Source organism: Arachis hypogaea, chromosome 20 (assembly GCF_003086295.3).
Source record: "Arachis hypogaea cultivar Tifrunner chromosome 20, arahy.Tifrunner.gnm2.J5K5, whole genome shotgun sequence".
NCBI classification, from domain to species: domain Eukaryota; kingdom Viridiplantae; phylum Streptophyta; class Magnoliopsida; order Fabales; family Fabaceae; genus Arachis; species Arachis hypogaea.
Window position 1 is genome coordinate 90,055,128 of NC_092055.1, and position 63,221 is coordinate 90,118,348.

Sequence of the window (63,221 nt, forward strand, 5' to 3'; positions counted from 1 at the left end):
CGCAATGTATAATAGTCCATTCTTTGGCCAAGAATAGATGACGTAAACTGGCGTTCAACGCCAGCTTTCTGCCCAAATCTGGCGTCCAGCGCCAGAAAAGGATCCAAAACCAGAGTTGAACGCCCAAACTGGCACAAAAACTGACGTTCAACTCCAAGAAGGACCTCTACATGTGCAACACTCAAGCTCAGCCCAAGCACACACCAAGTGGGCCCCGGAAGTGGATTTATGCATCAATTACTTACTCATGTAAACCCTAGTAGCTAGTTTATTATAAATAGGACCTTTTACTATTGTATTAGACGTCTTTTTGACCATCTTTGGACGCCTGGTTCTTAGATCAGAGGGGCTGGCCATTCGGCCATGCCTGGACCTTTCACTTATGTAATTTTAATGGTAGAGTTTCTACACTCCATAGATTAAGGTGTGGAGCTCTGCTGTTCCTCAAAGATTAATGCAAAATACTACTGTTTTCTATTCAATTCATCTTGTTTCGCTTCCAAGATATTCATTCGTACTCCAATATGAATGTGATGAATGTGACAATCATCATCATTCCCTATGAACGCGTTCCTGACAACCACTTCCGTTCTACCTTCGACTGAATGAGTATCTCTTAGATCTCCTAACCAGAATCTTCGTGGTGTAAGCTAGAATGATGGCGGCTTTCAAGAGAATCCAGAAAGTCTAAACCTTGTCTATGGTATTCCGAGTCGGATTCAATGAATGAATGACTGTGACGAGCTCCTAACTCATGATTGCAGGGCGTTAGTGACAGACGCAAAAGGATAGTAAATCCTATTCCAGCATGATCATGAACCGACAGATGAATAGCCATGCCGTGACAGGGTGCGTTGACCATTTTCACTGAGAGGATAAGATGAAGCCATTGACAAGGGTGATGCCTCCAGACGATTAGCCGTGCCGTGACAGGGCATTGGATCATTTTCCCGAGAGATGACCGAAAGTAGCCATTGACAGTGGTGATGTATCACATAAAGCCAGTCATGGAAAGGAGTAAGACTGATTGGATGAAGATAGCAGGAAAGCAGAGGTTCAGAGGAACGAAAGCATCTCCATTCGCTTATCTGAAATTCTCACTAATGAATTACATAAGTATTTCTATCCTTACTTTATGTTTTATTTACATAATATATTGTAGCCCATATGAGTCAACTTAATTGAGATTTACAAGGTGACCATAGCTTGCTTCATACCGACAATCTCCGTGGGATTCGACCCTTACTCACGTAAGGTATTACTTGGACGACCCAGTGCAGTTGCTGGTTAGTTATGCGAAGTTGTGAAGATATGTTTAGACCATGGTCCTGTGCATCCGTTTTTGGTGCCATTGCCAGGGAATCAATTTCGAACAACAATTCACAACCTGAGTAGCAATTTCGCATACCAAGTTTTTGGCGCCGTTGCCGGGGATTGTTCGAGTTTGGACAACTGACAGTTCATCCTGTTGCTCAGATTAGGTAATCTTCTTTTTGTTTTGCTTTCAAAAAGTTTTCAAAAAAATCTTTCAAAAATTTTTCTTTTGTTTTCGAAAAAATAAAAATGTTTTAAAATATATATATATATATATATATATATTTGTTATTCAAAATTTTTAAAGAATGAATTCTAGTGTTTCATGAAGCATGTGAAGCCTGGCTGGCTGTAAAGCCATGTCTAAATTCTTTTGGACTGAGGCTTCCACTCATAAGTATATGAAGTTGGATGAAATATCAGCTGTTGTATACATGAGAGGTATCTATGTTTGCTGAAGCTTGGCTGGCCATTGGCCATGTCTAGTGTTTTGGACCGGAGCTTTCATTGAAAGCTTGCTTGGCTAGTGAGCCATGTCTGATACCTGGACTGAAGCTTTAGACTAAGAATGCAAGAATGCTTGGCTAGTAAGCCATGTCTAGTGTTTTGGAATCCTTATTTTTTTTTTTCAATTAATTTTTCGAAAAATCCAAAAAAATTAGAAAATCATAAAAATCAAAAATATTTTTCTGTTTCTTGTTTGAGTCAAGAGTCATGTCATAAGTTTGGTGTCATTTGCATGTGCATCTTGAATTTTTCGAAAATTTCATGCATTCATGGTGTTCTTCATGATCTTCAAGTTGTTCTTGGTAAGTCTTCTTGTTTGATCTTGATGATTTTTTGTTTTGTGTCTTTTCTTGTTTTTCATATGCATTCTTGAATTCTTAGTGTCTAAGCATTAAAGAATTCTAAGTTTGGTGTCCTGCATGTTTTCTTTGCATTAAAATTTTTTCAAAAATATGTTCTTGGTGTTCATCATGATCTTCATAGTGTTCTTGGTGTTCATCTTGACATTCATAGCATTCTTGCATGCATCACATGTTTTGATCTAAAAATTTCATGCATTGCATCTTTTTAGTGTTTTTCTCTCTCATCATAAAAATTCAAAAAATCAAAAAAAAATATATCTTCCCCTTTTTCTCTCTCATCAAATTCAAAAATTTGAGTTGACTTTTTCAAAAATTTTTTTTAAATCAAGTTGTTTCTTATGAGTCAAATCAAATTTTCAATTTGAAAATCTCATCTTTTTCAAAATCTTTTTCAAAAATCAAATCTTTTTCAAATTTCTTAGTTATTTTCGAAAATTTCAAAAATATTTTTCAAAAATCTTTTTCTTATTTTTATATAAAATTTTCGAAAATAACAATAACAATTAATTTTTTGATTCAAAAATTTCAAGTTTGTTACTTACTTGTTAAGAAAGATTCAAACTTTGAGTTCTAGAATCATATCTTGTGATTTCTTGTGAATCAAGTCATTAATTGTGATTTTAAAAAATTCAAATCTTTTTCAAAAACTAATTTCTCTCATATCTTTTCAAAAATATCTTCTTATCTTATCTTTTTCAAAAAAAAAAAAATTTGATTTCAAAATATCTTTTCTAACTTCCTAACTTCCTATCTTTTCAAAATTTGTTTCAACTAACTAACTAACTTTTTGTTTGTTTCTTATCTTTTTCAAAACCACCTAACTAACTCTCTCTCTCTCATTTTCAAAAATCCCTTCCTTCTTTTTCAAAATTTCTTTTTAATTAACTAATTATTTTTATTTTTGATTTCAAGATTTTTCGAAAATTACTAACCTTTTTCAAAAACTATTTTCGAAAATCACTAACCCTTTTTCAAAAATTATTTTCGAAAATTCTCCCTCTCCCATCTTACTCTATTTATTTATTCATCTACTAACATCTCATCTCACATCTCTACCCTCCTCACACTTGTGTTTCTTCCATTACACTACATTCTTTGTCTCCTTCTTTTCTCCCACTCACAAAGGGATCCCTATACTGTGGTATAAAGGATCTCTATTATTATTATTTTTTTGTGCCCTCTTCTTTGTCATATGAGCAGGAGCAAGGATAAGAACATTCTTGTTGAAGCAGATCCAGAACCTGAAAGGACTCTGAAGAGAAAATTAAGAGAAGCTAAATTACAATAATCCAGAGATAACCTTTCAGAAATTTTCGAACAGGAAGAGGAGATGGCAGCCGAAAATAATAATAATGCAAGGAGGATGCTTGGTGACTTTACTGCACCTAATTCCAATTTACATGGAAGAAGCATCTCCATTCCTGCCATTGGAGCAAACAACTTTGAGCTGAAACCTCAATTAGTTTCTCTGATGCAGCAGAACTGCAAGTTTCATGGACTTCCATCTGAAGATCCTTTTCAGTTCTTAACTGAATTCTTGCAGATATGTGATACTGTTAAGACTAATGGAGTAGATCCTGAAGTCTACAGGCTCATGCTTTTCCCTTTTGCTATAAGAGACAGAGCTAGAATATGGTTGGACTCTCAACCTAAAGATAGCCTGAACTCTTGGGATAAGCTGGTCACGGCTTTCTTAGCCAAGTTCTTTCCTCCTCAAAAGCTGAGCAAGCTTAGAGTGGATGTTCAAACTTTCAAACAGAAAGAAGGTGAATCCCTCTATGAAGCTTGGGAAAGATACAAACAGTTGACCAAAAAGTGTCCTTCTGACATGCTTTCAGAATGGACCATCTTGGATATATTCTATGATGGTTTATCTGAGCTATCAAAGATGTCACTGGACACTTCTGCAGGTGGATCCATTCACCTAAAGAAAACGCCTGCAGAAGCTCAAGAACTCATTGACATGGTTGCAAATAACCAGTTCATGTACACTTCTGAAAGGAATCTTGTGAATAATGGGACGCCTATGAAGAAGGGAGTTCTTGAAATTGATACTCTGAATGCCATATTGGTTCAGAACAAAATATTGACTCAGCAAGTCAATATAATTTCTCAGAGTCTGAATGGAATGCAAGCTACATCCAACAGTACTCAAGAGGCTTCTTATGAAGAAGAAGCTTATGATCCTGAGAACCCTGCAATAGCAGAGGTGAATTACTTAGGTGAACCTTATGGAAACATCTATAACTCATCATGGAGAAATCATCCAAATTTCTCATGGAAGGATCAAAAGCCTCAACAAGGCTTTAATAATGGTGGAAGAAACAGGTTTAACAATAATAAACCTTTTCCATCATCCACTCAGCAAAAGACAGAGAACTCTGAACAAAATACTTCTAATTTAGCAAACTTAGTCTCTAATCTGTCCAAGGCCACTGAGAGTTTCATGAATGAAACAAGGTCTTCCATTAGAAATCTGGAAGCACAAGTGGGCCAGCTGAGCAAGAGGATCACTGAAATCCCTCCTAGTACTCTCCCAAGCAATACAGAAGAGAATCCAAAAGGAGAGTGCAAGGCCATTGACATAAGCACCATGGCTGAACCCAAAGAAGGAGAGGAGGACGTGAATCCCAAGGAGGAAGACCTCCTGGGACATCCAGTGACCAATAAGGAGCTTCCCTCTGAGGAACCAAAGGACTCTGAGGCTCATCTAGAGACCATAGAGATTCCATTGAACCTCCTTATGCCCTTCATGAGCTCTGATGAGTATTCCTCTTCTGAAGAGAATGAGGATGTTACTAAAGAGCAAACTGCCAAGTTTCTTGGTGCAATCATGAAGCTGAATGCCAAATTATTTGGCATTGATACTTGGGAAGTTGAACCTCCCTTGTTCATCAATGAACTAAGTGATCTGGATCAACTGACATTGCCTCAGAAGAGACAGGATCTTGGAAAATTCATAATACCTTGTACCATAGGCACCATGATCTTTCAGGCTCTGTGTGACCTTGGTTCAGGGATAAACCTCATGCCCCTCTCTGTAATAGAGAAACTGGGAATTTATGGGGTGCAAGCTGCTAGAATCTCATTAGAGATAGCAGATAATTCAAGAAAACAGGCATATGGACAAGTAGAGGACGTGTTAGTAAAGGTTGAAGGCCTTTACATCCCTGCTGATTTTATTGTCCTGGATACTGGAAAGGAAAAGGATGAATCCATCATCCTAGGAAGACCTTTCTTAGCCACAGCAAGAGTTGTGATTGATGTTGACAGAGGTGAACTAGTCCTTCAATGGAATGAGGACTCCCTTGTGTTTAAAACTCAAGGATCTCCCTCTGCAACCATGGAAAGGAAGCATGAAAAGCTTCTCTCAAAGCAGAGTCAACCCAAGCCCCCACAGTCAAACTCTAAGTTTGGTGTTGGGAGGCCACAACCAAACTCTAAGTTTGGTGTTGAACTCCCATATCCAAACTCTAAGTTTGATGTTGGAGAGTCTCAACAATGCTCTGAACATCTGTGAGGCTCCATGAGAGCCCACTGTCAAGCTATTGACATTAAAGAAGCGCTTGTTGGGAGGCAACCCAATGTTTATTTATCTAACTCTATTATTCTTGTTTTTCATGTTTTCTTAGGTTCATGATCATGTGGAGTCACAAAATAAATATAAAAATTGAAAACAGAATCAAAAACAGCAGAAGAAAAATTACACCCTGGAAGAGCATCTGCCTGGCGTTCAACGCTAGAACAGAGCATGGTTCTAGCGCTGAACGCCTAAAATGGGCAGCATTCTGGTGCTGAACGCCCAGAACAAGCATGGTTCTGGCGTTCAACGCCAGAAATGGCAACAAATGGGCGTTGAACGCCCAAAATGGGCACCAACCTGGCGCTGAACGCCCAGAGTTGTGTGCAAAGGCATTTTACATGCCTAATTGGTGCAGGGATGCAAATCCTTGACACCCCAGGATCTGTGGACCCCACAGGATCCCCACCTACCTCCACTCACTTCTTCTCACCACTCTCTTTCACACAACCCCATAAACACTCTTCCCCAAAAAAACCCTTCCCCAATCACCTCAATCTCTCTTCCCCATCACCTCTTCACCACTCACATCCATCCACTCTTCCCCATAAACCTACCTCATAAACTCCACTTACCTTCAAAATTCAAAACCAATTTCCCACCCAAACCCACCAATATGGCCGAAACCTTTCTAACCCTCCCTTCCCTATATAAAGCCCTCCATTCTTCATCTATTCTTTCTTCTATTTCTCGAGGGCGAGCAAAATTCTAAGTTTGGTGTGGTAAAAGCATAAGCTTTTTGTTTTTCCATTACCATTGATGGCACCTAAGACCGGAGAATCCTCTAGAAAGGGGAAAGGGAAGACAAAAGCTTCCACATCCGAGTCATGGGAGATGGAAAGGTTCATCTCCAAAGCCCATCAAAACCACTTCTATGATGTTGTGGCCAAGAAGAAGGTGATCCCTGAGGTCCCTTTCAAACTCAAAAGAAATGAGTATCCGGAGATCCGACATGAAATTCAAAGAAGAGGTTGGGAAGTTCTAACAAATCCCATCCAACAAGTCGTCATCCTAATGGTTCAAGAGTTCTATGCTAATGCATGGATCACCAAGAACCATGATCAAAGTAAGAACCCGGATCCAAAGAACTATGTTACAATGGTTCGGGGGAAATACTTGGATTTTAGTCCGGAGAATGTGAGGTTGGCGTTCAACTTGCCAAACATGGAAGAGAACGCACGCCCCTACACAAGGAGAGTCAACTTTGATCAAAGGTTGGACCAAATCCTTATGGACATATGTGTAGAAGGAGCTCAATGGAAGATTGACTCCAAAGGCAAGCCGGTTCAACTAAGAAGATTGGACCTCAAGCCTGTAGCTAGAGGATGGTTAGAGTTCATTCAATGCTCAATCATTCCCACTAGCAACCGGTTTGAAGTTACTATAGACCGGGCCATCATGATCCATAGCATCATGATTGGAGAAGAGGTGGAAGTTCATGAGATTATACCTCAAGAACTCTACAAGGTGGCTGACAAGTCCTCCACTATGGCAAGGTTAGCCTTCCCTCACCTCATTTGCCATCTATGCAATTCGGATGGGATTGACATAGAGGAAGATATCCTCATTAAAGAGGACAAGCCCATTACTAAGAAAAAGATGGAGCAAGCAAGAGAGCCCACTCATGGAGCTCAAGAGGCGTATGAAGCTCATCACCATGAGATCCCGGAGATGCCTCAAATGCACTTTCCTCCACAAAACTATTGGGAGCAAATCAACACCTCCCTAGGAGAATTGAGTTCCAATATGGGACAACTAAGGGTGGAACATCAAGAGCACTCCATCATGCTTCATGAAATTAGAGAAGATCAAAAAGCAATGAGGGAGGAGCAACAAAGACAAGGAAGAGACATAGAAGAGCTCAAGGACATCATTGGTTCCTCAAGAAGGAAACGCCACCATCACTAAGGTGGATTCATTCCTTGTTCTTATTTCTTCTGTTTTTTTTTCGTTTTCTATGTTATGTGCTTATCTGTGTTTGTGTCTTCATTACATGATCATTAGTAGTTAGTAACTCTGTCTTAAAGTTATGAATGTCCTATGAATCCATCACCTCTCTTAAATGAAAAATGTTTTAATTCAAAAGAACAAGAAGTACATGAGTTTCGAATTTATCCTTGAACTTTGCTTAATTATATTGATGTGGTGACAATGCTTCTTGTTTTCTGAATGTATGCTTGAACAGTGCATATGTCTTTTGAAGTTGTTGTTTAAGAATGTTAAATATGTTGGTTCTTGAAAGAATGATGACTAGGAGACATGTTATTTGATAATCTGAAAAATCATGAAAATGATTCTTGAAGCAAGAAAAAGCAGCAAAGAACAAAGCTTGCAGAAAAAAAAATAGGCGAAAAAAAAAAGAAAAAAAATTAGAAAGAAAAAGAAAAAGCAAGCAGAAAAAAAAGCCAATAACCCTTAAAACCAAAAGGCAAGGGAAATAAAAAGGATCCCAAGGCTTTGAGTATCAGTGGATAGGAGGGCATAAAGGAATAAAATCCTGGCCTAAGCGGCTAAACCAAGCTGTCCCTAACCATGTGCTTGTGGCGTGTAGGTGTCAAGTGAAAACTTGAGACTGAGCGGTTAAAGTCAAGGTCCAAAGCAAAAAAAGAGTGTGCTTAAGAACCCTGGACACCTCTAATTGGGGACTTTAGCAAAGCTGAGTCACAATCTGAAAAGGTTCACCCAATTATGTGTCTGTGGCATTTATGTATCCAGTGGTAATACTGGAAAACAAAGTGCTTAGGGCCACGGCCAAGACTCATAAAGAAGCTGTGTTCAAGAATCATCATACTGAACTAGGAAAATCAATAACACTATCTGAACTCTGAGTTCCTATAGATGCCAATCATTCTGAACCTCAATAGATAAAGTGAGATGCCAAAACTATTCAAGAGGCAAAAAGCTATAAGTCCCGCTCATTTGATTGAAGCTATGTTTCATTGATAGTTTGGAATTTATAGTATATTCTCTTCTTTTTATCCTATTTGATTTTCAGTTGCTTGGGGACAAGCAACAATTTAAGTTTGGTGTTGTGATGAGCGGATAATTTATACGCTTTTTGACATTATTTTTAGTATGTTTTTAGTAGGATCTAGTTACTTTTAGGGATGTTTTCATTAGTTTTTATGTTAAATTCACATTTCTGGACTTTACTATGAGTTTGTGTATTTTTCTGTGATTTCAGGTATTTTCTGACTGAAATTGAGGGACTTGAGCAAAAATCAGATTCAGAGGTTGAAGAAGGACTGCTGATGCTGTTGGATTCTGACCTCCCTGCACTCAAAGTGGATTTTCTGGAGCTACAGAACTCGAAATGACGCGCTTCCAATTGCGTTGGAAAGTAGACATCCAGGGCTTTCCAGAAATATATAATAGTCCATACTTTGGCCAAGAATAGACGACGTAAACTGGCGTTCAATGCCAGCTTTCTGCCCAAATCTGGCATCCAGCGCCAGAAAAGGATCCAAAACCAGAGTTGAACGCCCAAACTGGCACAAAAACTGGCGTTCAACTCCAAGAAGGACCTCTACATGTGCAACACTCAAGCTCAGCCCAAGCACACACCAAGTGGGCCCCGGAAGTGGATTTATGCATCAATTACTTACTCATGTAAACCCTAGTAGCTAGTTTATTATAAATAGGACCTTTTACTATTGTATTAGACGTCTTTTTGACCATCTTTGGATGCCTGATGAGATATTTTGGAGGAAAAATAAATCTCTCCCAAAACACACAAACATAACCGGCAAGTGTACCGGGTCGTATCAAGTAATAAAAACTCACGGGAGTGAGGTCGATCCCACAGGGATTGAAGGATTGAGCAATTTTAGCTTAGTGGTTGATTTAGTCAAGCGAATCAAGATTTGGTTGATGGTTTTGTGACTTGCAGAATTAAATTGCATTGAAGTAAAGAGAACAAGAAATAAATTGCTGAAACTTAAAGAACAAGAAATTAAATGGCAGAAACTTAAAGTGCAAGAAATGTAAATTGCGGAAACTTAAAGTGCAAGGAATATAAATTGCTTGAAATGTAAAGGGGATTGGGACGTGGATTTGCAGAAATTAAACAAGGAAAAGTAAATTTGCATCAAACAGAAGAGGGAAAGGGAATTGGGATTGAACCGGATATGAAGCAGAAAAGTAAATGAACATAAAGAAAGCAGTAAACAGAGAATTGAAATGGGAATTTAGATCTCAGGATCCAGAGACTAGAAAACCAAGTCTAGATCTCAATGCCTTCCTAGATCCAACAAGAACAATTGCAAAGGAATTGTAAATTGCAAAGAAAAGAGATGAAGAGCAATTAACCGGAAATGAAATTCAATTAACAGTAAAGAAACAGAGAGATCCAAGATTGAGATTGAAACAGAATTTCTTCAATTCTCCAATCCAAGATCCAAGACAAATGTAAAAATGAAATTGAAAGCAATGGAAACAAAGAAATTAAAGTTCAAAAGCTCTCCCAAAACTATTATGAAAATTCTAAAAGGAAAGCTCCCTGAATAACTTGAATTCTATCCTATTTATACACTTTCTTCCAATGACCTTCAAGCCTTGAGTTGGGCCTTTGCTCTTGGTGGAATTGGGTTGAAAGAGGCCTTGGTTGATTGCTCTTGAAGTTTGAAGAAGAACCAAAGTGAACCAATTGAACCGGGTTTGAGGTTAGCAAAAGTTGGACCAAAAGTTTGAGCCAAAGTTAGGGGTCTAACTTTGGCTCCAACTTTTCATATCAGCTTAGCACATTCTGCTGGTATGGACGTTGGTACCAACGTTAGGGGTCTAACTTTGACCCTAACGTTGGCAATGCCTTGTGTGCTAGTGGCGCCAACGTTAGCCTCCAAGTTAGGGGGCTAACGTTGGCGCAAACGTTGGCTCCTTCCCCATTGTAATTCATGTGCCAACGTTAGCCTCCAAGTTAGGGGGCTAACGTTGGCGCAAACGTTGGCTCCTTCCCCATTGTAATTCATGTGCCAACGTTAGCCTCCAAGTTAGGGGGCTAACGTTGGCGCAAACGTTGGATGGCCAGGGAGGAATTCATGTGCCAACGTTAGCCTCCAAGTTAGGGGGCTAACGTTGGCGCAAACGTGGGATGGCCAGGGAGGAAATTTCAAGTTCCAACGTTAGCCTCCAAGTTAGGGGGCTAACGTTGGGGCTAACTTCTTGCTTCCTGGTTCAATTTCACTCATTTCATTGTCCTCTCTTCACTCCTAGCCATTCCTCTTTGCTTCAACCTTTCTCCAAGCTTTCTTTAACTATCATTAATCAACCAAACTCATCAAAGCTATGCTCAAAATCATGAGATATTCATTCTTTCATAATATGCAACAAATATAGCATAAAACCTCATGAAATGGCATAAATTCATATATGGTTGGTTCAATCAAGGGAAACATGAAAATCTACTCAATTAGCTTGCTTGTAGCTCAAGAAAGTGCATAATCCTAATGAAAACAAAAGAAAAAGACTAGCTAAAATAGGCTAGGATGACTTGTCATCACAACACCAAACTTAAAGCTTGCTTGTCCCCAAGCAAGAAATTATTGAGAAGAAAGAATGAAATAGAAGAGGAAGTTCATGCTAGCAGAGTATTATTGATAGTTCATGGGGTTTTGTGTGGTTATGCAAATACTCACTTCTTATTGACTTCTAGGCCTAGAAAGTCTCCTTCAAGCTTTAAGTGACATACTGCTATGACCTCTCATTATTCCTTTATCCTTGGCTATTACTTTGTTCATAAGCTTTATTTGAGTGTCATGTGTAGCAAGTTCATTTTCTTTTCTTTATACTTGACACATTATTCACCATAGACACTTGGCTCACATTCCTTCTTAAAACATTGATGCCCAGCATCTCTTTGGGTTACTAAATGCCTTGTAGTTAGTTTGCTCTTGATAGTGGACTTTCAGCTGATGATTCCGGATTAGTTAACCCAAGTCACCAAGTGTTGAGGCACTCCTAAGAGCTTACTAATCCAAGCAGATCCTAGTACAAAGACATCACAGGCATATATTTTAAGGTTCAAGCTATTGGTGTCCAGCTTTGTTTCTTTTTTGTTTTTCTTTTGTTTTGCCACTTTTTGGCTATCTTTGTTCTTTCCTTCTTTTTGTTTTTCTTTCTAACCAAGGAATTTAATTCAATTGAGATTCATAGACAGTAGGCCACTCTTTACTTAGAAGGAGATATCCTAGCTCTTTATTCACTAAAAGTGAGCTATTATACAATCACACACATACCACCACTTACTTTTATTCTACTTCTAACTAACAGAGACTATCTTGCTTCACATTCAAACTGTTCTTTTATTGAATTTAAAGATGTAGGGGACAACACATGCTTTTTGTCAAGTGAAAGTAAACACACAAGCACACACATAAACTAGCCTACTTATTTTAAGGGAAGTTTGAATCTATTTGAACTAAATGAACACTTTATCAAGACATCAATCAAAAATATTTTCCAACAGTAAAGGTTAAGTATAGATACAACCTATTGGTGTGCATTTCTTTTGTTCTCCTTTCTGTTGTGCACCTTTTTGAGTCTTTATGCATGGGACCTTCAATTGGTGGTTAACTCCCACTCAATTCCTTGCTACTTCTTCTGATTCAACAGGTTAACTCTGGGCAAACTTTTGTGTCCTTGCTAAAGGTCATGATATTGGTACTAAACAAAAATAGTTAAGTTGTTGAATAATCTGATTGCTTGGAACTAGCAATGTGCAGGAAGTTAGAATGAAGTTTTGGTGGAACACCAAACTTAATATCTTGCATTCTCCCTTCGATTGTTTTTGGTGTGCAACACCAAACTTAGCTTCTTGCAATACATAGCAGTTATCCAACACTCTTATTGAAAAAGTTATGAAAAGAAAACTACCTCCGGTTGGGTTGCCTCCCAACAAGCGCTCTTTTATTGTCACTAGCTTGACATCTTTCAATTCTTTTTTAAGAGAGCTGTAGGTGTTGAACCTCTTTTTCCTTATCCAATTGTCCTCCCAAATACAGCTTTGCTCTGTGACCATTTGTTGTGAATTGATTCTTTGTTGCCTCATCTAGCAGTTCAATACTCCCATAGGGGAAAACCTTTGTCACCAAGTATGGGCCAGTCCATTTAGACTTCAGTTTGCCAGGGAAAATTTTAAGCCTCGAATTATACAGGAGTACTTGCTGTCCTGGCTTGAATTCCTTCTTTGTAATCTTTTTGTCATGCCACTTCTTAGCTTTCTCCTTGTATATCTTCGCACTTTCATAAGCCTCTAGTCTAAATTCATCCAACTCATTTAGTTGTAACAACCTTTTTTCTCCTGCAGCTTGGGGGTCAAGGTTGAGGAGTTTAGTGGCCCAAAAAGCTCTGTGTTCAAGCTCTACAGGGAGGTGGCAGGATTTGCCATACAATAGCTGAAAGGGTGACTTGCCAATAGGAGTTTTAAAAGCTGTCCTATACGCCCACAATGCATCCTCTAGCTTTCTAGCCCAATCTTTTCTTGTGATTCCCACTGTTTTCTCTAGGATCTTCTTTAATTCTCTATTTGCAAGTTCAGCTTGGCCGTTAGTCTGAGGATGGTAAGGTGTGGCTACTTTGTGAATTACTCCATATTTGTGAAGGAGTTTCTCCATTTGTTTGTTACAAAAGTGACTACCACCATCACTAATAAGACCCTTGGGCACTCCAAACCTAGTGAAGATGTGCTTTTTAAGGAGTTGGAGGACGATCTGTGCATCACAGGTGGTTGTGGCTATGGCTTCCACCCACTTTGAGACATACTCCACTGCTACCAGGATATATCTAAAAGAATAGGAAGGAGGAAAAGGCCCCATGAAATCAATCCCCCATAGGTCGAACAATTCTAGTTCTAAGATAAAGTTTTGAGGCATCTCATTCCTCTTTGTTAATCCTCCTGCTTTCTGGCATTCATTACATTGGTGTACATATTCTCTGGCATCTTTGAAAATAGTTGGCCAATAGAAGCCACTCTGTAGTATTTTTACGGCTGTTTTTTCTGGGCCAAAGTGTCCACCATAAGCTGAACCATGACAATGCCACAAGATGTCCCTCACTTCACTTTCAGGAATACACCTTCTGATCACTCCATCAGAGCATCTCTTGAATAAGAAGGGCTCATCCCATGAAAATTTCCTTGCTTCGTTGATCAACTTCTTCACTTGTTGCTTAGAGAATTCTTGCGGTATCTTCCTTCCCACTTTGTAATTTGCTATGTCAGCAAACCAAGGTGCTTGCTGGATCTGCAGAAGGTGCTCATCTGGGAAGCTTTCATTTATGGGCTGGGATGTTTTTTGACTTGTTTCATGTGGTAGCCTTGACAGATGATCAGCAACCTGATTTTCAGTGCCCTTCCTATCTCTTATCTCAATGTCAAATTCTTGTAGGATCAGTATCCACCTGATGAGTCTTGGTTTAGCATCCTGCTTTGACATCAAATACTTAAGTGCAGCATGATCAGTGTAAACCACAACTTTTGATCCTATCAGATATGATCTAAATTTATCAAATGCATAGACTACAGCTAGCAACTCTTTTTCTGTTGTAGTGTAATTTCTTTGGGCCTCATTCAACACTTTACTTGCATAATATATGACATGATGCAAATTCCCCTTCTTTTGCCCAAGTACAGCACCAATTGCAATGTCACTTGCATCACACATAAGTTCAAAAGGTAGTTCCCAATCTGGAGGTGTGATGATTGGTGCTGTTGTGAGTTTATTTTTTAAAGTTTCAAATGCATGCTGGTAGTTTTCATAAAAAACAAAAGGGTTATTAAGCATTAACAGATTACTTAAAGGTTTGGCTATTTTTGAAAAGTCCTTGATAAACCTTCTGTAAAATCCGGCATGCCCCAAGAAACTTCTAACAGATTTCACATTAATTGGTGGAGGGAGTTTTTCTATAACCTCAACCTTTGCCTTATCAACCTCTATCCCTTTTCTTGAAACTTTATGGCCAAGAACAATCCCTTCGGGTACCATGAAATGGCATTTTTCCCAGTTTAAAACCAAATTAGTTTCTTGGCACCGTTTCAAGACAAGAGTTAAATGGTTTAGGCAAGCATTGAAATTATCACCAAAAACAGAGAAGTCATCCATGAAGACTTCTAAAAATTTTTCGACCATATCAGAAAAAATGGAGAGCATACACCTTTGAAATGTGGCAGGGGCGTTGCAGAGCCCAAAAGGCATCCTCCTATATGCAAAAACGCCAAATGGACATGTAAAGGCAGTTTTCTCTTGGTCCTTGGGGTCCACCACGATTTGATTATACCCAGAATATCCGTCCAAAAAGCAGTAATAGGCATGGCCGGCTAACCTTTCCAGCATTTGATCAATAAATGGGAGAGGAAAATGATCCTTCCTGGTGGCATCATTCAATTTTCTATAGTCTATGCACATCCTCCACCCAGTCACTGTTCTAGTAGGGATCAACTCATTCTTCTCATTATTGATGACCGTCATCCCTCCCTTCTTTGGCACAACTTGAACCGGACTTACCCATGGGCTGTCAGATATTGGGAAGATTATCCCTGCATTCCACAACTTCATTACTTCCTTCTGGACAACCTCCTTCATTGTAGGATTTAGCCTTCTTTGCGGTTGAACCACTGGTTTGGAATTATCTTCCAAGAGGATCTTATGCATACATACTGCAGGGCTGATTCCCTTCAGGTCATCAATGGTCCATCCTAAAGCATCCTTGTGAGCTTTGAGTACGTCAAGAAGTTCTCCTTCTTCCTTCTTTGTCAGGGATGAATTAATGATTACTGGAAAGCTCTCCGATGTGCCAAGGAATGCATATTTGAGATGGGTGGGTAAAGGTTTCAGTTCTTGTTTTCGCACATCTTCATTGCTATCTTGTTTTTCATCTTGTTTAGTGAAGGTCTCAGCCACTTGTTCCTCTGTTGCCCCATGATTTCCTTCTTGCTCTTGAAAATTTTCTTCCACTGTTTCTTCCACCAAACTGTCTATCATATCTACTCTTACGTAATCCTCTTGCTCGGGAGCGTTTTGCATTGATTTGAACACATTTATGATCATTTGTTCATTATGGACCCTGAAGGTCATTTCTCCTTTTTCTACATCAATAATGGCCCTTGCTGTGTGTAGAAATGGCCTTCCCAGAATGATTGAGTCGTTTCCTTCTTCTTCAGTGTCCAAAATTACAAAGTCTGCTGGGAAAATAAACTCCCCAACCTTCACCAACAGATTTTCCACAATTCCATTGGGTGTCTTGATTGATCTGTCAGCCATGACTAGTGACATCCTGGTGGGTTTGAGTTCTTCTATGGCAAGTTTTCTCATCATTGAGAGAGGCATTAAATTGATGCTGGCACCCAGGTCACAGAGAGCCTTGTTGAGAATTATCTTGCCAATAGTGCATGAGACTACAAAGCTTCCCGAATCCTTAAGTTTTGGTGGAATACCCCGTTGAATCACAGCACTGCATTCCTCGGTGAGTAATATGGTTTCCCTTTCAAGCCAACTTCTTTTCTTGTTGATAAGATCCTTCAGAAACTTGGAATATAGAGGCATTTGCTCAAGTGCTTCAGCCAAGGGAATATTGATTTCCAGCTTCTTAAAAATCTCAAGGAATTTGTGAAAATGTTGGTCTTTAACCTCTTTGTTAAACCTCTGAGGGTAAGGCAGTGGAGGTGTGATGCTTTTTCCTATTTGCTGCTGCCTCTGAGCTACTTCCTTTGAGCTATGTGGCTGGTTGTCCTTCTCTTTGAGTTTCTCAGTGCCTTTGTTTGGCATCACAACTTGCTTATTAGCCTCATCTGCCTTTGTTTGCTTCTCATCCTCCGTTGGTTCTTTGATGTTCTCTACTTGCTTCTTTGTAGTGTCATTGTTGCTTATCAATGTTCTCCCACTCCTCAATTGTATTGCCTTGCATTCCTCCTTGGGATTTGGAATTGTGTCGCTGGGCAGTGAGTTTGAAGGTCTCTCAACAGATACTTGCTTGGAGAGTTGCCCCATCTGTCTCTCTAGGCTCTTCATAGAGGCTTCCTGATTCTTGGCTACCATTTCTTGGTGTTTCAACATTTTGTCTATCATGGCCTCCAAGTGAGTGATTCTTTGGGCTTCAGGTGATATTTGAGGTGGGTTATGAGATGTGGGTGGTGGATGGTAGGCATTTTGGTTGGTGGGTTGATTATTAGATTGGTATTGGTTGATGTTGGGGTAGTTGTTTTGAGGTTTTCTGTAGGGGTTTTGGTTAGTCTGCTGCTGGTTGTGATTTTGGTTGCTTCTTGGGTTGTGTTGGTTTGAGTTCCTCTGCCATGGTTGTTGGTTTTGGGTATGGTTGTCTCCCCATCTGAGGTTTGGGTGGTTCTTCCAGGATGGATTGTATGTATCACCATACACTTCATTTGGTCCTTGGTTGTGCATATACTGTACTTGCTCTTGTTGTTGTTCTTCTTGAGTTTCTTCACTCTGTCCCCATGTGGTTGATGATTGGCTAGTGTTGACTGCTGCCACTTGGAGACTATCAATTCTCTTGGCCATTTGCTCAAATTGTTGCGGAATTTGCTGCTGCATCATCTTGTTTTGAGCTAGGATTGAATCCACTCCTTCTAGCTCCATTACTCCTCTCCTTTGTGATGGTTGGCGGCCTCTTTGATGAGCAAAGAAATATTGATTGTTGGACACCATATCAATGAGTTCTTGAGCTTCTTCTGCAGTTTTCATGAGTTGCAAGGAACCTCCAGCTAAATGATCCAAAGCTTCCTGGGATTTCAATGTCAAGCCTTCATAGAAGTTTTGAAGTTTCTCCCACTCATTAAACATGGCAGGGGGACATTTCCTTATCAGAGCCTTGTATCTCTCCCATGCCTCATAGATAGGTTTGGCCTCCATTTGTGTAAATGTTTGAACCTCAGCCTTTAACCTTATAATCCTCTGAGGTGGATAAAATTTTGCAAGGAACTTAGTTACCAAATCATCCCAGTTGTTGATGCTGTCTCTTGGAAAAGATTCTAACCATTGAGTGGCCTTGTCCCTGAGAGAAAATGGGAATAGCATCAGCTTGTAACTGTCAGGGGGCACTCCATTAGTTTTGACAGTGTTGCATATCCTCAAGAAAGTGGATAAATGTTGGTGTGGGTCCTCAAGTGGCCCTCCACCAAAAGAGCAATTGTTCTGAACCAGAGTGATGAGTTGTGACTTGAGTTCAAAATTGTTAGCATTGACATTTGGAGCCAAGATGCTGCTCCCACAATGTCTAGGATTTGCAAAGGTGTAGGAAGCCAAAACTCTCCTCTGGGGTGGGTTGCCATTGTTGTTGTCTTCTCCACCTGGTGGATTGGTTAAATGTTCCTCCATCTCTTGGAATTCTTCGTCTGATTCCTCTTCTCCAACAATATTTTTCCCTCTTTCAGCTCTTCTTAACCTCCTGAGAGTTCTTTCGTCTTGTTCATGAAAATTGGGTATGGTTCTTCTTGTACCTGACATACAAGCAGAACATGAGAAATGCACAAGACTAGTGACACTTCAATTTACTGCCAGATTGAAGTGTTAGTTAGCTTAAGCAAAAAATCAAATAGTTAGTGGGTTAATCAAAATTAAAGAAAAAGTGCTTGATCTAGATCACCACCTCACTTAATCATTGTCAATCTAATCAATCCCCGGCAACGGCGCCAAAAACTTGATGAGATATTTTGGAGGAAAAATAAATCTCTCCCAAAACACACAAACATAACCGGCAAGTGTACCGGGTCGTATCAAGTAATAAAAACTCACGAGAGTGAGGTCGATCCCACAGGGATTGAAGGATTGAGCAATTTTAGCTTAGTGGTTGATTTAGTCAAGCGAATCAAGATTTGGTTGATGGTTTTGTGACTTGCAGAATTAAATTGCATTGAAGTAAAGAGAACAAGAAATAAATTGCTGAAACTTAAAGAACAAGAAATTAAATGGCAGAAACTTAAAGTGCAAGAAATGTAAATTGCGGAAACTTAAAGTGCAAGGAATGTAAATTGCTTGAAATGTAAAGGGGATTGGGACGTGGATTTGCAGAAATTAAACAAGGAAAAGTAAATTTGCATCAAACAGAAGAGGGAAAGGGAATTGGGATTGAACCGGATATGAAGCAAAAAAGTAAATGAACATAAAGAAAGCAGTAAACAGAGAATTGAAATGGGAATTTAGATCTCAGGATCCAGAGACTAGAAAACCAAGTCTAGATCTCAATGCCTTCCTAGATCCAACAAGAACAATTGCAAGGGAATTGTAAATTGCAAAGAAAAGAGATGAAGAGCAATTAACCGGAAATGAAATTCAATTAACAGTAAAGAAACAGAGAGATCCAAGATTGAGATTAAAACAGAATTTCTTCAATTCTCCAATCCAAGATCCAAGACAAATGTAAAAATGAAATTGAAAGCAATGGAAACAAAGAAATTAAAGTTCAAAAGCTCTCCCAAAACTATTATGAAAATTCTAAAAGGAAAGCTCCCTGAATAACTTGAATTCTATCCTATTTATACACTTTCTTCCAATGATCTTCAAGCCTTGAGTTGGGCCTTTGCTCTTGGTGGAATTGGGTTGAAAGAGGCCTTGGTTGATTGCTCTTGAAGTTTGAAGAAGAACCAAAGTGAACCAATTGAACCGGGTTTGAGGTTAGCAAAAGTTGGACCAAAAGTTTGAGCCAAAGTTAGGGGTCTAACTTTGGCTCCAACTTTTCATATCAGCTTAGCACATTCTGCTGGTATGGACGTTGGTGCCAACGTTAGGGGTCTAACTTTGACCCTAACGTTGGCAATGCCTTGTGTGCTAGTGGCGCCAACGTTAGCCTCCAAGTTAGGGGGCTAATGTTGGCGCAAACGTTGGCTCCTTCCCCATTGTAATTCATGTGCCAACATTAGCCTCCAAGTTAGGGGGCTAACGTTGGCGCAAACGTTGGCTCCTTCCCCATTGTAATTTATGTGCCAACGTTAGCCCCCAAGTTAGGGGGCTAACGTTGGCGCAAACGTTGGATGGCCAGGGAGGAATTCATGTGCCAACGTTAGCCTCCAAGTTAGGGGGCTAACGTTGGCGCAAACGTGGGATGGCCAGGGAGGAAATTTCAAGTTCCAACGTTAGCCTCCAAGTTAGGGGGCTAACGTTGGGGCTAACTTCTTGCTTCCTGGTTCAATTTCACTCATTTCATTGTCCTCTCTTCACTCCTAGCCATTCCTCTTTGCTTCAACCTTTCTCCAAGCTTTCTTCACCTATCATTAATCAACCAAACTCATCAAAGATATGCTCAAAATCATGAGATATTCATTCTTTCATAATATGCAACAAATATAGCATAAAACCTCATGAAATGGCATAAATTCATATATGGTTGGTTCAATCAAGGGAAACATGAAAATCTACTCAATTAGCTTGCTTGTAGCTCAAGAAAGTGCATAATCCTAATGAAAACAAAAGAAAAAGACTAGCTAAAATAGGCTAGGATGACTTGTCATCAACGCCTGGTTCTTAGATCAGAGCGGCTGGCCATTCGGCCATGCCTGGACCTTTCACTTATGTAATTTTAACGGTAGAGTTTCTACACTCCATTGATTAAGGTGTGGAGCTCTGCTGTTCCTCAAAGATTAATGCAAAATACTACTGTTTTCTATTCAATTCATCTTGTTTCGCTTCCAAGATATTCATTCGTACTCTAATCTGAATGTGATGAACGTGAAAATCATCATCATTCCCTATGAACGTGTGCCTGACAACCACTTCCGTTCTACCTTCGACTGAATGAGTATGTCTTAGATCTCCTAACCAAAATCTTCGTGGTGTAAGCTAGAATGATGGTGGCATTCAAGAGAATCCGAAAAGTCTAAAACTTGTCTGTGGTATTCCGAGTAGGATTCAATGAATGAATAACTGTGACGAGCTCCTAACTCGCGATTGCAGGGCGTTAGTGACAGACGCAAAAGGATAGTAAATCCTATTCCAGCATGATCGAGAACCGACAGATGAATAGCCGTGCCGTGACAGGGTGCGTTGACCATTTTCACTGAGAGGATAAGATGAAGCCATTGACAAGGGTGATGCCTCCAGACGATTAGCCGTGCCGTGACAGGGCATTGGATCATTTTCCCGATTGATGACCGAAAGTAGCCATTGACAGTGGTGATGTATCACATAAAGCCAGCCATGGAAAGGAGTAAGACTGATTGAATGAAGATAGCAGGAAAGCAGAGGTTCAGAGGAACGAAAGCATCTCCATTCGCTTATCTGAAATTCTCACCAATGAATTACATAAGTATTTCTATCCTTACTTTATGTTTTATTTACATAATATATTGTAGCCCATATGAGTCAACTTAACTGAGATTTACAAGGTGACCATAGCTTGCTTCATACCGACAATCTCCGTGGGATTCGACCCTTACTCACGTAAGGTATTACTTGGACAACCTAGTGCACTTGCTGGTTAGTTATGCGAAGTTGTGAAGATATGTTTAGACCATGGTCCTGTGCATCCATTTTTGGTGCCATTGCCAGGGAATCAATTTCGAACAACAATTCACAACCTGAGTAGTAATTTCGCATACCAGGCATTATGCCAAAATGACTAGTTTCACGTATGTGTGGAGCACATAGTTAAACAATTGAGGGTCAACATGTCCTTAAGGAATAAGCATAACATATGGATGCATATGATCAAGCACCATAATGCACTGGGATAAATGCGCAACATCTAACATCAAGAAATTGCCTAGTCAAAGTAAAGAGTTCCAATCACATGTTGGCTAGCTAAAACATGCAATTCAAAAGATTTAAAATGCTTGAAAGACAATTCTCATGCACTTGGTATGCAATGAATATTAACAACAATGATGCTAGGATAGCTTCTCATAGGTAATCAGCAGCAATTAACATCAAAATCAGCATCTCAATAAAGAATTCCAACAATGAATGGTAAGGCTTTTTGGCTCGAGGCCCCCAAAAACTTAGAAAGGTTCGTGAGCCTTTCCGTTAGCCTTTGGAAGTCTTTCATTGACCTCGAGCTAGCTATTCAGATGATAGCATCACATTATTTCGGGTTGGCTTCTACCCCCTCTACGTTAGCATAAAACTGAGGAACATTCCATGTGCTCAGATGGATTGGAATACTCATTGTAGGTCCTACAACAGGGATTCTACTTCGGTAGTTTTGACGAGCATGTCATCAATGTTTACCCCTACCATATTACCAATCTGGTCCTGGAAAATCTTTGTCATGAGCCACTGATACGTGGCTGATGAGCAAAAATTAAAGCTCACAGATACTAGCAAGTACACCGGATCACTCAAGTAATACTACGGTGAGTGGATATCGTTCTGACGAGGATTAAAGGACTGAGCAAGCAAATATCATATTAAATACCTAATTAGATTAAAAGAACCTGGATTGAAGAGTGCAAGATTGATTCTTATTGAGAACTTTAGAACTTGAATTCTTGAATGTTTATGGATAAAGAACTTGAATGTTGATTTGAGAGAAGACAATGATGGTGAGAGTCAAGGGTTTCGGAGATGCTTATGCTCCTAGGAAAATCAAACTTTGTTTACTTATTTTAAAGTTTGCAAAGATCTTTCACGATAAATCATTAGTAACTGATTTCAATTCCATGGTTCCTCATATTCTCTTTAATTAAATAGTTGTTAGATAATTAATTAGAGAGGTTAAGCACAAAAACTGATTTAGTTCCTTAATAAGATTTAAAAGTAGTCCTTAGGTCGAATTATATGTCACGTATTCAAGTTAGTCCTATCTAGTTAAGCCTTAGAAGAAAACACAATTTTCAAAAGTTGTTCTAATCTGAATTATATGTCACTTGTTCAAAATTAGGGTGATTGAAAATCATACATGTGTCGCACACTGATTGAACCACTATTCCTAGTCAAATTCAAAGAGTCATGTGAAAGAGTTTTCATGCTTTAATTCAAATATCAAGTTTTCTAATTATAATAAAAGGTTAATTTGGAATGATTAATGCTGCTTTTCTTTGTCAAGACGGAGTATCGGTATCTGATTATAGCTGGAATAGGCATCCATGAAACTTAGATGCTTGTATCCAGAAGCCAAGGCAACCAGGTTATCGATGTTGGGTAGTGGAAAGGAGTCTTTGGGATAGGCTTTGATGAGGTCCGAGTAATCTATGCACATTCTCCATTTTTCATTGTATTTTTTTACGAGAACCACATTCGATAGCCATGTTGAGTAGGTGAGCTCCCAAATGAATCTAGCTCTAAGGAGGCTAGTGGTCTACTTTTTAACCTCGGCTACTCTTTCTGCCAACATTTTTTGTTGTTTTTGCGACAGAGGTTTGGCTTCTGGTTTGACGGCGAGCCGGTGAAATATAAAGCTGGGTTCTAGCCCTATCATGTCAACGGGAGTCCATGCGAACAAATCCCCGTTCTATTTTAGGATGGTTGTTAAGGGGCCTTAAGCTCGTAAGGTGAGTTCCGATAAGGTGTATTTTTTCTCTGTATCTCCTACTTGCAACCTTTCGAGGTCCCTTTCTGGTTCTAGTCGAGGGCGTTCTTCCAGCCTTGCATCAAATTCAACGACAAAAATTCCTGCTGCCTCATGAGATTTCTTTCACAAGGACAAACTGGCGTAGTTACAAGCTATTGTTGATTCTACATCACCGTGGATAGTGATGAGCGGATAATTTATACGCTTTTTGGCATTATTTTACATAGTTTTTAGTATGATTTAGTTAGTTTTTAGTATAATTTTATTAGTTTTTAAATAAAAATCACATTTCTGGACTTTACAATGACTTTGTGTGTTTTTCTGTGATTTCAGATATTTTCTGGCTGAAATTGAGGGACTTGAGCAAAAATATGATTCAGAGGCTGAAGAAGGACTGCAGATGCTGTTGGATTTTGACCTTCCTGCACACAAAGTGGATTTTCTAGAGCTACAGAACTCTAAATGGCGCGCTCTGAATTGTGTTGGAAAGTAGACATCCAGGGATTTCCAGAAATATATAATAGTCCATACTTTGCTCGCGTTTAGATGATGCAAACTGGCATTCAACGCCAGCTCCCTGCCCTATTCTGGAGTTAAACGCCAGAAACAGGTTGCAAAGCAGAGTTAAACGCTAGAAATAGGTTACAAATTGGCGTTCAACTCCAAGGGAAGCCTCTACACATGTAAAGCTCAATGCTCAGCCCAAGCACACACCAAGCGGGCCCCGGAAGTGGATTTCTGCATCAATTACTCATTTCTGTAAACCCTAGTAACTAGTCTGATATAAATAGGACCTTTTACTATTGTATTAGACATCTTTGATCAATTTTATGCTATCTTAGACCTTTATGGGGGCTGGCCATTCGGCCATGCCTGGACCATTATCACTTATGTATTTTCAACGGTAGAGTTTCTACACACCATAGATTAAGGTGTAGAGCTCTGCTGTTCCTCATGAATTAATGCAAAGTACTATTATTTTTCTATTCAATTCAAGCTTATTCCTATTCTAAGATATTCATTCGCACCCAAGAACATGATGAATGCGATGATTATGTGACGCTCATCACCATTCTCACCTATGAACGCGTGCCTGACAACCACTTCCGTTCTACATGAAGATGAGATAGAATGAGTATCTCTTAGGTATCTAATATAGGGGACTGAGTCCGAGATATTAGAATCTTCGTGGTATAAGTTAGAATCCATGGACGGCCATTCCTGAGATCCGGAAAGTCTAAACCTTGTCTGTGGCATTCCGAGTAGGATCTGGGAATGGATGGCTGTGACGAGCTTCAAACTCGCGAGTGCTGGGTGTAGTGACAGACGCAAAAGGAGCACTGAATCCTATTCCAGTATGATCGAGAACCAACATATGATTAGCCATGCAGTGACAGCGCATTGGACCATTTTCACTGAGAGGATGGGATGTAGCCATTGACAACGGTGATGCCCAACATACAGCTTGCCATGGAAAGGAGTATGAAGGATTGGATGAAGACAGCAGAAAAGCAGAGGTTCAGGAGGAACAAAAGCATCTCTATACACTTATCTGAAATTCTAACCAATGAATTACATAAGTATCTCTATCTTTATTTTACGTTTTATTTATAGTTTAATTATTAAATCTCTAAAACCATTTGAATCCTCTTGACTGAGAGTTACAAGGTGACCATAGCTTGCTTCAGGCCGACAATCTCCGTGGGATCGACCCTTACTCACGTAAGGTTTATTACTTGGACGACCCAGTGCACTTGCTGGTTAGTTGTGCGAAGTTGTGACAAAGTGTGATTCTCGTTTGAGAGCACCAAGTCTTTGGCGCCATTGTTGATGATCGCAATTTCATGCACCACGTTTTTGGCACCGTTGCCGGGGATTGTTCGAGTTTGGACAACTGACGGTTCATCTTGTTGCTCATATTAGGTAATTTTATTTTAATTTTAAGCCTTTTGTTTTTATTATTTATATTTTCAAAAAAAAATATTTTTTCAAAAAAAAAAAGTTAATTTATGTTCTTCAGAATTTTTAAGAAGGAATTCTAGAGTTTCATGAAACATGTTGAAGCCTGGGTGGCTGTAAAGCCATGTCTAATTCTTTTGGACCAAGGCTTCCACTCATCAGCACAGAAGCAAGTTGAATGAAGTATCAGCTGTTGTATGTCTGATTTGTATCTGCTGAAGCTTGGCTGGCCATTGGCCATGTCTAGTGTTTTGGACCGGAGCTTTCACTGAAAGCTTGGCTGGCTAGTGATGCCAGGGCATTTTGGCCAGTTTCACTGACCTTTTCTTTACTGTTTTTAAGGTAGTTTCATGCATTTTCTTAGGAAATAAGCTAGTTTTGGGTGGATATTCACTTACATCTTGATTCAAGCATACATTGTGCATTTTACATGATTTTATCAGGATTTTTGCATGAATTATATGATAAATTGGATGATGCATGATCCATGATTAAGAGCAAGACTTTGATGCACTTTGTTTGATTAATTTCAGGCCAAAAGAAGAAGAGAAGAGCCACGTTAGTGGCTACATTAGTTACACTAACCTGGGCACTAACGTGGAAGGAAGGAAAGCTACAACGTTAGTGAGAAAAGTTAGTGGCATTAACTTTGAAGAAAGGAAATGGAGCCAACGTTAGTGACACTTAACATTATCACTAACGTTGGCCAATGCTCATAAGTGGCCACGTTAACTCCCACGTTAACTTAGTTAACGTGGTAGTTAACGTGGGCAAAAGTCCCACCTGGCAGCTTGACCATGCCTTCTTCAAACAAGAATAACTTGAGCCAAAGAACTCCAAATGAGGTGATTCTAGTGGTATTGGAAAGTAGGATTCCAGAGCTTTCCAAGCATATATGGCACTACATGGTTGACACTAAATTTGAGGGAGAAAACCTGCCCCGAAAGTGCAATGATGAACATGGTATCAGCCTGTATTTTGGCCAACTGACCTCTTCACCTTCCAAGAAGTATAACTCGAGTTGTAAAGCTCCAAATGATGCGCTTCCAAAGGCATTGGAAAGTAGACATCCAGGGCTTTTCAAAAATATATAATAGTATGGGGTGGACACTAAGTTTGAGCTTCAGAAACATGAAAATTGCTGGCGTTATTGGCAATCAACATTTCCAGTAACGTTGGCATATATGCCAGTGACCATGTCCACTTCAAAGGAGTATAACTTGAGTTACAGATGTCCAATTGAGGTGATTCTAGTTGCGTTAGAAATCTGACATTCAGAGCTTTCCAACGATATTTAATACTCTATAGTGGGCATGAAATTGGAGCACAAACAAGAGGCATCTTTTAAGCCCCAAAAACACCAACTGGGCAGCAAGTGCAACGTTAGCCACAATAACTTTAGCACTAACGCCACACTTGTAGCGTTAGTTTGGCTAACTTTGGCACTAACTTTAGCACCTAGACCTTAACTTGACTCACTTCTCTCTCAAGCCCACTTCAAAGCTCAAGCAAGCAAGCCTACAATTGTCAACCAATCAAGGCCACAAGAAGCATCTAGAATAGGATTTTTCATTTAATTGTAATTTGCTTTCATTTTGTAATTTAGTAGAGCCTATATAAAGGCCTTATTTTTTACATTGAAATCATCTTAGGCTAGACGAGGCTGGAAATTGGGGAATTGAGGGATGGAAGAGGGGTCTTTGGACTCCCTTCCCTCACACACTTTTCCTTTTCTTTCTTTGTACTTTTCATTTATGAATTTTGAAGTTTTATTTTCAGTTTTTATCTTCATCTTTACTTTTCTGCACTTTCTTTCTTTTTTATTTTTGTAGAGCAATGATCAACTAACTCTTTACATTGGGTTAGAGAGCTCTATTGTGATTCAATGGATTAATTGTAGTTCTTAGTCTTCTTCTTCTTTATTTTCTCTTGATTTTACTTGAAAGCTTTCGGTCTTCATCCAATTGGGTAGTTATCTTGGAAAAGAAATCATACTTGGATCTCTTCTGAACCTTGGAAGAGGAATGAAGAGATCAAGCTAGAAATGCTTTCTCATGCTGGACCAAATTGGGTTTGGATGGATATGTGACTATAATCCTTTCAATACTTGATTTGGGAAATGCATGTGGTATAATCAGTGACCATACTTCATCTCTTTTCATGAGCAATTGACCAAGGAATCGGCTATTGATCAAAATTTGAGAGATTGAATTACAAGAAATTGTAATTCAATCACTTAAGATTGCCAAGGAGATCAATGAGTGCATTGATTAAGGAAGAGATGGGAATGAACTTGATCCGGAGGATTGCAATATCTCTTGATCCCAATGTTCATTTTATTTTTAGTTCTTACATTTACTTTTCTTGCCATTTTACTTTTTTGCACTTTATTGCTTTCTTTACTTTTCTGTCAATTTACAATTCCTTGTTGCTTATCCCTCCAATCTGATTCGTCTAACTAGGATAATCAATTAACCATTGATTGCTTAATCCGTTAATCTCTGTGGATTCGACCTCACTCTTTTGTGAGTTATTACTTGACGACAATTCGGTATACTTGCCGAAGGAAAATTTGTTGAGAGACAAGTTTTCCGTGCATCAGCTAGTAAGCCATGTCTAATTCCTGGACTGGAGCCTTAGATTAACATTGCTAGATTCTTGGAATTCCTATTAAAAATTTTGAAATCCTTATTTTTCTTTTTCCAATTAATTTTCAAAAAATACCAAAAAAAATTTACAAAATCATAAAATCAAAAATAATTTGATGTTTCTTGTTTAAGTCTTGTGTCGGTTTTTAAGTTAGTGTCAATTGCATGTTTATCTCTTTCTTGCATTTTTTTTGAAAATCCATGCATTGCATTCTTCATGATCTTCAAGTTGTTCTTGGTAAGTCTTCTTGTTTGATCTTTAAAATTTCTTGTTTTGTGTCTTTTCTTGTTTCTCATATGCATTTTTGAATTATTAGTGTCTAAAAATTAAAAATTTCTAAGTTTGGTGTCTTGCATGTTTTTCTTTTCTTAAAAATTTTCAAAAATAAGTTCTTGGTGTTCATCTTGACATTCAAAGTGTTCTTGGTGTTCATCTTGACGCTCATATTGTTCTTGCATGCATCTTTTATTTTAATCTAAAATTTTTATGTTTTGCATCAATTTCATGTTTTTCTCTTTCTTCATTAAAAATTCAAAAATCAAAAAAATATCTTTCCCTTATTTCACTCATAAATTTTTGAAAATTTGAGTTGACTTTTTCAAAAATTTTTAAAATCTAGTTGTTTCTTATGAGTCAAATCAAATTTTTAATTTAAAAATTCTATCTTTTTCAAATCTTTTTCAAAAATCAAATCTTTTTCATTTTTTCTTTCATATTTTCGAAAATTTCAAAATTTATTTTCAAAATCTTTTTCTTATTTCTATTTCATATTTTCGAAATTAATGCTAACAATTAATGTGATTGATTCAAAAATTTTAAGTTTGTTACTTGCCTAGTAAGAAAGGTTCAATCTTTAAATTTTAAAATACTATCTTTTTGTTTCTTGTTAGTCAAGTAATCAACTTTAATTTTCAAAATCAAATCTTTTTAAATTTCTTTTTAAAATCTTTTTCAAAGTAAGTTTCAATCATATCTTTTTCAAAATTAATTTCAAAATCTTTTCTAACCTCTTATCTTTTCAAAATTTGATTTTCAAATCTTTTTCAATTAAACACTAAACTTTTTGTTTGATTCTTATCTTTTTCAAAACTACCTAACTAATTCTCTCTCTCTAATTTTCGAAAATCACCTTCCTCTTTTTCAAAATTCTTTTTAATTAACTAATTGTTTTAAATTTTAATTTAATTTTATTTATCTTTCTAATTTTTGAATTCTAATTAATTAATTAATTAAAAACAAAAATATTTTCCCTTTACTCTCATTTGAAATTTCGAATTTTTTTCTCTTCTCCTTCTTCTATTCTCTTCTTTTCTTCTACTCACATAGAGGAATCTCTATACTGTGACATAGAGAATTCCATATTTTCTTTTCTGTTTTCTTCTTTTTCATATGAGCAGGAACAAGGATAAGAACATTATTGTTGAAGTTGATCCTGAACCTGAAAGGACTCTGAAGAGGAAGCTAAGGGAAGCTAAAGCACAACTCTCTGGAGAAAATATAGAAATTTTTGAAAAAGAAGGAGACATGGCCGAAAATAATAACAATGCAAGGAAGATGCTTGGTGACTTTACTGCACCCAATTCCAATTTACATGGAAGAAGCATCTCAATCCCTGCCATTGGAGCAAACAATTTTGAGCTAAAGCCTCAATTAGTTTCTCTGATGCAATATAATTGCAAGTTTCATGGACTTCCATCAGAAGATCCTTTTCAATTTTAAACTGAATTCTTGCAGATCTGTGATACTATTAAGACCAATGGGGTTGATCCCGAGGTCTACAGGCTTATGCTTTTCCTGTTTGCTGTAAGAGACAGAGCTAGAATATGGTTGGACACTCAACCTAAGGATAGCCTAAACTCTTGGGATAAGCTGGTCACGGCTTTCTTAGCCAAGTTCTTTCCTCCTCAAAAGCTTAGTAAGCTAAGAGTGGATGTTCAAACATTCAGATAGAAACAAGGTGAATCCCGCTATTAAGCCTGGGAGAGATATAAGCAACTGACCAAAAAGTGTCCTTCTAACATGCTTTCAGAATGGACCATCCTGGATATATTCTATGATGGTCTGTCTGAGCTATCAAAGATGTCACTGGACCATTCTGCAGGTGGATCCATTCACCTAAAGAAAACGCCTGCAGAAGCTCAGGAACTCATTGACATGGCTGCAAATAACCAGTTTATGTACACTTCTGAGAGGAATCCTGTAAGTAATGGGACGCCTCAAAGGAAGGGAGTTCTTGAAATTGATGCTCTGAATGCCATATTGTTTCAAAACAAAATATTGACTCAGCAAGTCAATATGATTTCTCAGAGTCTGAATAGAATGCAAGCTACATCCAACAGTACTCAAGAGGCATCTTCTGAAGAAGAAGCTTATGATCCTGAGAACCCTGCAATAGCAGAGGTGAATTACATGGGTGAACCCTATGGAAATACCTATAATCCCTCATGGAGAAATCATCTGAATTTCTCATGGAAGGATCAACAAAAGCCTCAACAAGGCTTTAATAATGGTGAAAGAAACAGGTTTAGCAATAGCAAGCCTTTTCCATCATCCACTCAGCAACAGACAGAGAATTCTGAGCAGAATCCATCTAGCTTAGCAAATATAGTCTCTGATCTATCTAAGGCCACTTTAAGTTTCATGAATGAAACAAGGTCCTCCATTAGAAATTTGGAGGCACAAGTGGGCCAGCTGAGTAAAAGGGTCACTGAAACCCCTCCTAGTACTCTCCCAAGCAATACAGAAGAAAATCCAAAAAGAGAGTGCAAGGCCATAGCCTTACATGGTGTGGCCGAACCCAAAGAGGAGGAGGAGGACGTGAATGCTAGTGAGGAAGACCTCATGGGATGTTCAGTGACCAATAAGGAGTTTCCCTTTGAGGAACCAAAGGAATCTGAGGCTCATCTGGAGACCATAGAGATTCCATTGAGCCTCCTTTTACCATTCATGAGATCTGATGACTATTCATCTTCTGAAGAAGATGAAGACATTGCTGAAGAGCAAGTTACTCAATATTTAGGAGCAATTATGAAGCTGAATGCCAAATTATTTGGTAATGAGACTTGGGAGAATGAACCTCCATTGCTCATCAAGGAACTAAATGCCTTGGTTCAGCAAACTCTACCTCAAAAGAAACAGGATCCTGGTAAATTCCTAATTCCCTGTAACATAGGCACCATGACCTTTGAGAAGGCTCTGTGTGACCTAGGGTCAGGAATAAACTTAATTCCACTCTCTGTAATGGAGAAAATTGGGATCTTTGAGGTTCAAGTTGCCAGAATCTCATTAGAGATGGCAGACAACTCAAGAAAACAGGCTTATGGACTAGTAGAGGACATGCTAGTAAAGGTTGAAGGCCTTTACATCCCTGCTGATTTCATAATCCTAGACACTGGGAAGGAAGAGGATGAATCCATCATCCTTGGAAGACCCTTCCTAGCCACAGCAAGAGCTGTGATTGATGTGGACAGAAGAGAATTGATCCTTCAACTGAATGAGGACAACCTTGTGTTTATGTGATGCCAGGGCATTTTGGCCAGTTTCACTGACCTTTTCTTTACTGTTTTAGGGTAATTTCATGCATTTTCTTAGGAAATAAGCAAGTTTTGGGTGGAATTTCACTTACATCTTGATTTAAGCATACATTGTGCACTTTACATGATTTCATGGGAATTTTGCATAAATTAGATGACAAATTGGATGATGCATGTCTCATGATGTGGATTAGAACTTTAATGCACTTTATTGCTTGATTTCAGGACAAAGGAAGCAAGAAAGAACCACGTTAGTCTAACTAACGTGACCACTAACGTGGAATGGGAGCTAGCTTGCAACGTTAATGAGAAAAGTAATCGCCAATAACGTCCTCGAAGCCATCATAGCCCACGTTAAGAGTCACATTAACTAAGTTAACATGAACTCTAACGTGGAAGAAAGAAAGTGGAGCCAACGTTAGTGACACTCACCTTTGTCACTAACGTTGGACCAAGCTCATATTGGCCACGTTAGCTTCCACGTTAACTTAGTTAACGTGCACTCTAACGTTGGGAAGCAAAAGAATGGCCAACGTTAGTGACACTCACCATTGTAACTAACGTTGGACTAAGCCACCTTGAGCTACGTTAACTTAGTTAACGTGGAAGTTAACGTAGAGAAAGCAAACAATCGCCAACGTTAGTGACACTCACCTTTGTCACTAACATTGGAATGAGCCACAAAAAGCCACTATGAGCCACGTTAACTCCCACGTTAACTTAGTTAACATGGAAGCTAACGTTGAGGATAGGATGATGAGCCAAGGATAGTGACACTCACCTTTGTCACTAACGTTGGAGATGGCTATCATTACCACGTTAGAAGACACGTTAACTTAGTTAACATGGACTCTAACGTGGGAAGTAGGGGCACCTTGGAACATTAGTGACAAAGGTAAGTGTCACTAACGTTCTCGAAGAATTGGCAAGTCTACGTTAAGAGCCACGTTAACTAAGTTAACGTGAACTCTAACGTAGGGGGAGGGAGGACTCTAAACGTTATTGGAAAAGGTGAGTCCCAATAACGTGTGCGAAGGATCAAGAGGCAACGTTATTGGTCACGTTGATGCCACTAACGTTGAAGTTAACGTGGATCATCCCTGGGTGAGGAACGTTAGTGAAAAAGGTGATTGTCACTAACGTTCTTGAACCCACACTCTCACTTAACGTTAACACCACTAACGTCCTGAGCTAAAAACCCTGCCTACTTCACACTTTCTCTCTGCAAGTAAAGCTAAGCCCACTGCAGAAAATAACTGCTTCAAACTCAAGATCCAAAGGCCCATATCCAAGACTTGAAGAATCAACTAGAAGATCAGAAGAGTAGTATGTATAGGGGTAGTTTTGAATTAGAAAGCAGCTTTGGAGAGTGAGGAATTTTGAGAACTATTCTCTGTAATATTTTACTTTCTCTGCACTTCTAGTTTTACTTTTCATAATGTATTTTCCATCTTTGTTTTCGATTTCCAGAGCTATGAACTACTAAACCCCTTTCATTGGGTTAGGGAGCTCTGTTGTAATTTGATGGATCAATATTAGTTTTCATTATTCTTCTTCTATCTTTTCTCTTGATTTTACTAGAAAGCTTTCAATCTTCAACCAATTGGGTAGTTATCTTGAAAAAGAAGCTATTCATACTTGGATCTCTTCTGAACCTTGGAAGAGGAGTGAAGAGATCATGCTAGAAATACTTTCTCATATTGGACCAAATTGGGGTTGGATGGATATGGTGACTATAATTCTACCAACACTTGATTTGGGAATGCATGTGGTATAATCAGTGACCATACTTCATCTTTTCTCATGAGCAATTGACCAAGGAATTGGCTATTGATCAAGATTTGAGAGATTGAATTACAAGGAATTGTAATTCGATCACTTAAGATTGCCAAGGAGATCAATGAACGCATTGATTGAGGAAGAGATGAAAATGAACTTGATTCGGAGAATGCAACATCTCCTAAGCCCAATGAATTCCCCATTTCTGATCTTACCCATTCTCTTTAATTTCTGTAATTTACTTTTATGAGCATCTTCCCCATTCCCATTTAAGATTCTGCAATTTACTTTCTGCCATTTACATTCAGCTCTTTATTTCCAACAATTTACATTTTCTGCTATTTACTTTCCCGCCATTTAATTTTCTGCAAATCTCAAATCAAATTCTGCTTCGCTCAACTAGAACATTCCTCTAATTAAAGTTGCTTGACCAATCAATCCCTGTGGGATTCGATCTCACTCTATTGTGAGTTTTTACTTGACGACAATTCGGTATACTTGCCGAAGGAAAATTGTTGAGAGACAAGTTTCTGTGCTATCAAGTTTATGGCACCGTTGCCGGGGATTGATTTTGTATCAACAATGATTAAATATGAGGATAACTAGATTGAGCATTTTTCTATTCTTTGATTTAAGTTCATTTGAGTAATTTACTTTCTGTTCAGTTATTCTCTTCCCCTCCCCCTACCCATTTTCCTAGTTGTTTACAATTCAGTCCACTAACCCACTAACTGTTTGATATATTGCATCACTCACACTAACAACATTTCTGTAGAAATTACTTTCTGCATCTATTTCCTTGGTTGTGCGTTGTTGGTTGTATGACAGGGAGAAGAAGCGGGGCTTCAACTTCCTTTGATTCTGAACCTGAGAGGACCTTCCTTAGATTAAGGAGGGAAGCAAGGAGAAAGAGAGTAGTGGGTGCTGAGGAAGAAGAAGAGTACTTTGAACCAGACATGGAGGAGAATATGGAGAACCATCATGAAGAAGAGGCTCACAACCTGATGACAAGCCATCTTAGCCTATTTTAACTAGTCTTTTTCTTTTGTTTTCATTAGAATTATGCACTTTCTTGAGCTACAAGCAAGCTAATTGAGTAGATTTTCATGTTTCCCTTGATTGAATCAACCATATATGAATTCATGCCATTTCATGAGGTTTTATGCTATATTTGTTGCATATTGTGAAAGAATGAATATCTCATGATTTTGAGCATAGCTTTGATGTGTTTGGTTGATTAATTATAGGTGAAGAAAGCTTGGAGAAGGGTTGAAGCAAGAAGGAATGGCTAGGAGTAAAGAGGAGACAATGGAATAAGTGAAATTGAACCAGGAAGCAAGAAGCTGGACCTAAAGTTAGCATCAAACTTTTGCACAAACTTTTGGTTGAAAAGTTAGCCCCAACGTTAGCCCCCTAACTTGGAGGCTAACGTTGGAACTTGAAAATTCTCCCCTGGGCTCCAAAAGTTTGCGCCAACGTTAGCCCCCTAACTTTGAGGCTAACGTTGGCACATGAATTTCTCCCCTGGGCACCAAAAGTTTGCGCCAACGTTAGCCCCCTAACTTTGAGGCTAACGTTGGCACATGAATTTCTCCCCTGGGCACCAACGTTTGCGCCAACGTTAGACCCCTAACGTGGAGGCTAACGTTGGCACATGAAAATTCAATGGGGAAGGAGCAAAAGTTTGCGCCAACGTTAGCCCCCTAACTTGGTGGCTAACGTTGGCGCCACTAGCACATAAGGCAAGGCCAACGTTAGGGTCAAAGTTAGACCCCTAACGTTGGCACCAACGTTGATATCAGAAAACTATGCTAGCTGATATGAAAAGTTGGAGCCCTAACTTTGGCTCAAACTTTTGGTCCAACTTTTACTAACCTCAAAACCGGTTCAATTGGTTCACTTTGGTTCTTCTCCAAACTTCAAGAGCAATCAACCAAGGCCTCTTTCAACCCAATTCCACCAAGAGCAAAGGCCCAACTCAAGGCTTGAAGATCATTTGAAGAAAGTGTATAAATAGGATAGAATTCAAGTTCTTCGTGAGCTTTCTTTTTGGAATTTTCATAAGAGTTTTCAGAGAGTTTTTGTGATTGAGTGAACTTTAATTTCTTTGTCTTGGGGAAGGAGAATTCACTTCTCTTTCTCTTAGTTTTATTGCTTTCAATTTCAATTACAATTGTCTTGGATTTTGGGTTGGAGAATTGAAGAAAGTCTGTTTCAATCTCAACCTTGGATCTCTCTGTTTATTTACTGAATTTGAATCTCTGTTTCCATCACTTGATTCTCATCTATTCTCTTGCAATTTACAATTCCTTTGCAATTGTTCTTATTGGATCTAGGAAGGCATTGAGATCTAGACTCAGTTTTCTAGTCTCTGGGTCCTGAGATCCAAATCCCCAATTTACATTCTGTTTCTTTCTTTCCATGTTCATTTACTTTTCTGCTATAAGATCCGATCCAATCCCAATTCCCTTTTACTCTTCTGTTTGATGCAGTTTAACTTTTCCTTGCTTAATTTCTGCAAATCCAAGTCGCAATCCCCTTTACATTTCAAGCAATTTACATTCCTTGCACTTTAAGATTCCGTAATTTACATTTCTTGCACTTTAAGTTTCTGTCATTTAATTTCTTGTTCTTTAAGTTTCAGCAATTTATTTCTTGTTCTCTTTACTTCAATGCAATTTAATTCTCCAAGTCACAAAACCATCAACCAAATCTTGATTCGCTTGACTAAATCAACCACTAAACTAAAATTGCTCAATCCTTCAATCCCTGTGGGATCGACCTCACTCCCGTGAGTTTTTATTACTTGATGCGACCCGGTGCACTTGCCGGTTAGATTTGTGTGTTTTGGGAGAAATTTATTTTTCACCAAAATACTCATCAAGTTTTTGGCGCCGTTGCCGGGGATTGATTAGATTGACAATGATTAAGTGAGGTGGTGATCTAGATCAAGCACTTTTTCTTTAATTTTGATTAACCCACTAACTGTTTGATTTTTTGCTTAAACTAACTAACACTTCAATCTGGCAGTAAATTGAAGTGTCACTGGTTTTGTGCATTTCTCATGCTCTACTTGTATGTCAGGTACAAGAAGAACCATACCCAATTTTCATGAACAAGACGAAAGAACTCTCAGGAGGTTAAGAAGAGCTGAAAGAGGGAAAAATATTGTTGGAGAAGAGGAATCAGACGAAGAATTCCAAGAGATGGAGGAACATTAAACCAATCCACCAGGTGGAGAAGACAACAACAATGGCAACCCACCCCAAAGGAGAGTTTTGGCTTCCTATACTTTTGCAAATCCTAGACATTGTGGGAGCAGCATCTTGGCTCCAAATGTCAATGCTAACAATTTTTAACTCAAGCCACAACTCATCACTTTGGTTCAGAACAACTGCTCTTTTGGTGGAGGGCCACTTGAGGACCCACACCAACATTTGTCCACTTTCTTGAGGATATGCAACACTGTCAAAACTAATGGAGTGCCCCCTGACAGTTACAAACTGATGCTATTCCCATTTTCTCTCAGGGACAAGGCCACTCAATGGTTGGAATCCTTTCCAAGGGACAGCATCAACAACTGGGATGATTTGGTAACCAAATTCCTTGCCAAATTTTATCCACCTCAGAGGATTATAAGGTTAAAGGCTGAGGTACAAACGTTTACACAAATGGAGGCCGAACCCATCTATGAGGCATGGGAAAGGTACAAGGCTCTGATAAGGAAATGTCCCCCTGCCATGTTTAATGAGTGGGAGAAGCTTCAAAACTTCTATGAAGTCTTAACACTGAAATCCCAGGAAGCTTTGGATCATTCAGCTGGAGGTTCCTTGCAACTCATGAAAACTGCAGAAGAGGCTCAAGAACTCATTGATATGGTGTCCAACAACCAATATTTCTTTGCTCATCAAAGAGGCCACCAACCATCACAAAGGAGAGGAGTAATGGAGCTAGAAGGAGTGGATTCAATCCTAGCTCAAAACAAGATGATGCAGCAGCAAATTCAACAACAATTTGAGCGAATGGCCAAGAGGATTGATAGTCTCCAAGTTGCAGCAGTTAACACCAGCCAACCATCAACCACATGGGGACAGAGTGAAGAAACTCAAGAAGAACAACAACAAGAGCAAGTACAGTATATGCACAACCAAGGACCAAATGAAGTGTATGGTGATACATACAATCCATCCTGGAAAAACCACCCAAACCTCAGATGGGGAGACAACCATACCCAAAACCAACAACCATGGCAGAGGAACTCAAACCAACACAACCCAAGGAGCAACCAAAATCACAACCAGTAGCAGACTAACCAAAACCCCTACAGAAAACCTCAAAACAACTACCTCAACCTCAACCAATACCAATCTAATAACCAACCCACCAACCAAAATGCCTACCATCCACCACCTACATCTCATAACCCACCTCAAGTATCACCTGAAGCCCAAAGAATCACTCACTTGGAGGCCATGATAGACAAAATGTTGAAACACCAGGAAATGGTAGCCAAGAATCAGGAAGCCTCCCTGAAGAGCCTAGAAAGACAGATGGGGCAACTCTCCAAGCAAGTATCTGTTGAGAGACCTTCAAACTCACTGCCCAGTGACACAATTCCAAATCCCAAGGAAGAATGCAAGGCAATACAATTAAGGAGTGGGAGAACATTGATAAGCAACAATGACACTACAAGGAAGCAAGCAGAGAACATCAAAGAACCAATGGAGGATAAGAATCAAACAAAGGTAGATGAGGCTAAGGAACAAGTTGTGATGCCAAACAAAGGCACTGAGAAACTCAAAGAGAAGGACAACCAGCCACATAGCTCAAAGGAAGTAGCTCAGGGGCAGCAGCAAATAGAAAAAAGCATCACACCTCCACTGCCATATCCCCAGAGGTTCAACAAGGAGGTTAAAGACCAGCATTTTCACAAATTCCTTGAGATTTTTAAGAAGCTGGAAATCAATATTTCCTTGGCTGAAGCACTTGAGCAAATGCCTCTGTATGCCAAATTCTTGAAGGAGCTTGTCAACAAGAAAAGAAGCTGGGATGAGAAAGAAACCATAAGGATTACTGAGGAATGCAGGGCCTTGATTCAAAAGGGGCTTCCTCCCAAGCTCGAGGACCCAGGGAGCTTCCTGTTGCCTTGCACCATTGGGGAATTGACCATCACTAAAGCAATGTGCGATCTCGGAGCAAGTATTAACTTAATACCATCTTCCTTGGTAAAAAAACTGCATATAGAGGAGGTCAAACCAGTACAAATGTCTCTGGAGCTGGTAGACAAGTCAATGGTATACCCCAGGGGTGTAATTGAAAATCTTTTGGTCAAGGTGGACAGTTTTATATACCCTGCTGATTTTGTGGTTCTAGAATCAAACGATGATGATGGTGACTCTGTTATACTGGGAAGGCCATTCTTGGCCACTGCTAGAGCTATCATAGACGTAGAGGAAGGGGAATTAACTCTCAGGATGCATGACCAGAGTGTCACTCTGAAGGTATTACCAGAAGCACAATTTAGCAAGGAGAAGAAAGACTATATGAAGAACGACCAGGAAAGTCACAGCAACATCCCGATGCTAAAGATTGTGCAGACTGATGAAAAAGCCCAAGAAGATATTAGAGTATTGACCACTGAGAAGAGAGGTCCCCAAGGAAAACCTACGGCCAGAAAAGAAAGAACAACAAAAGGGAAGATGAAACGCAGAAACAAAGCAAAAAGGGGTTGGAAGAACAGAAAGATTCCAACAGAGGGGCTTTCCAAAGGTGACAAAGTGCAACTGATATATCAACAGCTGGGGGCAAATCAACAAACCGAGGATTACTACACTGTCAGCAACATACTATCATTAGAGCATGCTGAAATTGAACACCAGAGAACAAAGAAGAGGATCACAGTCAGAGGAGACAAATTGAGGCCCTACAAGCACCAACCACCATAAAAGAAAGCCTCAATGTTAAGCTAATGACAATAAAAGAGCGCTCCATGGGAGGCAACCCATGCTTTAAGATTCATGTCATTTTAAATTCAATAAGTTATGATCAATTGAGTATGAATTCTTTTCTCTTTTCATGAACATGACCATTGACTGCATGCACTATTTTGAAATATATGCTAAGTTTGGTGTGCCTTCAAGCACACTAAACCAATGTTACAAATAATTCCATTTTTGCATGCTTGGAGTATCTTAATAAAGCATATGGCCGAACACTAAGTTTGGTGTCCACATAGCTTCATGAAAAGTAGAAACTCATGCATCAATAATCATACAATTGTTATTCTTCAAAATCTTATAAATGAAAAAATTCTTATTCGGTAATGAAGGCATTAATTGTGATGTACCCTTTGACAAGAAACAAGTTTGGTGTTCATCAAACCTTGATGCACCGATTCAAGGATACAATTAATCCTTCATGAAAAAAAAAGAGAAAAAGAAAGTGTAATGGAAACAATTCTTATGAACATTTAACATCTGAACTTCACTAATTGGAGGAAGAGACTCATTTTCTTTATACATTACTGAACATTAAGTTTGGTGTCCTCCAAAGAGAGTGTCACGGTTCAAATGAGATAAGAATTGATGGTTCACATAGTATTACTAAAAAGAACACTCTTGCTACGGTTGGATAAGACTAATATATGTTGTCTTGTTGTGATGACTAGGAGGTCAAAGAATCTTCAATGAAAAAGACAAGACAAGGGAAAGCATAGCATAAGGACAAAATCCCATCACATGCTTCAAGAAAGAAATCTGCCACTCCTTGAGAATGATCACGGCAAAGGCAAGGGAAGGAGCAAATTTTGTCTTCATTCATCCATACATGCACACCTTTGATCCCCATAGTGTCTAATTGCATCCTAGCCCTTCATTGCTCATTTAAAAGCATACCACCTTCAAGCCATGCACATGACCGAATCATTCCTCAACATAACAAGCTTTGTGCAACCTTTCTCTTACTTTAAACTCCAACCACTTAAACTTCTCTTCGTAATTTCTTGTCATAGCAAGTCCGGACCTAATCTCTTTTTCCTCCAAACACACATCAAACTCTCCAACATTCTTCACATTCCCTCTCAACCAACCAAGTGATCATGGCATCCTCCTCAAGAACCAAACGACGAAAAGGAAAAGATCCAATAGTGGAGGAAGAAATACATGAATATGACCAACGGAGGTTCAAGTCTTGGTTTCATCAAATGCAAATTCAATGGATGAACGAGAAAAGAATCTATCCTGAAATTCCATTCATTTTGCCGGATGATGGATGTCAAGAAATGAAGAACAAAATCCGGAAGAGGAGATGGGAGGAACTTACATCACCAGCCACCCGAATTAATACCAATATCATAAGAGAGTTCTATACAAATGTCCCAAGGCTTGACATGCGTGAACCCCCAACGTACAAGAGCTATGTGCGTGGGGTGGAAGTAGACTTTAGCCCGGACGCAATCAAGAAAGTCTTGAAACTAAAGTTAGTCCGCTTTGATGAACCGGGATACCAATAAAGATTGAATGAGGATCAGGATTATGAGGAGATTGCGAGAGACATTTGTTTTGAGAACTCAGAATGGGAAGGAGATAACAAGAACAGATACAAGTTCCTGAAGAGATGTAACCTCACTCCGGAAGCAAAAGGATGGTATGAGTTGATGAAAAGGTCAATTCTGGGCACAGTGAACACCTCAGAAGTTAACAGGGAGAGAGCCGTGATGCTGCATTGCATCATTGTGGGAGGAGAGATAAGAGTTCATGAAATCCTTGCAAGAGACATTCAAAAGCTAGCTGAAAAGAATTCGGCCGGATCTTGGTTGTACTATCCAAGCACCATTTGGAGGTTGTGTGCAAGGGCTAAGGTTCCAATGGAAGAGGAGAATCCAATGTGGTTAAGCCAAGGCATGCCCATAACCATTGAACGGATGATGATGCCCCTTGAAGCACATCAAGGCCGAAGGCCACATGGAGGAAGGGAAGTAGAAGAACCAATGGAAGAAGATGAGCCACACATAGAAGAAGAGCCACATGAGGAGGAGGAGCAGCCACACTTTTTCCTACATGGCAATATGGATATGGCTCAAATGCAAGAAGCAATAGGGAGATTGTCTCAACAGTACACGAGAATCCAAGAAAGGCAAGAAGAATACCATTCTCTGTACATGAAAAACCAACAAGCACAAGAAGAAAGGGAGCTAAGAATAATGAACAAACAAAATGAATTCGAGTCAAGATTTCTTGTGATGCAAGAAGAACATGCCTTTCAATCTCATGAATCTTTTGGGAAGTTGGAACAAATGCAAGCTGAAAATTTGAAGGCTCTTAAAGAGTTCACAACACTCCAAGATGCAAGGTATGAAGTGCAAGCCGATTACAATGTCAATAGCCAAATCAAACTGAACTATATTGGAGAACATTTGCACAACATGGACCCGGCATTCCCAACTTTTGATGAATTCTTCAAAATGAGAAGTGAGGTAGAAGTGAGCAGGGCTATGAGACTCGAAGATAGAGTGGATGAAGCTATGAATAAAGCTGGCTTTTGGCAAGATCAACAGGCACCAAACAAGGATGGTGGGAACACTAGCAGCCAAGTGTACGAAAGGAGAAAGAAAAGGCATGACAAATGAAAGGTGGACTTGCTCCTTGTTCATCACTACAAAGAAAAAAGCATGCATTCTATCTGTTCTAAGTTGTCTTTGCATTTCTAAGTAGTTCTTCTTAATTAAAAGCCTTTGCATTATGTTTGTTTCTTTTAAAATAAGTAGGCTAGTTTATGTGTGTGCTTGTGTGTTTATTTTCACTTGACAATAAGCATGTGTTATCCCCTGCATCTTTAAATTCAATAAAAGAAAAAGTTTGAATGTGAAGTGAAATGGTCTCTGTTAGATAGAAGTCGAATAAAAGTAAGTGGTGGTATGTGTGTGAGTGTATAATAGCTCACTTTTAGTGAATAAAGAGCCAGGATATCTCCTTCTAAGTAAAGAGTGGCCTACTGTCTATGAATCTCAATTGAATTAAATTCCTTGGTTAGAAAGAAAAACATAAAGAAGGAAAGAAAAAAAGATAGCCAAAAAGTGGCAGAAAAAAAAAGGAAACAAAAAGAAACAAAGCTGGACACCAATAGCTTGAACTTTAAAATATATGCCTGTGATGTCTTTGTACTAGGATCTGCTTGGATTAGTAAGCTCTTAGGAGTGCCTCAACATTCGGTGACTTGGGTTAACTAATCCGGGATCATCAGCTGAAAGTCCACTATCAAGAGCAACCTAACTACAAGGCATTTAGTAACCCAAAGAGGTGCTGGGCATCAATGTTTTAAGAAGGAATCTGAGCCAAGTGTCTATAGTGAATAATGTGTCAAGTATAAAGAAAAGAAAATGAACTTGCTACACATGACACTCAAATAAAGCTTATGAACAAAGTAATAGCCAAGGATAAAAGAATAATGAGAGGTCATAGCAGTATGTCACTTGAAGCTTGAAGGAGACTTTCTAGGCCTAGGAGTCAATAAGAAGTGAGTATTTGCATATCCACACAAAACCCCATGAACTATCAATAATACTCTGCTAGCATGAACATCCTCTTCCATTTCATTCTTTCTTCTCAATAAATCTTTTCTTGCTTGGGGACAAGCAAGCTTTAAGTTTGGTGTTGTGATGACAAGCCATCTTAGCCTATTTTAACTAGTCTTTTTCTTTTGTTTTCATTAGAATTATGCACTTTCTTGAGCTACAAGCAAGCTAATTGAGTAGATTTTGATGTTTCCCTTGATTGAATCAACCATATATGAATTCATGCCATTTCATGAGGTTTTATGCTATATTTGTTGCATATTGTGAAAGAATGAATATCTCATGATTTTGAGCATAGCTTTGATGTGATTGGTTGATTAATTATAGGTGAAGAAAGCTTGGAGAAGGGTTGAAGCAAGAAGGAATGGCTAGGAGTAAAGAGGAGACAATGGAATAAGTGAAATTGAACCAGGAAGCAAGAAGCTGGACTTAAAGTTAGCATCAAACTTTTGCACAAACTTTTGGTTGAAAAGTTAGCCCCAACGTTAGCCCCCTAACTTGGAGGCTAACGTTGGAACTTGAAAATTCTCCCCTGGGCTCCAAAAGTTTGCGCCAACGTTAGCCCCCTAACTTTGAGGCTAACGTTGGCACATGAATTTCTCCCCTGGGAACCAAAAGTTTGCGCCAACGTTAGCCCCCTAACTTTGAGGCTAACGTTGGCACATGAATTTCTCCCCTGGGCACCAACGTTTGCGCCAACGTTAGACCCCTAACGTGGAGGCTAACATTGGCACATGAAAATTCAATGGGGAAGGAGCAAAAGTTTGCGCCAACGTTAGCCCCCTAACTTGGTGGCTAACGTTGGCGCCACTAGCACATAAGGCAAGGCCAACGTTAGGGTCAAAGTTAGACCCCTAACGTTGGCACCAACGTTGATATCAGAAAACTATGCTAGCTGATATGAAAAGTTGGAGCCAAAGTTAGACCCCTAACTTTGGCTCAAACTTTTGGTCCAACTTTTGCTAACCTCAAAACCGGTTCAATTGGTTCACTTTGGTTCTTCTCCAAACTTCAAGAGCAATCAACCAAGGCCTCTTTCAACCCAATTCCACCAAGAGCAAAGGCCCAACTCAAGGCTTGAAGATCATTTGAAGAAAGTGTATAAATAGGATAGAATTCAAGTTCTTCGTGAGCTTTCTTTTTGGAATTTTCATAAGAGTTTTCAGAGAGTTTTTGTGATTGAGTGAACTTTAATTTCTTTGTCTTGCGGAAGGAGAATTCACTTCTCTTTCTCTTAGTTTTATTGCTTTCAATTTCAATTACAATTGTCTTGGATTTTGGGTTGGAGAATTGAAGAAATTCTGTTTCAATCTCAACCTTGGATCTCTCTGTTTATTTACTGAATTTGAATCTCTGTTTCCATCACTTGATTCTCATCTATTCTCTTGCAATTTACAATTCCTTTGCAATTGTTCTTATTGGATCTAGGAAGGCATTGAGATCTAGACTTAGTTTTCTAGTCTCTGGGTCCTGAGATCCAAATCCCCAATTTACATTCTGTTTCTTTCTTTCCATGTTCATTTACTTTTCTGCTATAAGATCCGATCCAATCCCAATTCCCTTTTACTCTTCTGTTTGATGCAGTTTAACTTTTCCTTGCTTAATTTCTGCAAATCCAAGTCCCAATCCCCTTTACATTTCAAGCAATTTACATTACTTGCACTTTAAGATTCCGCAATTTACATTTCTTGCACTTTAAGTTTCTGTCATTTAATTTCTTGTTCTTTAAGTTTCAGCAATTTATTTCTTGTTCTCTTTACTTCAATGCAATTTAATTCTCCAAGTCACAAAACCATCAACCAAATCTTGATTCGCTTGACTAAATCAACCACTAAACTAAAATTGCTCAATCCTTCAATCCCTGTGGGATCGACCTCACTCCCGTGAGTTTTTATTACTTGATGCGACCCGGTGCACTTGCCGGTTAGATTTGTGTGTTTTGGGAGAAATTTATTTTTCACCAAAATACTCATCACAACCATGGCAGAAAAGGTCTAGCAAATCATGCTGGACAAGAGAGAAGAGTTCTATGCTCTTACATCAACCTAAACCCAGGAAACTGTGGGAGTAGCATCCAAAGGCCAACCATACATGCCAACAACTTTGAACTAAAGCCACAGCTCATCACCCTTGTTCAGAACAATTGTTCATTCGGAGGAGGTGTCCAAGAAGATCCCAATCAACATCTAACCACCTTCCTGAGGATATGTGATACTGTGAAGTCTAATGGTGTTCATCCTGACACCTATAGACTACTTTTATTCCCTTTCTCACTCAAGGACAAGGCATCCAAATGGCTAGAGTCTTTCCCAAAGGAGAGTTTAGCAACCTGGGAAGATGTGGTGAACAAATTCCTGGCAAGATTTTATCCTCCTCAACGGATCAACAAGTTGAGAGTTGAGGTACAAACATTCAGGCAGCAAGATGGTGAGACTCTATACGAAGCATGGGAGAGGTTCAAGGACCTGACAAGAAGGTGCCCACCAGATATATTCAATGAATGGGTGCAGCTACACATTTTCTATGAAGGCCATTCTTATGAATCAAAGAAAGCAGTAGACCACTCATCAGGGGGATCTCTGAACAAGAAGAAGACCATTGAAGAAGCCATAGATGTCATTGAGACTGTAGCAGAGAATGACTATTTCTATGCTTCTGAAAGAGGCAACACTAGAGGAGTGATAGAGCTAAACAATGTGGATGCACTACTGGCCCAAAATAAGCTTATCACCAAGTAGCTGGCTGACCTCACCAAGAAGATGGAGAGGAACCAAGTAGCAGCAATCACCACCTCATCAGCAACCCAAGAGGGAGTGAATGCAGAGGCAGAGGATGAGCAAGAACAAGCCAACTACATTGGAAACTCACCCAGGCAGACCCATGATCCATATTCCAAGACCTACAACCCTAGATAGAGGAATCACCCAAACTTTGGGTGGGAAAATCAACAAGATCAAGGCCAAGATCAGAGACGTCACAACCCCAACAACCATGCAGCTCACCAACATTCCACACAAAGATCATATCAATACCACCCTAACAACACCTCTCCACATCCATACCAAAACCAAAATAACCCAACTCACCCATCCACTTTCAACTCACCATCATCTGAAGATAGACTCTCCAGAATTGAGACTCTATTTGAGGGCATATGCAAAGAGATTCAAGACAGTAAGGCATTCCGCGAAGAAGTGCAGTCCAATATACAGAATCAAGATGCTGCCATCAAGAAACTTGAGACACAAATTGGATACCTATTCAAGCAAATTTCTAGCCACAACCCTCACAGCGATGCAGACTCAAACCAAAGGGAGGAGTGTCAGGCTATCACCCTCAGAAGTGGAATGGAATTGAAGGAGACTCCCAAGCAACTACAAGAGCAAGATTCAGTTGGAAAGAAGGAGGAACAAGATAAAGTTCAAATCCCCACCTCCAACTCACATCAAAAGGAAGGAGAGGTGAAGCCATATGTTCCAAAATTCCCATATCCTCAACAACTGAAGAAGAAGGGGGATGACAGCCAGTTCTCCAGATTTTTAGAAATCTTCAAAAAATTACAGATTAACATACCCTTTGCTGAAGCAATAGAGCAAATGCCGCTCTATGCCAAGTTCTTGAAGGAATTAATGACTAAGAAGAGAAGTTGGAAGAGCAACGAAACTGTGATACTAACAGAAGAATGTAGTGCTATCATTCAGCATAAACTACCCCAAAAATTAAAGGATCCTGGGAGTTTCCAGATCCCTTGTATTATAGGGGAAATCACAGTGGAGAAGGCTCTATGTGACTTAGGAGCCAACATAAATCTGATGTCAGTAGCTATGATGAGAAAAATGAAAATCGAGGAGGCTAAGCCAACAAAAATGGCCTTACAACTGGCAGACCGATCGTTCAAGTTCCCTCATGGTGTAGTGGAAGATTTGCTGGTGAAGGTGGGGGATTTCATCTTCCCAGCAGACTTTGTGGTGTTGGACATGCAGGAGGAAGCCAAGGCCTCTATCATCTTGGGAAGACCGTTCTTAGCTACTGCTGGAGCTGTCATTGATGTCCAAAAAGGTGATCTCACCTTAAGATTACACAATAAAAAGATGACATTCAATGTGTTCAAGGCCATAAGTTACCCACCAGAATAATTGGGAGAATGTATGAGGTTGAACTCATTGGAAGATGCAGTGCAAGAGAGCTTTGAAGAAGAAGAACCTGAAAGGTTAACAGAGGAGGAGTCAACGTCTAGTGAAGAGGTTGCAACAGCAGAGATTCATATACAAGGTGCACCAAAGGAAGAGAATGAAAAGTTAGAAGCACCCAAACATGAACTCAAAGCACTGCCACCCACTCTCAAAGATGCATACTTAGGCGAGAATGAAAGCTACCCAGTGATTATAAACTCATCCCTCAGCCAAGATCAAGAGAATGAACTGCTCCAAGTGTTGCGAAAGCATAAAGATGCCATTGGATGGACCCTCGCTGACCTAAAAGGGATCAGTTCGGCCATATGCATGCATAAAATATTGTTGGAAGATGATGCCAAACCATATATTCAATCCCAAAGGAGGCTGAACCCAATCATGAAGGAAGTGGTACAGAAGGAAGTTATGAAGTTATGGCAGGGAGGGGTAATCTACCCGATCTCAGATAGCCCCTGGGTCAGCCCCGTACATGTTGTTCCGAAAAAGGGAGGAATCACTGTAGTTCCCAATGAGAGGAACGAACTAATCCCCACCAGGACCGTCACAGGATGGCGGATGTGCATAGACTACAGAAAACTAAATGAAGCTACACGAAAAGATCATTTCCCCCTTCCATTCATGGATCAGATGTTGGAAAGACTCGCAGGACACTCATACTATTGTTTTCTCGAAGGTTATTCAGGATATAACCAAATAGTGGTTGATCCTAGAGACCAAGAGAAAACCTCATTTACTTGCCCATATGGAGTGTTTGCTTACAGGCGCATGCCATTTGGGCTATGTAATGCACCTGCGACTTTCCAACGCTGCATGCTTTCTATCTTCTCAGATATGATAGAGAAATTCATTGAAGTTTTTATGGATGATTTCTCAGTATTCAGAGATTCCTTTCCTAGCTGCCTAAATCACCTAGCCTTAGTATTGAAAAGGTGCCAAGAGATCAATCTGGTTTTGAACTGGGAGAAATGTCACTTTATGGTAACAGGAGGAATAGTCCTTGGCCATAAGGTTTCTAACCAAGGCATTGAGGTAGACAGAGCTAAAGTGGAACTTATTGAAAAACTTCCTCCACCCAGTGATGTCAAGGAAATTAGGAGTTTTTTAGGGCATGCTGGCTTTTATAGAAGGTTTATTAAAGATTTTTCAAAGATAGCCAAGCCCTTGAGCAATCTCCTTGTATCTGATACACCATTTATCTTCAATAAAACATGCATGCTAGCATTTGAAAATTTGAAAAAGAGATTGTCCTCTGCCCCTATCATTTCCCCACCTGATTGGAACTTACCATTTGAATTGATGTGTGATGCATCTGATTTTACAGTTGGGGCCGTGTTAGGGCAGAGGAAAGATAACTTAGTCCATGTGATATACTATGCTAGCAAAGTCCTCAATGAAACTCAAAGAAATTATACCACTACTGAAAAGGAGTTGCTAGCAATAGTTTTAGCATTTCACTAGTTTAGACCATACCTCATTGGTGCTAAAGTGATTGTTTTCACAGATCACACGGCACTTAATTATTTGTTTGCCAAGCAAGAATCAAAACCAAGACTAATAAGATGGATCTTATTGTTGCAGGAATTCAATATTGAAATTAGAGACAAGAAAGGAGCGGAGAACAAGGTAGCGGATCACCTATCCAGAATCCCTTATGATGAAGGTGGAACACATGATACAAGTGTAAATGAGCTCTTCCCTGATGAGCAGTTGATGACAGTTCACAAAGCACCATGGTTTGCAGACATTGCCAACGTCAAGGCAACTGGGGCTTTACCTCCAGAAATCAACAAACATCAAAAAAGAAAGCTCATAAATGATGCAAAATATTTTGTTTGGGATGAGCCATATCTCTTCAAGAAATGTTCAGATGGAATCCTGAGAAGATATGTTTCAGAAGAAGAGGGATGAGAGGTTCTGTGGAATTGCCACGGCTCATGCTATGGAGGACATTTTGGAGGAGACAGAACTGCAGCCAAGGTGTTACAAAGCGGATTCTTTTGGCCCACCCTTTTCAAGGATGCCAAGGAACTAGTAAAGAACTGCAATGAATGCCAAAGAGCTGGAAACTTGCCCAGAAGAAATGAGATGCCACAAAATTTCATCTTAGAACTGGAACTATTTGATGTATGGGGAATCGATTTCATGGGACCATTCCCAACCTCATATTCAAACAAGTACATTTTGGTGGCAGTGGACTACGTTTCCAAGTGGGTGGAGGCTATTGCAACCCCAACAAATGATAACAACGTGGTCATGAACTTCCTCAGGAAGAATATCTTTAGCCGGTTTGGAGTCCCACGAGCACTTATCAGTGATGGAGGGAGCCATTTTTGTAACAGACCACTAGAAGCTCTTCTCCTACGATACGAGGTGAAACACAAGGTTGCCACACCTTACCATCCCCAAACAAGTGGGCAAACTGAGATATCTAATAGAGAGCTAAAAAAGATTTTGGAAAAGACTGTGGGTACATCAAGAAAGGATTGGTCGAAGAAGCTGGATGATGCTCTTTGGGCATATAGAACAGCATTCAAAACGCCACTAGGGATGTCTCCATACCAACTGGTGTATGGGAAAGCTTGTCATCTACCACTGGAGCTGGAACATAAAGCTCTCTGGGCTCTCAAGTTATTAAATTTTGACAGCATCGCTGCTGGTGCAAAAAGGATCTTGCAGCTGCAAGAGATGGAGGAATTTAGATCTCAAGCCTATGAAAATGCCAAGATTTATAAAGAAAAGGCAAAGAGAAGACATGACCTGCATCTGGCACCAAGCAGTTTCGAAAAGGGGCAGCAAGTACTCCTCTACAACTCCAAATTGAGACTGTTCCCTGGCAAACTCAAATCAAGGTGGTCAGGACCCTTTCTTGTCACAAAAGTCTCGCCATATGGGGACATAGAAATTATGGATGAAAGTTCGGAGAGGACTTTCACTGTGAACGGACAAAGGCTCAAACACTATATGGGCAACATGGGGGAAAACCCCAAAGTGAAGTATCATCTCAAGTAATGGAGGAATCGTCGAGCTAGCGACGCTAAAAGAGCGCTTTGTTGGGAGGCAACCCAACCTGAGGTAGTTTCTTTTTTATCGTCATTTCAATAAAAATCACAAGTTGTTTCCCCTGTATTGCGAGGAGCTAAGTTTGGTGTTCTACACCAAAACAAATCCAAGAGTGAAAGTGCAGTTTTAAGTTTGGTGTTCCACCAAAGATATTCGTTATAATCACACTACACTCCAATGACAGATTGCTAGCTCCAACCAATCAGGGGAACCACTTAGCAGTAGTTTAGTCTGAAGTTAATTGTTATTTTGTTAATAACAACATATGAGGCTCTATGTAAGTATGCAATCTATTGTACTAGACAAAAGAACTAAGTTTGGTGTTCACACACCAAATTAAGTTCAGAAATTCACAAGCATACATGCAAGCTAACTATGTCTCAAGTGCTTTGGAAACAAGCAACTTCCAATAACTTTGCAGGAACCTTCTGAGGAAATATTGCACCATCATCCAAGGAAGTGAAGGAGCAAAAACTATGGATGAGGACAACAAGGGGATAGCAAGAAACCATCACCCAAAGGTTGTGTTGTTACTTAATTCCATATACTTAAAATGCTAAAAATTGGAAGTCTGAAGGAACTTGATTTATAGTTGCTCATTAGTTTAGATGATTAGAGTTTAATGTTGCTCTATTGCTTTTGTCATATGTGTGCTGTCCACGATACCTGCTGGATTTTCACCTTACTTACTTGTATGCTTGTCTCCTTTTTAATAAAAAGAGAATGTGTGTTATCAAAGACCAGAGTGGAATTCATATTGTGGAGTAAGTTCCTAGATTTGTGGTGTGATAATAGATTAGCTAAGTTGGTTCACCAATAAGGTGGGAAGGCAACTATCTGTCCTGAATCATATGCTTGAAACATACCCCATGAGACTAGCCAAATAACAAGATCCAAATAAAAGAAAAGGGAAAGAAAAATGAAAGTTAAGAATAAAAGAAAAAGAGTAAGAAATAAGGCTAGGCACCAGGGGTTGAATCTTGAGGCAAGTGTCTGTGGTGCTCCTGTGTAAGGGATCTACTTGGATGAATAAGCTCTTAGGGGTGCCTTATCACTTGGTAACTTGGGATTAACTAACTCGGGATTATCAGCTAAAAGTCCACTATCAAGAGTAACCCTTGCTACAGAACACTTAGTAACCCAAAGAGGTGCTGGACACCAAGGTCTCAAGAAAGAAAATAAACAAACCATGTGCCTGTGGTATGTATGTATGGGGGAAAGAGACTTGAGGGAGTACGTTCTTAGGGGTGTCTTAACACCTAGCACCTTGAATGAACTGGTTCGGGAGTGCTGGCTGAAAGCTTATCTTAAAGAGTCGCCCCCATACAGAGCATCTAGTTTAAGAACTCAAATAAGCCCTGAAATGACAAAAAGGATCAGAAAATAAGAGTCTCATAGGGTGCAGTCAAGTGAGCATTCCTGGACATGATAAAGGTCTGAAATCCAGTGAAGGAATGAACCTAAGTTGCTATGCATGAAACCACCATAAAACCAAGGACATAACTAACACAATAATGACTCACTTCTCTTAGCATTTCATTCATCATTCTCTTGTTCTAGTACTTGCTTAGGGACAAGCAAGCTTTAAGTTTGGTGTTGTGATGCCAGGGAATTTTGGCCAGTTTCACTGACCTTTTCTTTACTGTTTTAGGGTAATTTCATGCATTTTCTTAGGAAATAAGCAAGTTTTGGGTGGAATTTCACTTACATCTTGATTTAAGCATACATTGTGCACTTTACATGATTTCATGGGAATTTTGCATAAATTAGATGACAAATTGGATGATGCATGTCTCATGATGTGGATTAGAACTTTGATGCACTTTATTGCTTGATTTCAGGACAAAGGAAGCAAGAAAGAACCACGTTAGCAGCCACATTAGTCTAACTAACGTGACCACTAACGTAGAATGGGAGCTAGCTTGAAACGTTAATGAGAAAAGTAATCGCCAATAACATCCTCGAGGCCATCATAGCCCACGTTAAGAGTCACGTTAACTAAATTAACGTGAACTCTAACGTGGAAGAAAGAAAGTGGAGCCAACGTTAGTGACACTCACCTTTGTCACTAACGTTGGACCAAGCTCATATTGGCCACGTTAGCTTCCACGTTAACTTAGTTAACGTGGACTCTAACGTTGGGAAGCAAAAGAATGGCCAACGTTAGTGACACTCACCATTGTCACTAACATTGGACTAAGCCACCTTGAGCTACGTTAACTCCCACGTTAACTTAGTTAACGTGGAAGTTAACGTAGAGAAAGCAAACAATCGCCAACGTTAGTGACACTCACCTTTGTCACTAACGTTGGAATGAGCCACAATGAGCCACTATGAGCCACATTAACTTAGTTAACGTGGAAGCTAATGTTGAGGATAGGATGATGAGCCAACGTTAGTGACACTCACCTTTTTCACTAACGTTGGAGATGGCTATCATTACCACGTTAGAAGCCACATTAACTTAGTTAACGTGGACTCTAACGTGGGAAGTAGGGGCACCTTGGAATGTTAGTGACAAAGGTAAGTGTCACTAACGTTCTCGAAGAATTGGCAAGCCTACGTTAAGAGCCACGTTAACTAAGTTAACGTGAAATCTAACATAGGGGGAGGAAGGACTCTCAACGTTATTGGAAAAGGTGAGTCCCAATAACGTGTGTGAAGGATCAAGAGGCAACGTTAGTGGTCACGTTGATGCCACTAACGTTGAAGTTAACGTGGATCATCCCTGGGTGAGGAACGTTAGTGAAAAAGGTGATTGTCACTAACGTTCTCGAACCCACACTCTCACTTAACATTAACACCACTAACGTCCTGAGCTAAAGACCCTGCCTACTTCACACTTTCTCTCTGCAAGTAAAGCTAAGCCCACTGCAGAAGATAACTGCTTCAAACTCAAGATCCAAAGGCCCATATCCAAGACTTGAAGAATCAACTAGAAGATCAGAAGAGTAGTATATATAGGGGTAGTTTTGAATTAGAAAGCAGCTTTGGAGAGTGAGGAATTTTGAGAACTATTCTCTTTAATATTTTACTTTCTCTGCACTTCTAGTTTTACTTTTCATAATGTATTTTCCATCTTTGTTTTCGATTTCCAGAGCTATGAACAACTAAACCCCTTTCATTGGGTTAGGGAGCTCTGTTGTAATTTGATGGATCAATATTAGTTTTCATTATTCTTCTTCTATCTTTTCTCTTGATTTTACTAGAAAGCTTTCAAGCTTCATCCAATTGGGTAGTTATCTTGGAAAAGAAGCTATTCATACTTGGATCTCTTCTGAACCTTGGAAGAGGAATGAAGAGATCATGCTAGAAATGCTTTCTCATGTTGGACCAAATTGGGGTTGGATGGATATGGTGACTATAATTCTACCAACACTTGATTTGGGGATGCATGTGGTATAATCAGTGACCATACTTCATCTCTTCTCATGAGCAATTGACCAAGGAATTGGCTATTGATCAAGATTTGAGAGATTGAATTACAAGGAATTGTAATTCGATCACTTAAGATTGCCAAGGAGATCAATGAACGCATTGATTGAGGAAGAGATGAAAATGAACTTGATCCGGAGAATGCAACATCTCCTAAGCCCAATGAATTCCCCATTTCTGATCTTACCCATTCTCTTTAATTTCTGCAATTTACTTTTCTGAGCATCTTCCCCATTCCTATTTAAGATTCTGCAATTTACTTTCCGCCATTTACATTCATCTCTTTATTTCCAGCAATTTACATTTTCTGCTATTTACTTTCCTGCCATTTAATTTTCTGCAAATCTCAAATCAAATTCTGCTTCGCTCAACTAGAACATTCCTCTAATTAAAGTTTCTTGTCCAATCAATCCCTGTGGGATTCGACCTCACTCTATTGTAAGTTTTTACTTGACGACAATTCGGTATACTTGCCGAAGGAAAATTGTTGAGAGACAAGTTTCTGTGCTATCATTAAGACTCAAGGATCTCCTTCTGTAACCATGGAGAGTAAGCATGAAAAGCTTCTCTCACTACAGAGTCAACCAAAGCCCCCACAGTCAAACTCTAAGTTTGGTGTTGAACCCCCACATTCAAACTCTAAGCTTAGTGTTGGGGGGTCCCAACAATGCTCTGAACATCTGTGAGGCTCCATGAGAGCTTACTGTCAAGCTATTGACTTTAAAGAAGCGCTTGTTGGGAGGCAACCCAATGTTATTTGATTATATCTATTTTCCATTGTTATTTCATGTTTTCTTTAGGTTGATGATCATGTGAAGTCACAAAAAACTGCTGAAAAATCAAAAACAGAATGAAAAACAGCAGAAGAAACAGCTCACCCTGGAGGAAGAACTTACTGGCATTTACACGCCAGTAAGAAGCATCAAACAGGCATTTAACGCCAGAAAGAAGCATCAAACTGGCGTTAAACGCCAGAAACAAGCACCAGACTGGTGTTTAACGCCAGAACAGAGCATGGAAGTGGCGTTAAACGCCATAAACAAGTAGCAAGCTGGCGTTTAACGCCAGACATGCACTCTGAGGGCGTTTTGCATGCCTAATTAGAGCAGGGATGCTAAGTCCTTGACCCCACTGGATCTGTGGACCCCACAGGATTCCCACCTACCACACCTCTTCTCCTTTCCTCCTCACACCTTTCCATAACACTCTTCCCCAAAATAACCTCCACCAATCACCTCCATTACTCCTCCAAAACCATCATACAACCCACCTACACCCACCCACTCAAATTCAAACCATCACTCCTTCCTTTTCACACATCATAACCACCTAAAACCCCCTTTGCCGAACCATTCACACACCTCTATCTTCTTCTTCGTCTACTACTTTCTTTCTTCTTTTGCTCGAGGACGAGCAAACCTTCTAAGTTTGGTGTGGTAAAAACGTTGCTTTTATTTTTCCATAACCATTTATGGCATCTAAGGCCGGAGAAACCTCTAGAAAAAGGAAAGGAAAGGCAATTGCTTCCACCTCCGAGTCATGGGAGATGGAGAGATTCATCTCAAAAGCCCATCATTAAGAAAAGGATGGAGCAAACAAGAGAGCCCACTCATGGACCTCAATAAGAGCATGAGGAAATTCCTCATTATGAAATCCCTGAGATGCCTCAAGGGATTCGCTTTCCTCCACAAAACTATTGGGAGCAAATTAACACTTCCCTAGGAGAATTAAGTTCCAACATGGGACAACTAAGGGTGGAGCACCAAGAGCATTCCATCCTCCTCCATGAAATTAGAGAAGATCAAAGAGCTATGAGGGAGGAGCAACAAGGGCAAGGAAGAGACATAGAGGAGCTGATGAGCGGATAATTTATACGCTTTTTGGCATTGTTTTTAGTATATTTTTAGTATATTTTAGTTAGTTTTTATTATGTTTTTATTAGTTTTTAAATAAAAATCACATTTCTGGACTTTACTATGAGTTTGTGTATTTTTCTATGATATCAGGTATTTTCTGGCTGAAATTGAGGGACCTGAGAAAAAATCTGATTCAGAGGCTGAAAAAGGACTGCAGATGTTGTTGGATTCTGACCTCCCTGCACTCGAAGTGGATTTTCTAGAGCTACAGAAGCCCAATTGGCGCGCTCTTAATTGCGTTGGAAAGTAGACATCCTGGGCTTTTTAGCAATATATAATAGTCTATACTTTGCCCGAGATTCGATGTGGTGGCAATACTTTTGTTCTTCTGAATGAATGCTTGAACAGTGCATATTTTTGAATTTGTTGTTTAAGAATGTTAAAATTTTTGGCTCTTGAAAGAATGATAGAAAAAGGAGAAATGTTTTTTGATGATCTGAAAAATCATAAAATTGATTCTTGAAGCAAGAAAAAGCAGTGAAAAGCTTGCGGAAAAAAAAAAAGATAAAAAAAGATAAAAAATGGCGAAAAATAAAAGAAAAAGAAAGAAAAAGAAAAGCAAGCAGAAAAAGCCAATAGCCCTTAAAACCAAAAGGCAAGGGTAATAAAAAGGATCCAAGGCTTTGAGCATCAGTGGATAGGAGGGCCTATAGGAATAAAATCCTGGCCTAAGCGGCTAAACCAAGCTGTCCCTAACCATGTGCTTGTGGCGTAAATGCGTCAAGTGAAAACTTGAGACTGAGCGGTTAAAGTCATGGTCCAAAGCAAAAGGAGTGTGCTTAAGAGATCTGAACACCTCTAATTGGGGACTCTAGCAAAGCTGAGTCACAATCTGAAAAGGTTCACCCAGTTTTGTGTCTGTGGCATTTATGTATCCGGTGGTAATACTGGAAAACAAAATGCTTAGGGTCATGGCCAAGACTCATAAAGTAGCTGTGTTCAAGAATCAACATACTTAACTAGGAGAATCAATAACACTATCTGGATTCTGAGTTCCTATAGAAGCCAATCATTCTGAACTTCAAAGGATAAAGTGAGATGCCAAAACTGTTCAGAAGCAAAAAGCTAATAGCCCCGCTCATCTAATTAATACTGATCTTCATAGATGTTTTTGGAATTCATTGTATATTCTATTCTTTTTATCCTATTTGATTTTTAGTTGCTTGGGGACAAGCAACAATTTAAGTTTGGTGTTGTGATGAGCGGATAATTTATACACTTTTTGGCATTGTTTTTAGTATGTTTTTAGTATATTTTAGTTAGTTTTTAATATGTTTTTATTAGTTTTTAAATAAAAATCACATTTTTGGACTTTGCTATGAGTTTGTGTGTTTTTCTATGACTTCAGGTATTTTCTGGCTGAAATTGAAGGACCTGAGCAAAAATCTGATTCAGAGGCTGAAAAAGGATTGCAGATGCTGTTGGATTCTGACCTCCTTGCACTCGAAGTGGATTTTCTGGAGCTACAGATGTCCAATTGGCGCGCTCTCAATTGCGTTGGAAGGTAGACATCCTGGGCTTTCCAGCAATATATAATAGTCCATACTTTGCCCGAGAGATTGGATGGCCCAAACCGGCGTTCCAAGTCAGCACAAAAATTCTGGCGTCAAAACGCCAGAACTAGCATAAAAGCTGGAGTTAAACGCCCAAACTGGCACAAAAGCTGGCGTTTAACTCCAAGAAAAGTCTCTACACATGAAAGCTTCAATGCTCAGCCCAAGCACTCACCAAGTGGGCCCGGAAGAAGATTTATGCATTAATTACTTATTTTTGTAACCCTAGGCTACTAGTTTTCTTTAAATAGGACCTTTTGCTATTGTATTTTTCATACTTTTACACACTTGATCATACTTGGATAGACCTTTTCACGTTTGGGGGCTAGCCTCACGGCCATGCCTAGACTCTTTTGTTCTTATGTATTTTCAACGGTGGAGTTTCTACACACCATAGATTAAGGTGTGGAGCTTTGCTGTTCTTCATGAATTAATGCAAAGTACTACAATTTTTCTATTCAATTCACGCCTACTTCTTCTCTAAGATATCCATTCGTTCTTCAACTTGATGAATGTGATGATCCGTGACACTCATCATCATTCTCACCTATGAACATGTGCCTGACAACCACCTCTGTTCTACTAGCAATGGCTTGAATGCGTATCTCTTGGGTTTCTTCCAAGATTGGAACCTTCGTGGTATAGGCTAGAATTATTGGCGATCATTCTTGAGATCCGGAAAGTCTAACCTTGTCTGTGGTATTCTAAGTAGGATCTAGGAAGGGATGAATGTGACGAGCTTCAAACTCACGATTGTTGGGTGTGTGACAGACGCAAAAGGATCAATGGATCCTATTCCAACATGATCGAGAACCGACAGATGATTAGCCATGCGGTGACAGCGCATTTGGAACATTTTCACAGAGAGGACGGGAAGTAGCCATTGACAATGGTGATGCCAACATAAAGCTTGCCATGAAAGGGAGTATGAATGATTGGATGAAGGCAATAGGAAAGCAGAGGTTCAAGAGGAACAAAGCATTTTCATACGCTTATCTGAAATTCCTACCAATGAATTACATAAGTATCTCTATCTCTATCTTTATTATATATTTTATTTATCTTTTAAGTATCAATTCTCCATAACCATTTGAATCTGCCAGACTGAGATTTACAAGATGACCATAGCTTGCTTCAAGCCGACAATCTCCGTGGGATCAACCCTTACTCGCGTAAGGTTTATTACTTGGACGACCCAATGCACTTGCTGGTTAGTTGTGCGGAGTTGTGATAAAGAGTTGAGATTACAATTGTGCGTACTAAGTTGTTGGCGCCATTGATGATCACAATTTCGTGCACCAGGAGCTCAAGAGCACCATTGGTTCTTCAAGAAGAGGAAGACGCCACCCTCACTAAGGTGGACCCATTCCTTAATCTCCTTATTCTTATTTTCCTATTTTTCGTTTACTATGCTTCATGTTTGTTTATGTTTGTGTCTTTACTATATGATCATTAGTGTCTAAGTGTCTATGCATTAAAGTTATGAATGACCTATGAATCCATCACCTCTCATTAAAAATTTTGAATCCCTTTATTTTCTTTTCCACTCAATTTTTGAAAAATCACAAAAAAATTTTATAAAACCATAAAAATAAAAAATATTCTATGTTTCTTGTTTAAGTCTAGTGTCTAATTTTATGTTTGGTGTCAATTGCATGTCTTTATTCTTCTAATTTTCAAAAATTACATGTATTATGTTCGTCATTGATCTTCAAGATGTTCTTGATGATTTCCTTGCTCTGATCTTTAAATTATCTTGTTTTGTGTGTTTGGTTGTTTCTCACATGCATTTTTCAAATTGTTATAGTCCTTAGTATACAAACTTTTAAGTTTGGCGCCTTGCATGCATTATGTATTTGATCTTAGTTTTCCATGTTTAATTGTATTTTGATTGTTCCTCATTATTAAAAATCCAAAAATTTTTCAAAATTATGTCTTTTCAAGTCAATAATACAGAGAATTGAAGATTCAGAATATGTAGCAGAGGAATTACACAGAAAAAGCTGGGCGTTCAAAACTCCCAGTGAAGAAGGAAAACTGGCGTTTAAACGCCAGCCAGGGTACCTGGCTGGGCGTTAAACGCCCAAAAGGGTAGCATTTTGGGCGTTAAATGCCAGAATGGATACCACTCTGGGCGTTTAACGCCAGGATGACATAAGAGGGAAGATTTTGATTTTAATTCAAATTTTTTTCAAGTTTTCATAAGTTTTCAAAATCAAATCTTTTTCAAATCATATATTTTCAATAATATCTTTTCAAAATAAATTTTTTCCATTTTTTTTACTATTTTCGAAAATACTTGCTAACAATTAATGATTTGATTCAAAAATTTCAAGTATGTTACTTTCTTGTTAAGAAAGGTTTAATATCTGAATTATATATTTTAAATTTCTTGTTAGCCAAGTCATTAATTTTAAAGTCAAATCTTTTTAAATTGTTTTTCAATTATATCCTTTCAATCTTATCTTTTTAAAACCATATCTTTTCAATCATATCTTCTTAATCACATCTTTTTCAAAATAAATTTCAATCATATCTTTTTTGTTTCTAATTTCAAAAATCTTTTTCAAAAATCACTTAATAAATTTCTTTCCCAACTTTAATTCTCAAAAATCATCAATCAAATTTTCAAAATTTCTTTTAATTATTTCAAAATCTTTTACTTTAATTTCGAAAATTCTTCCCCTCTTCTCACATCCTTCTATTTAAAGGACTAACACTCCTCCACTATCAACAATTCAAACTCTATCCCTCTTGATAAGTTCGAATTCTTCTCTTTCTACCTTCTCCTTCTATTCTTTTTTTCCTCTAACACTTGAAGGAATCTCTATACTGTGACATAGAGGATTTCATACTTTCTTCTTCTCTTTTCATATGAGCAGAAGCAAGGACAAAGGCATTCTTGTTGAAGCTGATCCTGAACCTGAAAGGACCTTGAAGAGAAAGCTAAGAGAAGCTAAAGTACAACTCTCTATAGAAGACCTAACAGAACTTTTCAAACAAGAAAAAGACATGGCAGCCGAAAACAACAACAATGTCAACAATGCAAGGAAGGTGCTTGGTGACTTTACTGCACCTACTCCTGACTTCTATGGGAGAAGCATCTCAATCCCTACTATTGAAGCAAACAACTTTGAGCTTAAGCCTCAATTAGTTTCTCTAATGCAACAGAATTGCAAGTTTCATGGACTTCTATTGGAAGATCTTCATCAGTTCTTAGCTGAATTCTTACAAATCTGTGACACTGTCAAGACCAATGGGGTTGATCCCGAGGTCTATAGACTTATGCTTTTTCCCTTTGCTGTAAGAGACAGAGCTAGAACATGGTTGGATTCACAACCTAAAGAAAGCCTGAACTCTTGGGAAAAGCTAGTCAATGCCTTCTTGGCAAAGTTCTTTCCACCTCAAAAATTGAGTAAGCTTAGAGTGGAAGTCCAAACCTTCAGACAGAAGGAAGGTGAATCCCTCTATGAAGCTTGGGAAAGATACAAGCAATTAATCAGAAGGTGCCCTTCTGACATGCTTTCAGAATGGAGCATTATAGGTATCTTCTATGATGGTCTGTCTGAACTGTCTAAGATGTCATTGGACAGCTCTGCTAGAGGATCTCTTCATCTGAAGAAGACGCCTGTAGAAGCTCAGGAACTCATTGAGATGGTTGCAAATAACCAATTCATGTACACTTCTGAAAGGAACCCTGTGAATAATGGGACAAATCAGAAGAAAGGAGTTCTTGAGATTGATACTTTGAATGCCATACTAGCTCAGAATAAAATATTGACTCAGCAAGTCAATATGATTTATCAAAGTCTGTCTGGAATGCAAGCTGCACCAGGTAGTACTAAGGAAGCTTCATCTGAAGAAGAAGCTTATGATCATGAGAACCCAGCAATGGAAGAGGTGAATTACATGGGAGAACCCTATGGAAACACCTATAATCCTTCATGGAAAAATCATCCAAATCTCTCATGGAAGGACCAACAGAGGCCTCAACAAGGCTTCGATAACAATAATGGTGGAAGAAACAGGTTTAGCAATAGCAAACCTTTTCCATCATCTTCTCAGCAACAGACAGAGAATTCTAAGCAGAGCCACTCTGAATTAGCAACTGTAGTCTCTGATCTAATTAAAACCACTCAAAGTTTCATGACTGAAACAAGGTCCTCCATTAGAAATTTGGAGGCACAAGTGGGTCAGCTGAGTAAGAAAGTTACTGAACTCCCTCCTAGTACTCTTCCAAGCAATACAGAAGAGAATCCAAAAGGAGAGTGCAAGGCCATCACCATGACCCACACGGCCGAATCTAGAGAGGAGGAAGAGGTAGTGATCTCCACTAAGGAAGATCTCACTGGACGTCCACTGGCCTCCAAGGAGTTCCCTTATGAGGAACCATGGGAATCTGAGGTTCACACTGAGACCATAGAGATTCCATTGAATTTACTTCTGCCATTCATGAGCTCTGATGAGTATTCTTCCTCTGAAGAGGATGAAGATGTTACTGAAGAGCAAGTTGCTAAGTTCCTTGGAGCAATCATGAAACTAAATGCCAAGTTAATTGGTAATGAGACTTGGGAGGATGAACCCCCATTTCTCATCAAAGAACTGGATGACTTGACTAGGCAGAGATTACCCCAAAAGAGACAAGATCCTGGAAAGTTCTCAATACCTTGCACCATAGGCACCATGACCTTTGAAAAGGCTCTGTGTGACCTAGGGTCAAGCATAAACCTCATGCCTTTCTCTGTAATGGAGAAACTAGGAATTTTTGAGGTACAAACTGCAAGAATCTCATTAGAGATCGCAGACAATTCAAGAAAATAAGCTTATGGACTTGTAGAGGATGTCTTGGTAAAGGTTGAAGACTATTACATCCCTGCTGATTTCGTAATCTTAGAGACTGGGAAGTGTATGGATGAATCCATTATCCTTGGCAGACCCTTCCTAGCCACAGCAAAAGCTGTGATTGATGTTAACAGAGGAGAATTGGTCCTTCAAGAGAATGAGGACTCCCTTGTGTTTAAAGCTCAAGGATCTCCCTCTATAATCATGGAAAAGAAGCATGAAAAGCTTCTCTCAATGTAGATTCAAACAAAATCCCCACATTCAAACTCTAAGTTTGGTGTTGGGAGGCCATCATCATGCTCTGAGTATCTGTGAGGCTCCATGAGAGCCCACTGTCAAGCTATTGACATTAAAGAAGCGCTTGTTGGGAGGCAACCCAATTTTACTTATCTATGTTAAATTTCTATTTGTTATTTTATGTTTTCTGTAGGTTGATGATCATGTGAAGTCACAAAAACAATTGAAAAAGCAAAAACAAACTAAAAAACAGAATGAAAAATAGCACACCCTAGAGGAGAAGACTACTGGCGTTTAAACGCCAGTAAAGGCAGCAGACTGGCGTTTAATGCCAGAAATGGGCAGCAACCTGGCGTTTAATGCCAGGATTGGCAGAAAAGGGCATTTTGCACGCCACTTGGTGCAGGGATGAAAAAATCCTTGACTCCTCAGGATCTGTGGACCCCACAGAATCCCCACCTACCCCACCTCTCTCTCTCTTCTTCACCCATTTGCCAATCACCTCAATACCTCTTCCCCAAAAAAATCCCTCACCTATCAAATCCTACCCTCTTCTCTATAAACCCTTCACCAATCCACATCAATCCATCATAAAACCCCACCTCCGAGTCATGGAAGATGGAGAGATTCATCTCAAGGGTGCATCAAGACCACTTCTATGAAGTCATGGCTAAGAAGAAGGTGATCCCCGAGGTCCCTTTCAAACTCAAAAAGGGTGAATATCCGGAGATCCAACATGAGATTCGAAGAAGAGGTTGGGAAGTTCTCACCAACCCCATTCAACAAGTCAGAATCTTAATAGTTCAAGAGTTCTATGCCAATGCATGGATCACCAAGAACCATGACCAAAGTGTGAACCCGGACCCAAAGAATTGGCTTACAATGATTCAAGGGAAATGCTTAGATTTTAGTCTGGAGAATGTAAGGTTGGCATTCAACTTACCCATGATGCAAGGAGATGCACACCCCTACACTAGAAGGGTAAACTTTGATCAAAGATTGGACCAAATCCTCATAGACATTTGTGGAGAAGGCGCTCAATGGAAGAGAGATTCAAGAGGGAAGCCGGTTCAACTAAGAAAGCATGACCTCAAGCCCGTGGCTAGGGGATGGTTGGAGTTCATCCAACGCTCAATCATTCCCATAAGCAACCGGTCTGAAGTTACTATAGACGGGGCGATCATGATCCATAGCATCATGATTGGAGAGGAAGTAGAAATTCATGAGGTTATATCCCAAGAACTCTACAAGGTGGCGGACAAGTCCTCCACTTTGGCAAGGTT

General features: G+C 39.3%; 3 non-coding genes across 3 annotated transcripts; all 3 read right to left on the reverse strand.

Annotated features, from left to right (window-relative positions):
* Positions 1-3,909: 3,909 nt before the first annotated feature.
* On the reverse strand, positions 3,910-4,017 carry LOC112787031 (small nucleolar RNA R71). Its single transcript, XR_003194469.1, has one exon. It is a non-coding gene; the product is annotated as a small nucleolar RNA R71 (small nucleolar RNA).
* Positions 4,018-45,089: 41,072 nt separating this feature from the next.
* On the reverse strand, positions 45,090-45,196 carry LOC112788039 (small nucleolar RNA R71). Its single transcript, XR_003195419.1, has one exon. It is a non-coding gene; the product is annotated as a small nucleolar RNA R71 (small nucleolar RNA).
* Positions 45,197-60,276: 15,080 nt separating this feature from the next.
* Positions 60,277-60,384, reverse strand: LOC112787495 (small nucleolar RNA R71). Its single transcript, XR_003194906.1, has one exon. It is a non-coding gene; the product is annotated as a small nucleolar RNA R71 (small nucleolar RNA).
* Between the last annotated feature and the right edge of the window lie 2,837 nt (positions 60,385-63,221).